Source organism: Tyto alba, unplaced genomic scaffold (assembly GCF_018691265.1).
Source record: "Tyto alba isolate M040663 unplaced genomic scaffold, T.alba_DEE_v4.0 Super-Scaffold_1, whole genome shotgun sequence".
Classification (NCBI taxonomy): Eukaryota; Metazoa; Chordata; class Aves; order Strigiformes; family Tytonidae; genus Tyto; species Tyto alba.
Window position 1 is genome coordinate 35,375,147 of NW_024881261.1, and position 72,089 is coordinate 35,447,235.

Here is a 72,089-nt window from a genome sequence, read left to right on the forward strand (position 1 = left end):
CAGAATATACAATTCGTTTTATACTTTGTCCTTCTGTCGAATATGTTGTTTAAGGTGTTCAAGGTGTATCACCCATACTGGGTAACAAGCTTTGCAACAGCTTTGTAAGATTATATGTAAGGATTATTTCATTAAGCTGAGGTCAGTCTATCGTCATTTAAAATATCTGTCTTAAAGATTAACTCTTCTTGGCAAATTCAAGATGCTACTCTTACAAGTTTTGAAGATACTAGACCTCCTGTCAGCGCCGAACAGCTGGGAGGCTGTGATCGTGGCACTGAATCTGGGTTTGTATCTATACAGTTTTTTCAGTTCTTTTGAGGACAAATGAGTGTCTCATTACTGAAAAGAGCAGCTTGACACCTGGCTCCATTTATATTACAAATCTGGGCACCTGAGTCATACATGTGATTTCTTGAGGGCATTGAACAGCAGCATCATTCAAAGTCACCCACAGCTGATGTTTCTATTCTTCATATAATAGAACTGTCAGCTGGAAGCCTTGTAAGTTTGGGAAGAGGGTTAACTGTAATAGTTAAAATGAGATGTAGATGTCAACGAACACTTCCATCATTCTAGAAAGCCCAACAGATCATTTTTCTCTGAGCAGTTAATGAATTAAGTATACATCTGAAAGTTGGCAGGATCTGTTAACATCAAAAAACCTGAAAAGGCCTTCACCTGACTTCTCACAATTTTGTTAACAAATATTTATATTAGATAACAAGTTTTATACCATTTATTTCAGGTGCTTGTAAAGGTTACTGTAATGACCCGGATGAAAATTAAAGTCTCCTGCATATGTTGCTGCTTTACTATATCTTTGTTCTCTTGGAGAAATCTTTTCAATCATGAGAATAATTTGGACTCTCATTCAGAAGTTTGGCTTCTGATCAGTAAACCAGTTTTGTCAATACTTTTATGATGGTTTCTCTCTATTAGGAGAGTTGTAGAAATACTCAATATGGATATTTTTGGACAGAAGTAAAATACTTGCAAAAGAATTTCCATTGCAGTATTATTTTTTTATATATTTGTTTGTTTGTTTGTTGCTTACCAGAGTTGAAAACCAAAATGTATTTTAGGTTTTTAAATCAGTATGTGGTCTAAATGTTAGAAAGTATGGAGGACAGCGTCTATGGAATAGGTTGTTCTGAAACTTAGTCACATAGAATTAAAAAATAATATAGTTTGAAAAGGACTGATAGATGTCATCTGGCCTAGCTCCCCACTTGGATTTCCTGTATTTATGAAACTTAAACTATTGTACAGCTTGTACAGATTTGAATTGTTTTCCTATATGTGAAAGTCTGATTACTAGTTTCTAGAGTCAGTTTATTCTTATAATGTCCAAATCATTCTTCTTATCCTCCATGTCTCTAGCTAATATGTCCTTCCTCAGTGACAGTGGGTGAGACAACCATCTTGGCTGGAGTTCTGGCTCCCAGCCTGTCTCCTGGCTTTAAGACTTGCTCTCTTCTGTTCTTTTTTTGGAAACAAACTCTGGGTTAGAACCACGTTTAGGATAGGGAAATGTGTTGACTTAGCACTATGGCTTTTCTGTCCTACAGGAATGTAAATAAGGTATAGATTGTTTGCGGTGGTTAGCTTGGTCATGAATCACTTATCTGCAAATAGACTGCTTCTTCCTGAAAACTCACTGTTAAGATGCATGTACTCCTATGGTTGGTCTCTGTAACAAAGAGCTGGGTTTATGTAGCAAATGTGTCGTCTCCCTTTTGGCTTCTACTTCCTCGGCAGATTGATGATGCAATTAGAAGCTCACTAATAACCATATAAAATCACACAGATAATCCCAGATGAGGGATTTGTTCTTGTTCTGTGAAAATAACCAGTGACCTCTCAAATATCAATACTGCAGCTGTTTTTACCTGCAGACGACTTAAAGGCTTGCCTCCGTATCTACAGGAACACCACTGGGAATTTCCATCTAACAATTTGGCATCCAAAACATTGATACGAAACCTCAAATGGTTCCCAAGCTGGTTGTTCCAGTGACAAAAGCAACCAAAGATGCTTTTTTTTTTTTTTTTTTTTCTCCTTCCTCCTCCTTCCAATTACAGTAGGGTTTTAAAGTATAAACAATTTACCTTCACTGTAAGCTCAGAGAGCCTGGAAGAACTAAAAGCAGGCAAACCTTACCACCCTCCCACATCCCCCGCCCAATGTGTGGTTGCTTTCTGAATTCATGTTTATAGCCATATGGAAATTGTGGAGTGGTTGAATGGTGAAATTTTAAAGTGATATCAAGTATGAAATGGGAAATAATTGATAACTTGAAGCATTTTTCCACTTTTTCTAGAGAAAAGATCCATTTCATGTCATTAGAGAGCTAGTTGTGTTTTTTCTGGCAATATAATTTTTGTTTAAAAAATACGGACTTGGGGAAAAAAAAAAGCCCAATAAATTTTGTCAAAAATCTACTGGTTTCGACACAAATGAAGCAGTAGTTTACCAGGTCTGGGATAGGTTGTAGCCAGAGGGAGATAGAAATGCCAGCGTGCTTAGTACCTCTGATATTAAGTAGTGATAACTTTGGCTGACTGAGGCTAAAAAGGTACACTTACTCTGGAATAATCTTTTTTACAGTTTGTTACTCATGTTTCACTTTTTAAAAATACAGTTAAGTGTATCGCGATTCAGTCCTCCTCATCATCATCTGTTTCATAGATTCATGCCTTTTCCACTGGAATTCTGGGTAATGAAGTGAAAAATGAGATAGAGAAGTCTGTTATATTAAAAAAAAAAAAAAAGTTGGCTTTACCTTTGTGAGGAAAAGGAATCCTCTAAATATACCATGGTTTTTGGAATGAGATTCAGAGATTCACTTTGAGCAGTTTTCAGGTATATTCTACAAGTAAATAGTAACTGAAGAATAATTTGGTAAATACTTCAGGAAAAAGGGAAGGTACACAAATACTAAGCATAAGACACTGGTGGCAGCGGTAACTTTTGGTTTCTTAATTAGAAAAGACATTTAGTGTGAAATGTTGATGATCAGAGCTAACTAAATATAACAAATTAATAGTAATAGAATGTGAAGTCATGAATTGCCTATATCTAGACCTAGCAGGGAGGGGTGATGCACACGGTTATTTTGCTGACAAGGTTGCTACAACCTGTGCAACGCTCTCAGCCACGGCCAGACCCAGCGGCTGGCGTGTGAAGATGGTCAGTCGGTCTGTCTGTCTGCGCTCACTGGATAGGAACCCAAGCTGTGTTGCCTCAAGCTCTGCTGCTGCCTTAGGCCCGGCTTCACAGGTACGGTTCCACCATGGTTTCCCCTAATCCCTTAGGCCTAGCCCGTGGGCACTGCCACGCTCAGCCTTTGGGCTCGTGGCTCCCACAGCCCTGAGGTGGGCAGCTTCCTGCGCCGTGCAGAGGGGCAGTGAGGCCTCAGCTCTTTAAGTGGATTGAGTGTTTTAGAAATCATTGATATTGCCCTCCCCCCCCCCGCCTCAGCAAAATGGTGTCGTCATTTAAATTATCAGGAACTTCTTATATAAAGTATTCAGATGAGCAGTTGTGTCTAAATACAGCTAAGATATTCGATGCAGTGTTTGTGGTGAAAGTATTTGAAATGTGCCTTTCACCTCCCCTGTAAAACTTACATTGTGACCTTCCGAAATACACCTTCAAAACTGCGGCAGAATGTTCAGACTTCAAGCAGAAACCTTGATGGCAGGTGGTGGTGGGATTCCTCCTTGACCTTCAGGCCAGAGCAGGCCAGTTGTGATGCATGAAAACATTTCTGTCTGTGTCAAGTCACTGCATCCCTGTGCAATGCCGTTGTGTCTTTCCATTCTGAGAGACTATCATCATACTATGTTAGGTTATGTTACCATAATAGTATGTAGGAGGCTCTTACTGACTTGTATTGTGTACCTATTCAGGACAGACCCATAAAAGTAATGAAGTATATCCAAATACAGGGTGTTTCCAATCTAAAATAATCAGCCCACCCAAGTTATTTTTTTCTGAATTTCATATGCCGGTATACTTACTACATTTAAAGACTACTGCTGGAAGCCTGCATGTAACTGGATGAGGAAATGAACTTATGTCATACCCTCGTCATGTTTTGACATTTATTTTACTTTTGAAAATTAATCAGATACCTCCTGGAAACATTCTAGTATGAAAAGTTGTTATTGGTTATAAAGGTAGAATCAGTCAATATTGCTCTAAAAATATAATCTTATGAAATGTAGAGGCTTAGTGCATGTGATTGTAACTGATATAATAAAACCAGAATTCCGTTACAGTCGCTGAAAATTGTAGTCTAAGATGGTATAAGGTGTTCACTTCTGCCCTTCAAAATCTGATGACCCTAGTCAAATTTATTCCTCTTTTTCTGTTACCCAACAACCAGAATAAGGTGCTCGTGAAGCAAATGAAATCAGTTAGTTAAAGTGCATCTACATGTAGATACTAATTTGCAAAATTACGTTAATTTTTCTTATTTCTAATACACATAATATGGTATCTGTTTTTGGACAATATTAAAATAGATCTGATTGGAGTGCAATTTTTTAATAAAGATCTTAAATGAAACACCTTGAATAATTAGGGAGAACTACTGCCTATGACTTTTGGTTTAGAGGCACGTTAATATCCCGGTCTGTTTGACTGCAGTCATCAGTGTTGATAAACACTTAAGAATTAATCCAGATCACATTTCTTCACTGCTAGTAAAGCAGCAAAATACTGATGCTCTGTTTTAGTGAAAACTTGGCATAAAATTTCTGTAACATATGGATAATGCCATAGACTATCAGCAGAGTTTTTTCAAAGAAAGCCTACTTGCAGTTTGCCCCTTGTTTATGCTGAAGTGTGTTTTGGCACTTTGTTCTAGGTTTGTGAGCATCAGGTGCGTTTCGACATAAAGAGAGCATTCTAATCTATATAGAGGGTGTGAGAGTGAACTGAGAGAGAAGATACGAAAGGGGTCAGGTTAATATATTTAATACATAATGTAATTCTCTTTGATATAAAAAGATAACATGCAGATTGGATTCCCTTCTGTTTTCATTTCCTTTCAAAGAACAGATGTGGACTCTGACCTTGCCACCACATTTTATTACTCTTCAAGTAGGAGGGATGAGAGATGATACTTACTTTTCCAAAGAGACCAGGGAGATAGAGTGGCTAGCTTGGCATTATTTGCTGATTCTTGTACCGTGATATATCAGACTTATAAGCAGAATATCTTTGGTAATGAATTAGCTACTCCAGTCCTTGTCCTTTGTCTCTTCTGTAGCTTTTGTAGGGATCAGGAGAACATCTTTTTCTTGCTACTCTGGAAATTGTCTATTCGTATTGCTGGTATATACGTATAACCTCACAGTTTTGAAGTAAGCACGCTGTGGCAGCCAGCAAGCAGCCCTGGCTACTGATAGTGGAGTAAGATTGAAGAGAACCGCTTCTTGGCTAATGGCGTTTCCAGCAGAGCCAGTCAGCCTTCGTTGCTTTGTCAGCTCTGCTGGAAAGCTTCAGCCCCTCAGTGCTCTTGGCAGATTGAAACTTTGGGGCCAGCCAGTCTTTAACAGCAGGGTCAGTCTGACCCTGTTCATACGGAAGCCCAAACAACAGTGCAAGTGATTTCGTAACAGTGGTTTGTAATGCTACTTAGATTTTAAATGTAAGAAGGAGAGACATTGTTCATGAGAATATAGGAAGAAGTCAGAGTTTTGAAGATTTGTATTTTTGCTGTCTAAAAGAAGCCTGCTTTCACGTAAGCATTTTGAAATAGAATTTTAAAAATCTCACAGAACAGTTAAATTCTATTCAGTTGGATAATTGTTCAGTACGATTTTTCTTCTATAAACTTCTAAATGCAAGTCATGAAATTTGAGATATTAACATGGATCAGAAAAAGGTTTCTATATTTGATGGCACAAATGCTGTTACCCTCTCAGCCCACCCAAACACTGTAGACAGTGTAGGATTTTATGAAAAAAGCCCACCCAAACATATGGACACCATGTAACAACAGGCAAAATTTTGACCTCAAGAAGAATGCTAATTAATAATGTGTTAACTTTATAGATACAACTAAAAATCACACTTCGGATCACACTGTTGCCAGTCTGAAGTGTTAAAAATCATTACTGACTTGAAGTGATGAGGGTTTTCTTTTTTAAACTAGCATCTGTTTTATTTGCTCTCTGTATGTAGACATTTAGAGTTCACTCAGGTTTTACTTCCTAGACTTATGGAATGGAAATTTAACTTTAGTGTCTATGCTAATTCAGTATTGATCACATGAATATGCGGATCAGAAATGTAGAAGAAAAATTTTAACTACTGTGGAATTTCTTGGTTATTTGCAATGCTGAGGTAACTCAAAGTAAAGACTTTAGCATAAGCAAGAAAGGAGCAAAACCCTCAGATGTGTGTGTTGCTCTTTTGCGAAATATGTTCTTGTTTTTTTGTAGTGATACATCGTGGTATGCTAATCTCTGTATTGCAGTGCCTTGCAAGGAAGGTGGTGTTTTCATATAATGAAATATTAGAGTCTGATCTCAGTTTTACTGTTTGTTTCTATGTAGCTTCATGCTACAATTACTAAAGGGCATTAAACTTGGGATAATGAGAAAATATGCTTGTGAAAATTCAGTGTAAATTAATTTTTTCCAATGTTCCTCCAATGAATAAATACTGCACAGAAAACACAAGTGTAAGTTTCCAGACATGACCTTGGTTTTGTTTGTTTAACCCTGGAAAGGAACTGTTATTGCATCTGTGGAGACAAAAAACAGTGGGACCCAGCCTGTTATGCTGGTGCTTTGTTATTTCAAGTGTGGTTAGAGGCATAGTTACTGTAGATGCAAGTCTATTTGTGAGGTTAATCTTTTAATGAATAAATCTTGTGGAAATGATCCTATCCCCTCTTGAAAGTTTTAGTATCTTAGTGACATTTACAGGTTTAAACAAGCATATTATTTCTTTAGATTTAGTGTGTTGTTGAATGCTAATTTGAGTAAACTTTTTTTGTAACAAGTTATTTATGTATCTTTATAACCACTTGCTATTTCTTTCATATGTGGCAAGATTATTTTGTGTCGTGTATTGACATTTCTTCACAGTCCAAAAGAAATGTTTTGAGAAGTGTCTCATAAGATTCTTAGTCAAATGAAAAGACTGAGCACAAGCAAAGAGATGTATTAAGCTCCTTGTTTTAATCCATTCTAAATCATTTAAATGTATGTATATTTGCATGTGAAAGCTGCTGTATTATCATTCCAGTAGAATTGTTGATATAAATAATGTCAGTCACTGTCTAACTTCTGTTTTATTTTTAGCTGGAGAAGCCTCTCGGGAGAAACACCAATTCCTATTTAATTGCCTTAGAATTTTACAGATGGAGGTGAACCCATTAATGAATCATGCATTGCTGTGAACTGATAAGATAGCTGAAATGCCATGTAGTCTAAAATTGCCATCTTGGAAAACAAAAGATAAAACAGTTTACTGTTTTCAAAAATAGTGGCCGTATATATAAATAAACAACCTGTTTGGGTTGAAAACCTTTATTTGTTGGAGAATAACGGCGACAATTCTGTACTATTGTATTTACATGTGTGGTTATATACTGTAACACAGCTTTTGCCAATTATAGGCTACAATGATGAGAAAGCTGATTGTGTTTTCAGACATGTTAGAGAAGAGATGGGGCAGCCTTGAACAGAGATTAAGAGCTGTGGGTTTGCCACATTGAGCAAAGCGAGGTGTCCAAATGTTCTCAAGCAGATGCTAAGGAGATGCAGTGAAACTTTAGTTTGGACAGAAGGATGCCAATGGGCAGAGACTCACGAGTTGTTCCCAGAATTGCTGCAGCTGAATGAGTGTTTTAGAGATAGGTGTAAAGAGAGGAAGAAGGGAAGGGCAGAGGGCAGCGCCAGGCTGGAATGGGAATGAGAAACAATCTTCAAAGAAAAATTTAGAGGGAAAAACTCAAAAGCTTGAGAGTATCCCAGTTCTGTAGTATCCTATTCCTAAATATCGGAAATTGAGAGAATCCCATCTAACTTTCAGATCTTGTTTTAAATCTCCATATAGAATGTGCAGATGAGAAAATTAAAATCTCCTGCCTAATAGTTGTGTAACTGCCTCTGTCACATGTACAGAAGTGCTCTTACTTATTTTGTAATGTTAGAACTTGCCTAAAATTATCAATGATAAAGAACGATTTCTAGTTACTCTTCTTCTTTTCTGTAATCCATTTTGATTTCATTATTTGCACATGTAAGCAAAAATGTAGCTCGAAGTTAGATGGAACTCTAGATTTAGTGGCTTTTCTTTTTTTCAGGGATATGTCAAGGAGAGGACAGGGATTTGCAGCTAATGACAAGGCAGAACTAGGCATTTAGTCAGCACGCTCACTTCATGGAGACTGATGCCTTGAACGCATTTCAGACTCCTATGCTGATGCCCTTAAGTACATCACAGAGGAGGAAATCAGTCAGGCTTTGAGTTTTGAGGAACACAGAGATGGAAATGTTACCCTAGATGACCAGGTTGCCACTGGGAAAGCTGGCATCTCCACAGCAGAGAAATCAATCCATCGAAGGCCTAGCAGTGACAGGGGCAGCTGTACACCTGCAGCCTGCTCTACTGAGGACTCTACATCTGACCTAGTAAGTGTAAAAGAGAGAGGAAAGTCAAGAGGAGGAAAAGTTTTTAAAATCATTGTCCCAGAAGAGCTCTCCAAATAGTGTTCCTCCACCTTCCTGAAAGATTTTTTTGTTGTTAGTTTTTTTTTGTTGTTGTTGTTGTTTTTTGTTGTTTTTTGTTTTGGTTTTCTTTTTTTTTGGTCAGCTTTGTGCTGAATGTAAATGAGGGTATCCTTGGGTAAAGTTACCCATTTTTTCCCTTTTCTAATGGATGTGGAGAATTCCTAGAATAAGAGTCCAAAATTGCTCCAAAAACCTCTGTGCTCAAACTGAAACCTAGCACATATCAAGTGACAAAAAAGCATCAGAGAAGATGTAAAATAAAAAGAGTCCCTGTTTTAATTATATTAAATGATTGTGTAAGGGAAACAGAAGATAAGAGGATCATCCTTGGTCCAGAAAGAAATTAGGGAATGTCTTTGCCTCATTTAGCGTTTGTTTGTGTCTGCTGTCAGTTTGAATTGAAGAAGGACAGAGAAGCTTGCATAGTTGAATTTTGTAGCTTACCAAAACTGTGATTACATTTGATTGTTCTTATCTGTTATACATAGGGGTGTAGCCAAGGTAAAGTTTCCCTGTCCCAGTGTGTGAGGCATTTTCAGGTCATGTTGTAACAGAGTGGTGCAAGGAACTGTCTTTTGATAGAACTCTGGTTTGGTGAGGTTTGGTTGCGATGCCAGGTTGTAATGATCTTGGACTCTGAAAATTTGATAGTCAATGTCAGGTATTAAGAGAAGGCCATGCAATTCTGCAGGAGCCTGAAGAGCTTGTCAGCTCTCACTGATGGTCTGGTGTGCTAATATATTATGCCATGTTGTCCTTGTGAACACCTCAAATTTTTGATAGCAAACCATGGATATTATCTTCAAGATGTTCAGACATCCCTGAAAACCAAATTACATTTCTCAGAGGACAGAGTTTCTAGTATTACAGTGATTTCTGAAAGCGTAGTCAAATGCAAATGTTGTGTTAGCATTAACTAGGCAATTAGACTTAGAAATATAATCCCTAAAAATACAGCTCTGGCTTTATTGATGGGTATAATTGGGAGAAACAGTTGTTTTGTCTGGATTTTTTTTTCATAGGAATCTTACACTGAAGAAGTTATTTAAGACTCTACAGATGGTAAAGTCACATCTTAAATCAACATGGACTACTTGAGGATTTTTTTTTTTTTTAATTTGAAGAAATAAATCTTAGAAAAGGCATTGAGAATAAAATACTGCATTGATGTCCAGAGTCTCTGTGTATGCTTACATTCCATTTTCTCTATTTCTATATTTTTGTCTGTGTGGGCTTTAATAATTTTTACTTTTTCATCTGGGAAGTTTTTTTTCAACGTTTGCACAGTTTTGTATTTTTCAGGGAAGCACAAGTATCTACTAGAAAAATACACTTTATTTAGAAATATGTCAGAAAATTCTTTTGGTAGAAACCTGTACAAAGCCAAGAAGCCCTCAGACTGTTCACAAATCATATTTTTTCTTCTTAATTTCTTGCTTTGCTATACCTGGTCAATTCTAACATACTTTTAGAAAAACTTCCTTTTATGTCCTATGTTGACTTGAAAATAAAAGTGCTTATATTTTTATAATCTAAAGTTGTTGGATTGTTTTCGGTCACAAACCATTTATATAGGGAATTATTATAATAGGTTTGTTTACCTGCTGTGAATTAATTATTATGGCACATTCTTTCCTTATTTATAATTTTATTTGACAGTCATATGCCTATTCCTTCAGAGTAGGGTAAGCTTAAAGAAAACTTCATGTTGATCAGTAGATCTGTCTTGTATACATTTCCCTATTATAATCAGTTGGAAAATCAATGCCATTATGGTCGTTGTTGTAGGTCTCTGGAAATTTGTCCATTTCACCTAAAATACATAATTGCAGTGTTGAGAGAGCACTAATTTAATGACTTGACAAAAAAACCCAAACAAAACCAATTCTTAAACTACCTCAAATCAGTTGTTACAATAGTTCCCGATGGAAAGTTATTGTGAATTCTGTTTTTCATTCTTTCTTTCAGGCTCTCCTGTATTCAGTGAGAGAAAAGAAATTCAGTCAGTCACACCCAAGGAAGAGGTAGGGGTTTTATTTATTTGTGTGAATTTCTGGGGTTTGGGTGTTGGTTTTGTTTTTGTGGTGTTTTTTTTTTTTTGTTTTTTTTGTTTTTTTTTTTTTTTTCCTGTAACCTTGGAAATATTTTTTCTTAGTCATTTGTATTTTCCTAGATTGGATGTTATACACTGATCTGCAGAGTGCCTTGGTAGTATGCTTTATCTGTCTGAATTTCAATCGATACAATTCATTTTGATGTGCAGTTGTTAGTACTTTCTACAGTGAGAATAAATATCAGGGCCCACAGTGAAGTTGTGCATGTTGCATTTTCCTTTTTGCTGAATGTTAACATTGCATTTTCAAGAGTGGTCTTTTTAGATGGAACTAAACATGGAATTTGAAACACATTCTTAAATATTCGTTATTTATATAAGTAAGCATATAGGTTTTACCAATTACATTTTTTTATTTCCAACCTATGTATGTCCATAATTTCTTTGGTGATGGTTGAATTAGTTTAGTAATTACTTCCCTTTCTATTGAGTAGTTGAGCAATTAGTAGAATAATCATTAAAGTAATTACTTCTTTGTTGACTAAGAGCAATCTTGATAGTGTAAAATCCATACATATTAGAGAGCTCTGGTACAGAACTAGTTCACCAGACAAAATTAAAGGGGTTATATGATGAGATGGATTGAATCTATGTTGTAAATAAACTGGGTATTTCTGTGTCCTCAGATGCATTTTGAAACTATATGTTTTGAACTTTGTTGTGTTATTTATTTGCATTGAGGCTAGGGGTAAGAAATTAAGCATCTGTTTGTTCTTTTTAATGAGAAACATCAATGAATACCGTAATAATTGAGCTGCTCTTCACATTTGGTAGCATCTCATCCTCCCTACATTTTCTGAAAAAGAAGCATATGTGAAATGTGATATTGAGAAAGGTTCAACAGTATTTTCATATTTTATATATATTAGATATATCAGTTTTATATGTATGTGAAGTATTATATGCTGAAGGTGTCCTAATTCATCAGTGCAACAGACTGCACACAAATACCTGGAATTTGTAGAGCTGTATCAGCCTTATGTGTGCATTGTGGACCATAAAGATTCTGCAGTTTGCCTTCCTTAGTCCCCTGTGACAGGTGCTGTGCCACTGCTTTATGTACTTCTCAGAATACTGTTTGACTTGGGTCAGTTGTAAAGAAAAGGCAAACTCCTTGAGCAGCAGGGCAGCCTAGTAATTTACCATAATTAGAAGCTCTTACACCATAGGTACAGGATTATTCTTTAGAGTAAGACAGCCTGAGTGCTGAAAATGTTGGGCCCGTGAGGCTCATGCAGTGCCTTATGCAGACTTAGCCCAGTGGGTTTCTGTGAGAGAATTGTTCATAAATTAGTACATGAAAACTACTAATACTGAAAACCCACACTCTTGATTCACTAGAGCTCTTCAACACAAACTTAAGTGATTCAGTGAATGGGGGCTTCAGTTCAGAAACACGCGCTACATTGTCAGTGGAATGGGGATTTTACATTGGCATGATGGTACCTTTTTGTCCATATGCTTGAACTTTGATCGTAGGAAGATCAGAGTCCTATTTCTGGCTTTCGAGTGTACTTAAAAAACAGCAAAATTTACCTTCTGACATTCCCCCACCTTCATGCCCCTTCACCATGTGCTTGATCTGACTGAGGGTATGGTCCCCATTATGATACAGTAGACTTACCTTTGTGAAGGCTTCAGCTGGTCAAGTAGTATATATGCTGTCTCTAGGTTTCTCCACAGCTTCTTTGGAGAAAACTGGAGTTTATTCTGCTAAATATTTTAAGAATCACCCAACTTGCCTCCGTAGGTATCTTAGGCAGCATTTATTTGAAAGCTTGCTCATGGGTGGTCTTTGAAAATGCTATAGCTAACATAATGCAGATAGACTTACGGCTTGCATCACAAAGAACCTCACAGGAGCATGGTTATGGTAGTATGAGAAGTTCCCGGCACTTAAACAATTCTTGGAAAGAGATCTTGCCTTGTGAATGCTCTTTTGTGACTTACTCTGACAATCTGACTCTGGACACTCTTTACATTGACTGTTTGCTGTTAGCGTATTATCAGCTATTATGTCCTCACAGTTTACATTTTCTTTCTAAACCTTTAACACATTTAAAATCCCAAATAACACTTCATTAAGGAGCACATATGTTTTGGGATTGTCACACATAATGTGAAGGACTACAACCTCTCTGATACCAATTTACATGGGAAATACAAGCATATTATCTTAGTAACTGACAGTCTGCTGCAAAGGATGCATTAATCCTCCCAAATAACGGAGTTCTCTCCAGACGTCAAGGATTTGTGTCAAGTGTTTGCATTTACAGTAAAGCTGACTAATAAGATACTGTATTGGAGTTATTTGTGGGTTGCTGATTAGTTTGGTCTTCATATGAAGACATTTGAAAAGGAACTTATTGCTACAGACTGTATCCAGAAACATATTTGGAAAAATAAGGTTGCTCAATATTGGGTTTTGACTGATGTAAACTCTACTGGGCCTTTTGTGGTTCAGGTTTCCTGAAACAACTCTTTGGCTCTGATTTCCTTGCAGTATTTTCCCTGAGTACAGCACCACTCTATTTCACTTTTACAGTTAATTGAAGTGGTTGGAGGTCAGCCAGTTTGACCAGAGAGCTACAGCCAGGCCGTTTTATAATCCTGAGGTACTTAGCACTGAAGATTCTCTGTAGAGATTATAGCGTTGAATTAGAATTACTCTCCATATATCCAAACTATATTAAATGTTTGTGCTGGAAAGGGGCAACTGGTAGGGCAGGAAGTATTTTATCTACACTGAATTAAGATTGTTCTAATTGCCCATGTTGGCAGTCGGGGAAAGGATCATGCAGCCCAGGGGAATTGAGAGAGAAGCAAAGGAAGTAAAAATCTGGCACGAGTGTTGCTTTCAAGAGTTCTGGCCTTGCCTTTGAATAAGCGAAGTGTGTGTGGGGGTGTCCTTCATGGATTTAGGCTGGAGAGAGAAAGGGACTCCAGGTACCAAAATATCATAGCTAGAGTTGGCTGTGTAATTCCACAGTACTATAGAATATTTGAATAAAAGGCTCACAATTACACCTTAGCATTAAAGATGTAATGAAGTTTAGTTCTTAATTGTAGCCCTTTCAGAAAATGATGTTGCTAATTACAACTATTATTTTTGACTGGACTTCATTTTTAGAGAATAGCGAAAAAAATGAAAAAAAGAGAGAAAACCACCAGAGGTTAAAAAAGCATTTATAGATAACGGTGGGTTTTAAATCTTCTGTGGCAAATATGAACATACCATTCTTTTGAGTTTCAAGATGCTCTAAAAGTTGATTTCATAGTTGTTCTATTGCATATTTTCTCTGGCTTGTTTATGCCAATCTCATAAGTTTTTATTGTAACTTTTGTTATACCAATGTTTAAAAATAGTAATGACTTAGAAATGGCTTTAAAGATAAATCACAGTACATCATCTAAATAGGGTTATGCGTAGAAATAATGCTATAATCAGAGCACTTACTCATTTTCTTAAGTTTGTGATGAACAGCAATATACAATTGCAACAACAAAAAAGACAGATTTTTTTTTTAAGTATAATTTTCTATATAAATTTAATTTTCCAAAACCTATAACTGTTACCATGATAAAAAGGCCCTGCCCAAAATATCAATTTTCTGCATAAATAATTGTAATAGTTTTCTTCAAAACCATGTGTTCTCCCAACAGAGAACTATAAAATGGCACAGTAATGTGAACTGGGTTACCTTCTCGCCAGTGGCAATAAATGGTATTCTAGAAAACCTAATAAAGTTGATGATAATGGGAATGTAGACAATAAAAATCCCAGTAAAATTTTCTTTTTGTTTAAAGTATGCCTTTCAGGGGGCCAGGGAAATTGGCTAGAGAAGGGGAGTTTATGAACATACAGCAGAGTCTTTTCAACAAACTGTTGTCATATAGGGAAAGAAGATAGATGCCAATGTTTTCCAGCCCATCAGGCTATTCTCACTGGCTTTAAAGGCGTTTCTGCCTATATAATTCTAAATGGGCAATTCTGGAATAAAGCCAGTACCAGCCCTCTGGAAACCAAACAAAACAATGAAATGGGGTTCCTTGAGGTTGTTGCATTCTAGGGTCACTTATGCTCTCTGGGGTCTCAAGTCATTGTCCCGATTCAGTCAGCCCCAAGTTATATCTTACTCAGGATATCCAAGTTCTCTTACTCAACATATACCACACCAAAATATGATAGTTATTTGCCTTTGGAAAAAACAATAATCTATTAAAGAAAAAAATGAATCTACATCTGATAAGCATGAGGCTAATGCCTGGAAGCTGAACAAACCCTTCCTTCTGCGTAAGTCTGGTCCCTGTTCTGCAACAAGTCAAGATCTCCGCTAATTTCCTTAATGTTCCAAGGGAGATCATTTTCAGATGTCTGAGCCCCTTTCTGTTCTCTGTATGCAAGTGGGTAAGATTGGCAGCCATTCACTATTGTACCTTAGCTTTTTGTGGAGATTAGCTAAACCATTCAACTGGGAAGATAAGGATGACGTATCTATCACAGTTTTTAGGGATATGGAAAGTGAAGGGAGATGGGAGGATGAGCAGACAGATCAGTTGCTTGATCAAAGCAGAGGCAGGATTTGCAATATGTGGATCCTGGCTTGTTGCACAGGCATTGCACATGTACTTCCGGGGGTAAGATAAACTCCAAATAATAAAAAGGCACATGCTTTAGAGTGAGACCTGTTTGTCCTATCTGTATTTCACATCTGTACTTCCCAGCTCAGATTTATTTAAATTTAAAATATTGGTTATATTTTGTTTTATTTGCATAATATAAGAAGATTAGCATGTCACACATTAATTCCTTGTGTACAATGGATTCTGCTGACTGTATCAGACTCATGACTGATAGGATGGCACAGCTACTCAGTGTGATGACTTTCTGCTTTTCAGTAGGGTCAAGCTCAGCATAATTTTTGAAGTCCTCCATTAAACTTGAGCTCAATTTTATTGTATAGTTTGTTGAAGATGAGTAGATTTTTATGGTTTTTTTGCAGGGCTTTGCAGAACCATGAAAATGAGTAGGAGTATTCCCTGTATTGCATTCCTCATTAGAAATTGCAGCCCAGGATGGAGCGCTGTTTTTTTTAAGGCACCTGTCTTAGCTGGGGAGTTTCTGAAGCTTCTTTAGCCATATCACCTATGTTAAGGGGAGCAAAATTAGTCTTGTGGTGGCCTGTTTGAGTTCTGCAGACCTACCTTATTTTTCCCCTCACCCCTTCCTGTGTCAGTATTTGCTTCTTCAGTCTCTAGTTTGAACCTAATAGATTTTTCTTTTTTTTTTCTTTAATAGTACTGGAAAATTAACAAAGTTCTTCAGAATTATTAATCTACTGGAAAGGTTTTTAATGATCTTCTTTACTAGAGATCATCCAAGCAGTAATTCAGTCTTCAAATGTAATGAAGCATAAGGCAACAGGCCTCCTGATGTAAATAATGAACTCCGTAACCCACTTTTGTCAAGCTATCCAGAAAAGAAGGATTCATCTATGCTTCGCTGGGTAGGCAGTGAGAGCCTTCTCCACTGAAACACTTTTTGTAGGTTAAACAACTGTCAAAATATCAAAATCTGATTTTTCTTGGGGGTTTTATGATTGATTTCTTTTTATACCACTTACATTTGTTACCTAATAAATAGCCTCTAGCATATGTCTATTTACACTTATTAATGCAAATCCTATATGTAGTTGTTTGACGGAAGTATAGGTAGTTTTTCCGTGTTAAAATCAGAGTTGACTCTGAAGGAAGACAACACTTAGGATAATAGCACTGCTCTGCTGGGGCATGTTGAAGCTCAGGAAGAGTAGGTGTGGAAGGAGCCAGTGCTGTGTGTAAAATATTGACTTACTATTCTTGACACTTTGGCTGTAGTTGTATGGTCCAGAGAGAACAAGACGAGTAGAAGAGTTGGCAGAGTCACACAGACAAATCAAAATGACATAATGAGGGATGTAAGTTTGTGTATCATTTTATTTGCAAGTGAGCATTTCTGTACCTTCAGCACAGTACTACATTGTATGTGTAGAAGGCTTGTCATGCATCCACAGTATTCAGGACTGACAGCAAAGTTTCATTCTAAGCAGAACAGATCTTACAGTTGTGAAACTGCATAAGTGTTTCTAGATTGTGCTACAGAAAAGCAGGAAACTTCCCTTGTCGAGATTCAGCTGGGACAGCACAAAAGCCTCTGTATTCACTGTGGTGATATATTCTGTACTTGTAGGCAGTGGAATAAACATTCATTTAACCATGAGTATTTATCTGGACTGTGCATTTTCCATGCTGCTGGTGCAGGGTTTGGGTAGCTCCCTGCAGTGCCATGTTAGGTGTGGTGGCTCCTGGTGACTCAGGTGCACTGCACCAGAGAAACAGTGGCCCTGCTCTCTTCTTGTCTCACATGTGGAAGCAATTAACTTAATTTTGCATGGATTGGAGCCTGCTCTAATAAGTCTGCAAGAATTAAATAGACTTTCAGCACAAATAGCTAGTGTCATTACTATACTCCAGGAACTGGAAACATAAAGAACTGTACCATGTTCCTTTAACATGTTTACCATATTAGCTGAAGTCCAGGTGAATTTGTTAGGTCTAGCTTGGCATTGGTTCCATGGGAAGTTAGATGTTTGTGCAGAGCTGTGCATGCCCTAGCACTAGGTCACCTTGTCCTCTGGGTTTTGAAGGTGTTCTGTTGTGTGACTGGGAGATGTGCAGATTCTGATGGTGATCCTGAACTGAAAGAGCCCAAAATAGTCTAGGGTTTCCAAATATTTTTGCAAGAGTCACGGAACTGCTTATTGCCAAGGGCACTCCCTAAGCAGACATTTGGGTGCACTGTGCTCTGCAAAATGCCCCGTCATTCTTGTACCTTCTGGGTTCTGCTGTTTAGGCTGTGCCTGTCGGTACCACCAAATAACGGAGCACCGATGGTATAGGGGAATCTGGTATCTGTGAACAAGCAGTGCCTCTTTCCACTGAAGAGTTGGGAGTAACTAGGAGTGAGTAGGGCATGAAACAGTGAGTGAAATACTACTTCACAGTCCTCTCTGGAGCAGACATATGGTCTGAGAACACACTGTATCTCATCCAGCAAGTTTGGTATGCAGTGCTGCACACCTCCATGGGGCTCTTGAAACCTTTCTACTTTTGTGTATTGGATGTCTTCCCACACTGTAGTCAACCATCGCAGATGGTTATGCCCAGTTGTTGTCTCCAAATACGTCATGACATTTATCCCAAGATACTGCCAATTGTCATGTGCATAATCAATTCTGTAATTTACTTTCACCTGTTGGAGTTAGTATCCATATGTAGATAGTTGTACCCATTTTAATGACATGCTAACGATGTGTTCAAACATGGGTCAAGATTGTTAGGGCTAGCTGTAAATTTAAGTGATTCCTGTGGTGACTTCTGAAAAGATGTCTGTTCCATTAAAGGCTGCCTACTTCAAACTAATTTGATGAAGTGGGATTTGGGAAGCATCCAAATAATCTACAGGGTAAGCTCATGTTTGTAGATTCATTATGCTGATATTTGTTGCAAAGTTTTATGCATGATTTTTTGTTTGTGTTGTGTTTTTGTTTTGGGGTTTGTTTTGGTTTTGTTGGGTGGTTTGGTTGTTTTTGTTTGTTTGGGTTTTTTTTTTGAGGAAATTCAAAACTGGTGTGTTGAAGTAGAGAAAGAATTGATGCTTAGGGTGACAGATGTGCATCTGGAGAGATGCAGAGAAATGCTGCAGTGGGCAGGGAGGAAATGGGTAAAATTGCAGCACAAGATTGGCCCTGCCTTGCAGCTGTTATTAGTGCCTCTCTGCTCCAGCATACCAGAATTAACTGTCACAAGTAAAAACTAATCTCTGCCCTCTCAGATCTTCAGTTGAGAATATTTTGCTTCTTTTTCAAGATTAAGTCCCAGCTGCATTAGCTAGCTGAAATTCAACCTTTTATATAGTTCAAAGTAAGAATTGTATGCCATATCTCTATCCAGTGTAGCTGTTGTAGATTGATTTCAGGTGATGGAACGTGCTTAAGAATATTTTTTTTCATATCGTTAATTTTATGGATTTGTCTAGATCTACACCTGTAAGCAAACTAAGGAAGAATGTCTAAATACCACAAAGCAACAGGTATTAAAATCTGCCTGTGGGATTTAGGAGCACAAATCTTATCGAGGGATGGTCCCAAATTACATCATATTTTGGAAAAATGTGCCAGAATATGCATATGATGACATGCCACATGCATATGGATTCTTCTGAAAATAGAGTTGCTTCCTCATTCTAACCCTGACACTGTCACCAGGCAGGTTCACAAATTCCATGTTCAAAGTTGGAAAATTCACAGTAATTGTGGATGTCTACTACTCCATGATTTTTTTTAGGAAAATGTGTAAATCTAAATCTGGATATTTCACAGTTTTAATATCACATAAGGAAACACGTTAGTATTAAAAAAGCAGTGAATGAAAACAAACAAACAAACAAACAAACAAAACCCCAACTAACAAAAACCAAAACCCAAAACAACAAACCCAACCAAAGAATAGTAAGTTTTTACTTAATATAAATCATAATAAAAAAAATCTCCACAAAGGTTTAAATAAAAGCAAATTTCTTTGCTCCTTACCTTGTTTTTTCTCTCCTAAACTTCCATGACAGTTTTTTAGCTGATCTGTAGGATAGAAGAAAAATCCCAACTTCTTCAGATTCAAGTTGAGATGACAAAATATTTTTTTAACCACTTTCTCTCATTCTCGTTGTAATAGTGCAGAATCTTTTGAATACTTGATGTTATATCTTGTGATTAAACTCCGGATTTTAGACAATTTAAATATTTGATATGAAATTTAAAACTCTTGCTTAGAACTTTTCCCTGTCTGTAACCCCTGTTCAGGGCTGCAAATTATGCAGAGTAGTGCATCATGAGAGGGATCAGTCCTCTTGCTCCTCTGGAGCCGACTTTTAGCAGCACTCGATGGAGGGGCAGTTATATCTATTTCAGATGAATACGTCTGTTCAAAGAATTATGGAACAGCAGAAGAATCAGTATGATCCTTTCACAAAATAGCACTAAAGATTACATATGGTATCAGACTTTGAATAGTGGTGAATTGACCATGAAGGCACACTGGAGACTTTGTGCCAGAGGCTGGGGTTTTTTTATGGTTTAGGATGCCCTGGAGAAAAAGACCGACAACTAAAATACAATTATTTCGAAATTTCTTGTTTGGGGATTTTACTTAGAAGCTAGTGGAGACTTTTGATAAAGATATTCATTTGGCACCTCTTTCTGTACAGCAGCCTTCCCTGTTTGGAAGAACTTCAGTTCGCTGACGTATTTTCAGTTAGTTAGAAACTTTTCTGCTTTTGACAGAACAGCCAGAAGGAGAGGAAGGTTTGGCTGGTGTTTGTACTGTCGGGCTGCAGTGCAGCTATGCCAGGCTTGCTGTGTCAGCCAGAACAAATGTTATTTTGTAAATCATTTTCCTTTCGGTGTGTTCAGGTCTGTCTCCTTTACCAGCCATTCTCTGAGTGGACCAAGCTGAATAGGCTATCCCATTGCTTCGTTTTTCACAGAATCATTGGGGCTGGAAGGGACGTCTGGAGATCTAGTCCAACCACTCTGCTCTGGCAGGGTCATTAGAGCATGTTACTCAGGACCATGCCCATTAATGTTTTATCTCCAAGGGTAGGGACGTCACCACTGTCTTGGGCAACCTGTTCTAGTGTTCAATCAACCTTGAAATGAAACAGCTTTTTCCTGTGTTTCAAATGAAAATTTAAATGGAAATTGCCTCTAGTCCTGTCCCCTGAGAAGAATCTAGCTCCATCTTCTTTTTTTTCCCCCCAAGGTGTTGATAAGATCCCCCTGGAACCGTCTCTTCTCTGGACTGAACAATCCCAGCTCTTTTAGCCTCTCTTCATATAATCAGTGCTCCAAATCCTTAATCATTTTCATGGCCCTTTGCTGGACTCTCTCCACCATGCCCATGTTTTTATAAAGCTGCTTTCCAGCTATTCAGACCCTGGTCTGTACTGGTGCTTGGGGTTAGTCCTCATCAGGTACAGGGAACTTTGTTCAAGTTCACTATATTCCCATTGGCCCATCTCTCCATCCTGTCAAGGTCCTTCTGAATTGGCAGCACAACCATCTGGTGCATCAGCCATTTCTCCCCTTCTGTATTCAGCAGGCTTGCTGAGGGTGTACTCTGTCCCATCACCTAGGGCATTAATGAAGATATTAAATTGTATCGGTCCCAGTATCAACTGCTGGGGTACTCTGCTAGTGGCTTGTCTTCAGCTGGACTTTCTGCCACAATCCTTTCAGCCTGACACTTCAGCCAGTCCAACACACTCTCCACTTACCTAGTCTGTACTTCAACAGTTCGTCAATGAGAACGTTATGGGACAGAGCTGGAAGCCTTACCAGCATCAAAATGAACAATATCTGCTGCTTTCCCCTCCTCCACCAAGCCACTCTTCACAGAGGACCATCAGGTTGTTCAAGCATAATTTCCCCTTTGTAAATCCCTGTTAACTATTGCCAGTTGCCTTCTTGACATTCCTCTGTTTAGAAATGGCTTCCAGGAATATTTTCTGCACCACCTTTCCTGGGAGTGAGGTGAAGCTGGCTAGCCTGTAGTTCCCAGATCTTCCTCCTTGCCCTTCTTGAAGAAAGGGATGACATTTACTTTCTTTCAGTCCTCTCCCAGGGACCGTGACCTTTCTCAAAGGTAATGGAGAGTGGCTTTGCAATAAGGAAAATAGAGGAAACAGTGGTGAGGTGGATGGACTGGGTTTTCTGACAACAAGATACCAAATAAATGTTCTAAGAGTGAATTTAGTTTTTTAAGCACAATAAACAGAACTTTATGCATGAAGGTGTTCAGGGGAATGCCTGATGTCCAACTGGCTGGGTAACAATTTTTCCTGTCTTTTAACCATATGTAGGAAAAAGTTACATTAATTTTGTTTTACAAAGAGAAGGGCAGAACATATGCAAACTCATTGAGACAGATTATTCTCAAGGTTAATTGAGATATATCAGTTTGCGCTAGCTTTCTCTCTCACAATTTTCTGCCTGATTACCAGTACAAAATGGTCAGATACACTCACCTTTATTCAGTGCAGTTTCTCTAAGGTTAGAGATCCCAAGAAAGATGGATTTAGGAGGCTGAGATAATTAATAAAACTGTAGAACAAGTTATAGGTTCATGGAAACCTAACTGGGGAGGGATATCCAGCATGGCTCCCTGCAGTTCTTGTGCCTCAATTGCCCTTGGTATGGAGGCACTTCTGATGTGGCTTATTCCGTTTGCACAAACTGGGATTTTCTTTTGGAAGGAATCTAGAATTTAGGAGTGAGAAAGTTAAGTTTGCCATCTAAACTGTAGATTGCTTCTGTCTGTGGCATCATGGTTTGGTGTTAGGAAAATAAAAGATTACTTTTTCTGATATTCGGGAACTGCCAGTTCTTAACGTATTAGCTAGAGAGGATTACTCTGCACGTGGGAGCTCCTTTTCTATGTTTACTTGGTGCTATTTGTAAGTCATCTAATTTCAGGAATAAGGGTTGAACTTGGTGAGCCAAGCATCTCTTTCTCAATAAAAGCATGCATTTCCACTTGAAATCAGTGAGTATTTCATGTTCACAGCAGCTTCAAACTCAGCTTGTAATGACCATCATTGCATATTTGGTGTGGACAGGAACATGGGAGATGATTAAAGAACGGTAATTAAAGGCCTTCTCAAATAAGTGCATGGGAGAAGATGGGATATTTAAGAGTATTTGTCGTTAATTTGAAAAAGAATTTCAGCTGGCAGACTGTTAACGGCATTGTTTGCATCTGTACAGTTGGCTGTAAAGGTTTCTCTGCCTGTCTGTATTCTGGCAGGGTTAACGGAATGGAAGGTTCAGGGTAATGAGTAGCAGATAATGACCACTATAGTTTTAGTACCAAACTGCAATTTATTTAAACCTGCAAAACAGTCAGAGTTGGTGTGGGGTTTCCACCAATCAGTAATACAAATATCTACAAATAATTAGTATTATTAAGACATTTATAGATGACTGCAGACCAAACTTGGGCATTTTAGGTGCCGAAATGTGAGTGAATTATGGATTGCTGTTTGCTCAACCAGTTCTAACAGTGAAGCAGAGTGATGGAAAAACACATGGTAGACTGGCAAAGGACAGACTCCACTAGCAAATGAATGCTGAATTGAGCAATTAGGCAGGAAATCAAAATGAGGATTCACTCTAAGGCAACACATGGCACATGATACTGAGCAGGTCTAGAAACAACTGTAGAAACTGGCATAGTGTTGTCAGCACCTGGTAGTGTCATCTATAGCCAGCATCCTGCACTGGGGACTCTAGAATGGCACGAACATTTATCTTGTCTCTTTTGAAACATGTTGCGAGCACTATCTTGGTCATAAGATTTAAAAAGGGGAAAAAAAAAAAAAAAAAGAGGGAGGAGGGGGAAGAAAAAAAAAATTCCTGCTAACTAGAAGAGAGAGGTTTGGTTCCTTTCAGTTCAGCATATGAAAAGGCATTTCCTTTTATTTCACTAAGCCTCTGTTATAGGCAGTAGTTGCTGTATAGTGAATGAAATATCTGAAAACGAAGTATTATAATTTTAAATACTTTTAATAAGCAGTATGTGTTGTTGCAGGCCAGGATAGTAAAACTTACCACTGCAATCATGAGCCCAAACAAGTTTGTGGAATCAGCAATAATCATAAGCTTATTCTTTGCGACTAAATAAATGTTGTATTTGTTTGTGTTGGAAAGAAATGGAACAAACGGATGTACACAATCGAGTCATTTTCCTGCCTAACCTTGAATTTGGCTTTCCGTAAAGACCCTAGGTACCAATACTTCTATTCTGGGCACTTTCTGCACTCTCTCATCCAGATGATCCTTGCTTCAACGTCATGGTATAAATTCAGTGGCACAGAGAGTGTTGCTACTGGTCTTCCACACAGCATTTAATTTCCACAGAGTGGTACTGTATAATGCCAAAGCTTATATAGCTCCTGCTTGCACTGTGTCATTAATACTCATCTGTCAAAAGCAGCAACATTCATCCAGAAAACATATTGAAACTGGGGGTGGGGGAATCATTCTCCTGCCAGTATAAAGAATAATTTAAATCTTCCTTAAACAGTTTCCTGCATTGTTGTGCAAATATTTTCTATATCGGAAAATCCACAGAGTAACTTCAGTCACATTTTTACTATCTGAAAATGACTCAGATTACTTTTCCACACCAAACCACTGAATTCCAGTGTCTGTAGCCCATGCCAGAGCTCTGAGCACTGTGTGCCGCAGGGAGGAGGCTGAAGTGGTGTGGTATTCCAGTGTGTCCCCTGTCTAACAAGCTGGCTCTGCTCCCAGCTTGCTCCTGTTCCGGCTGTAGCCCAGGCGGTTCCTGGGCAGGGAGGAGGGCAGACGCTGGCAGGTAGGTGTGTGTGGAGCCCTTCATGTCATCTTTCCCAGCTATTTCTAGTGTTACGTGTATCCTGAGAGGGGTGTTAAAGGCTGCCATTTTAGTGAAAAATGTAACTTCTTGCATAATATCATCAGTGTCTCAGAAAAAAAACACTTCTGGAAATCCATAGGACTCCTTTATATCCTTTCATATAATTTCCTTTCATGTGGTTCTTCTTTCCACTGCTTCGTTGCTGGGAAAAGTGAACCCCTTCACTTCAGGAGAACCCAACTGCAGGCTCACATGCATTAACTCTAGTGAGTTCAGTATGGACTGTGAAAGTGTTTCATCACTTTCGGTTCAGATGTAATTTGCATCATCAAAACGAAAATTAAAAACTATTTTCTTGAAAATAATCTGACAAGGGTTTGCATAGTATCTACTATCATGTTGTTTGAGTATTGGATGTTAAATCATGGTGAGCCAGGGAAAAATACTCATTTCATAATCAAGCTCAACTGTGCTGTCTGGTGAACTGCTGTGTGCCTAATAACTGTTGTTCTTGCCCAGTTCTGCTGCAATAGGAAGTGATACCTAATCCATGTTGCTGGGGTGTGGTGGGGATTTATGACTCAGTGAACCATTTACAGTCAGGAGAAAGTTAGATTCTTTTCACCTGCATGTTGAACAAAGTACTAGAGAAGATGACAAACCACTGAGACTGTCTAACAGATAAGTAAAACCAAATACAGTTCAGACCATTACTATTCAGTGATTGCTGACAGCTGATACCTGTTGTTGAATGTAGTCTTTTCATGGAATGTAGGCCAATAAATGTGTGAAGTTAGAGGCTGCATCTCAAAATATGTTGAAAGCATGTGCTTTGATAATACAGAATGTCAAGGGTAGGTTAATTAGTATTAACTTCCTCTGGTCACACATATTAGGGAACTTTTCATAAGGAGAATGAAGCCCTAATTATTCAGATCAGCAAGAGTAATTAGGAAATATTACCTGCATTAATAGAACATGGGGAAGATCTTAACTACTGCGTGATTGATTCAGGTTGTCTAAAATAGAAGAGCTGCCCATATATTTTTCAGATTGGTCAGGGTCCCTAATTTTTAAGGGAATTGGTAAGAATCGAAGGTCTTGGCAACCCAAAATGTTACTGAACTTAAAGCACACTCTACACGTTAGCTTCAACATTGACTTTAGAAGGGAACAAACAAAAATATGCTGATGCAGTTACTTCATGCAACCTGTAAGAGAAAGGTTCCATGTCTCGCTGTTACCTAAATGTAATTGGGAAGACAGTTCTGTGGCCCTCCATCTACCTTGTGCTACCACTTCACCTTTGGGTTCATTGCTCACCACCAAGGGTTCTCTGCCTTGTCGTGTCAGTGCTATTGCAAGAGAATAAAGCTTATGTGTAGTTCTCTGTGTCTCCTAGTCACGTACATGCTGCATAGCTCAGTGTCGTTTCGGAGATGTTTACGATACAGGATCAGCTTTGAATTTTATTTTTGTTATTGATGACAAAGTAAGTTCCCTTAGAATACAGTTTGTGTAAGACAATAATAATGACACGCTCCAAAGTAAAGGGCAGAGCAGCTGAAAAGAGACGGAACTGCATTAGTGATGGGAACTGAGGGTTTTCAGAATAAGGAAACAAAGGATAAAATAATACGTAGTACATCTATTTGATCATTTGTTAAGGCAGGACCTGTAGACACTTTCTTAACTAGCACAGCTGAAGCCAGGGCAGTAAAAACTGAAAGTTACAGGAAGAGATTTTCAGATAAAAACAATTACAGAATATCTCTGCATGACTGGTCATTTATGTTATTGTCTTGGGTGTGTTTGGGTTCATTAAGAGGATCCAGACTAAAGCCAAACAGTTTGTTTCCCCACGGGTGGTAGCTTTACATTGAAAGCTGAAAATATGACATCTTGGTGTATTCAGTTACTTTGATTTCTTTATTTTTAACACCTTTGAGACTCATTTCCGCAGGTGGTAAAGAAAAGTTAGTAGAGTGAAATTTTCTTGACTTGTCCTTTTTTTTTTTTTTTTTATTGGTGCCAGACTTTTATTCTATTCTAGGCCCAATTATTCTGCTAATATTAAGAGTATTCACTTGACTGTTCTTGACCTTCTCACTGACATGGACTTTGCTGTTCTCTCTAACCAAAGGAACCCAAAGAACATTCAGGGGAAAATGACCTTTAAATGCCTGCTCATATCAGGTAAAGAATAGTATGGGTTCACCGGTTCCCAGCAGATGGTAGGCTTTTCTTAGGTGTCAGTACAAATTTATTTCAGTAAAAGAGGAGAAATGCCTACAAGCTATTTGTGTGGAATCCTAAATTTGGTAGCTAGATAGAAATTGACTGGAATGATGTTTCTTCATGGGGTAATAGTTGGTTACCTACAGTCACACAAGAGCGGTTTCAAAGGTACAGCTGGCTAAGCCTGGTTTAGATTTTCCAGTAAAACTGTCCTATTCTTCAGCCTTATCTTATTTTGAAATAGAAGATTTATGAATAGGTAATGCAAGGTTTATGAAAAGCTTAATTTTGATTAGAATAAAAAGGAAAGCCTTTCCCAATTCATCTCAATACAATTGTTTCAAGGGCTGATGAAAGCCCATGAAGGTTAACCAAGGGTCTTTCCTTTGAGATTAGTGGAATTAGGTCAGTTTCTTAGTTCAGTACATCTGGCCTACAGGCATCAAAACCAGCTGTAGACACCAACAATTTGTTTGCACACTCCTCAATTATAGTTAGAGGATGAAAATTTAATTGAAAATAGAATGGAACAGAATCTTTGTATTTTCAGTAGATACAGTCCCTGCTAACCAACCAACCTGAAAGTTGCACTTCCTGGACAGCTTTGAGGTAGATAAAGAAGTTAATTAAAATTAGACTAGAGATCAAAATCTTATAAACCATTCAATCTGCAAACACTGATAAGATGTATTTTGTTCCTGCTCTCCAAACAATAAGTGTAAGTCTGTCAGGGATTTTGTGTTTGCCAACCAGTACAAGCAGTAAAATTTTTCCTTCCCCGACAAAGCAGCTCAATGTCAGGAAAGCCGATGCAGGCAAGTTCCCTCACTTTCAGTGAATGGACAAACCAAAGACAGTTCAATGACACATGGATAATGTCTGGCTGAGGGTGATAGTAGTTTTCTAAATTTGTCTGTCTTGGTACATACGTCTCTGCACGAGAACATTGTGCAAAAGTAGCACTGCTCTATCACGTCACTACAGCGGTGCTTCTGGCAAGCGTGCTTTTGCCTGCTTGACCTCCTCAAGCTCGGTGCATCAGTATCCGATTTATCATTGACTATACAGTATACTTCTGCTCCTTCAGAAAACCAACACTAGCAGAATTTTTAAAAGTGCTTCTCACTTTGAAGAAAATAACGTGGGAGGGGAATCAAGGTCAGTTTTCATGTTGAGGTTGCCTTAGGGGTCACGGAAAAAGAGTTTGTCTTTCTGTTTAAAACCGGTTCAAAGAATCATTCCACCTTTCTGGAGGAAACAAAAGAAGATGCATGACTCCAACTCGAAACTATATCTTAGTTTCTTACAACAAAGCGTGAGTTTATTTATGACTGTTGAGGCTGTTTCTGAATAGATGATAATAAAGGGCAATTCAGTGATAAAAATCAGAGTCTGACCAAAGAGATTTTCATACTTGGCAAGGAATGGCTATAGGAAGAAATGTTGGCATGGAAGGATAAGGTGTACTGAGAAAGAATTAATGAAGTTAACTTTAAAATGTCTGCCTGCCTTTTGACTGGCTTTTAATTTGTCTAGGTATAAATTGAACCCCATGCTTTTGTTAAGATCATAATGTTTCTCCTGCGTTTGTATGAGAGAAAAAGTTGAGGGCTCTTTGCAGCCTGTTTGAAGTACCTCTGTGTTGGCAACTGGGGTGATACAGATGAATACAGAAAGAAGTGCCATCGAGGTTGGGAAAGATACTGGTGACCTTGAGGCATGTCTTGCTTTGGATCACCTGGGTGATTTTGACAGGCAATCAGTTTAGAACAGTCACACTGACATTCATGACAGTAACTGGTACTCTGATGACCTGTAAAGCACAGGAACGTTCAAGAAACAGATGGTAGAAAGGTTAGTGGAAAAGAGTTGAAAGTTTGGTGTTCCATAATTTTAATAATTTCCCATACATTTGGAGGAAAAGGACACCGGTTATATTTTAATGCCACTTCCATCTTAAACACTTCAAGTTGTCATTCCTCCATCTCTTCAATTTTGTCCCTGTTTGCATCCAAGATTTGCTATTGCTACAGTTCAGCTTGCTGTTGACAGAACCTGAAGGGACTATGCACGAAGGTGGTGTTTCTTGGAAAATGTACCTAAAACTAGGGAGAAAAGATGTGTCCTGTAATTTTGATGAGGCAACCTTACGGCCAAGGTGACAATAGCTGAGTGATCCATGCTGCTTCCACAGAGACAGCTGCAGCTTAAGGTGGTAAAAACTAGCAGAAGAGGTGGAGGAAACAGTGCTACTTCTACTGTTGCTTTCTCTTGTAGTAGTTTTCTGCAGTCTGCCTTCATGGCTCCACCATCGATCCTCAGAACCACTCCACAAGCACTGAGGGTCAGCAAAGAGCTTAGTCTCAGCGTGAGCAACAAAAGGACATCAGTGTTCATTTGCTGTTGTAACTAGGGAACAGAAACACGAGGTTTATCTGCAGCTCTAGCGGGATGTGCTGGCTTCCAGTGCTTCATATTGAGCTGTGCTGCTCTTTTCAAGAAGGAAATGTTTATCTGCTCTTGCTGAGTTTTGATGTTTTTACTCCTGAAATTAAGGATTCCAAGAAACAAAGAGGGAAATCCATACAGCTTGTCATTGAAACCTGACCAGACAATGCTGTTTTCTAGTAGCTTGTTGGGTCAGTATTTAGCAGTGAGAACACAGCCACCCCTGGGCTGTTACTTCTGTTTTTTAACAGTAGAAGCCCAGAGAAGAAGAGACAGTGGGCTGTTTCCCTCCATCGTATGATCATGTTAACAACAGAAACAGCTGTGAAGTTCCTGTTTGGGTAAAGTCTTTGTTTCTCTCTTTTTTTTTTTTTTTTTTTTTTTTTTTTGCCTTCAGATAGTGAAGGTAACTAGAAATGGATCCAAGCTTGAAAATCTTCGGTCAAATTCCTGATCTTCTAAATGCTCTTTATTCTTTGGCCTTTACTCTTCCTAGGTGTGAGGAACAATGTAATCACAAAGACATAATAGGGATGCAGTGATTTCTTTTCTGAGTGCCTCTGTAAAAAAATCTTCATCATGTAGCAGCCTGGTTGCCTTCGCAGGATCTCATGCTTGCTGAGGATATGTGTTATAAAAATATTATCTTATTAAACTAGAACACCCCCAGAATATCAGCTGCTTATCAGAACCATGGGATCCTTTGTCCAGGCTTTGCCCACAATCAAACCTATACAAGACCAGTTATCAGTCTTTGAGAGCAACGCTATCCTGCCTGACAGTACTTCTGAGCAGGTACTTGTATGTAATTACCACTTACTGCTTGAGCTAAGAATCAAAACTGGGCCTCTCTCAAAAAGTGAGACAATATGTCAGTGCCAAAAGGCCTCTCAGAAATTACTGTAGGATGTGTAATTAAGGCAGTTCTTGGGTACTCCGTATTAGTCAAAAGAACAGTAAAATGAGACAACATATTTTAGGGATGTATGAGCATTAGAAAAAAGGCTATGCCTTGATATGATTCGATGTGGGATGAATAGGGCTAAGTGACACAACCCACAATCTGTCTGCCTATTAATAAAGACAAAGATTTCTAGTGAATGATTTTTCACTTAGTATTTTGCTTGTTATTAAATACAGCATGTTCAGTGTAGTGCAGAAAGGTAATTTGGTTGGCAGTTACGTTACATTTTAACAGCTACTTTTCTTTCATTTTGCAGAATGTTTTCATGTTTAGGTATTAAGTATACAGATGGTATTTATATAAGAACTTTGGTAAATTTGATTTGCTATTGCAGGACTTATTTCTCAGAAACTATATTTCTAAGAAATTTTAAAATGAACACTATTTATTTGTTTTGAATGTGACTAGAAAACAGTTTTCTTACCTTAGTTTTGCAGGTGAAAGAGTTAAGACTTTGCCTGCAGTAGATTTATCAATGTTGCTGCAGGCAGAAATTAGCTTAGTAGGTTTTACTAACAATGCCATCCTTTTTCTTCTGAACTCTACTTTCATCTATCAGAACTGTAAATTGTGTCCCAATAGAGTAGGTAAACTGAACGTTAAAGAGAAATGTAACAAGCTGAATCACATCACTTTCGTGAAGGTAGGAAGAAGTGGGTAAGAGCAGATCATAAGAGAGCTGAAAATTGTGGGGGTCAAAACCCTGAAGAGAAAAAGTAACTTTTTCCCTGCACCATTTTTATAGTGGGGTATGTGGTTTGTTTTGTGGATGTTTTTGTGGTGGTTTGGGGTTTTGGTTTGTTTTGTTTTGGAGTTTTGTTTTGTTTTGGTTTGGTTTTTTGGGGGGGGGTTGCTTTTTTTGTTTGTTTGTTTTTTTAGAAAAGTAAGAAGCAAGATTAATATACTTGGTCAACCTTGTGCCTTGTTGCATTCAAATTATCTACTTATAAAATTTATTAGTAGAATCACCTAGTGTAGATTTTACTCATGGTGCATAATGCTTGTGGAAAAATCCTGGACACTTTCTTTGTCTTCATAGATGCTGCTCTGAGGTCAGGTGGAAGAGCATTGTAATTTCTGTGTGATGTACTAAGATGCTTGTTCTTTAACTGTATATTAAGGTCTAATGCAGGAAAAAATCAGTAAGGCTTGGACTTAGAATCGTAGATTATTTAGGTTGCAAAAGGCGTTTATGATCATCAAGTCTAGCCATAAACCTATCACTGCCGAGTCCACCACTAAACCATGTTGATAAGCACCACATCTACACACCTTCTAAAGACCTCCAGGGATGGTGACTCCACCACTTCCCTGGGAAGCCTGTTCCAGTGCTTGATAACTCTTTCAGTAAAGAAATTTTTCCTAATATCCAGTCTAAACATCCCCTGGTGAATCTTACGGCTATTTCCTCTTGTCCTATTGCTTGTTATTTGGGAGAAGAGGCTGACATCCACTTAACTACAACTTCATTTCAGGAGGCATTTGGTAAACTGCACCATGAATGGCATCACATGTCTGCTTTTACAGTCACAGACATCAGGAGAAGATTGGTGACTGCCGTGCAACATGCTCTGGTTCTGGCAAGCAGTAGATTTCACTTTTTAACTCTTCACAAGTAGATCTGCGAAGAGTTTGCATACTCATTCTATAGATAGATAGTTTGTATCTCAAAGCAAATGTGGAATGATTAAAGTCTTTAGGATCAGATTTAGGTCTTCAGCTTTGCCATTTGCTCTGTCATTGACCAGGAAAAAGACACTCATTACCTCTCTCACTTGTCACGGGCTATTTCTAGTTTTGTATTCAGAGCAATTTTCTAAGTTTATTCTTTCCAAATCTGTTATTTCCTATCTGACATTAAAAAAAATTTACCTCCTCTGCTTTAAAAAATTTCTTTCCTGATTTTAGGACTGACCTTCTGTCATTTCTTATCCTGTATAGTTGTGATCCCTACTGCATAACTTCTCATCATGACATCTTCTGTCCTTCCACTTACCAGTTTTTTGAAATATTGTTGTATTTCTTCCAACATAGCTAATGCAGGTGTGATCAGGTAGAGTTCCAGATAACGTCACTAAAGCTTCCCTCTGTTGTTCTTACTACCATTCGTGACAGTGCTCTTCTACCCTAACTCTTATGCAAAGCTTGAAGGAAGTTATTTGGCTGGTGTAATGAGTTCGTTGGTTTTTGCTATTCCATAATTTACTCCCTTGTCTGTCTTTCTGTGTATTATCTATCAGTAATAGGGCAAAGGTAAGTACTACTTTTCTCTATTTTTATAGCAGTCACAGAATCTAGGTGTAGGTGCTCTCTTTGTGTAGGTGCTGAATGACTTGGGAGCTGGTGGCAGTGATAAACCTGTGATGTTCTTTGCAGGTGTTCTATGCTCTTTCACTTTCACAATGGGAGACTTAGATTTTGTCTCCAAGACAGATATTTCTGTATTTCTGTGTAGTCAGCGGCTCACCATTTATGCACTGGTTCTACTCTTATTTTACCACATCAACAACAGAGGTGTAGGGCTAGGACTCTAATATGCTGTGGGGGGAAAAAAACAAAAAAAAATAAAACAAAACAAAACAAAACCAAAGCAACCCAAATAATATTAGGAATGCTAGCTCTTAATTTGACACCATTACCGATGGGGGTTACTTGTCTTCGAGGTGTATGATTGCTTGCTGTTCTTGGACGTGCAGAGCTCTGCCCTGTGCCAGACACGTGAGTGCCTCCCGGGCAGGTGGGGGGCAGAGGCTGGGTCAAGGCCCCTTGCACGCCGTCCGTGCTTTGACGGAGGCGCGCGGGGGCATGGACACCCGCCCGGTGGGACGGGGGCTGCCGTCCAGTGGTTCTGGATGAGTCACTGCTTAGTGCCAGTGTTTCATCACTAGGCGATTTAAATAATTGTAGGATTTGTGATAGTTTTCTACCCCAGGCTTGGAATGTTGTCCATCTCAAGCCCATCAGTTTCACTGTACTGGGGAGGAAAACCAAAAGCCATGTTGGCTTTCACTGGCCCTTATTCAAACCTTAACCTGGGCATGAACAGCCTGGTTGTTTGATGGAAGCCCTCTGTATGTTCCCTTACTGAAGGGACGGGATCTATTTTGATGTGTCGGATGAGACTGCAAATATAGCACTGCTTTTTGACTAAATCTTTTCTTTCGGTGCCTCAATATGCTGGATATGGTTGAAAATTGAATTTTTGGTTATTAGGCTTTTATCTCAGTTGGTCTACTTCATCATATGCTGCTTATTCTGAGTGAAGTAGCATGATTGCTGACTCATTTGATCTCTTTTGTCAGTGGGAGTCTTTCAGCCAATATTAGTGGGGTTTGAAAAGGGTGCATTATGTGCAACCTAAATTCTAGTGTTGGCTGCCTATGAAACAGCTGATTTATTTAAGTATCTTTATTTTAAGGGCCTTAATTCTTTTGTCTCCATTTGCTGTTTAAATCCCATGTCATGAATCTTGTTTTGACTGGTATCTGAACCCAAATATCAAATTCTACCGAAAGCCTATTTGTAAAGGAAAAAAAAGGACTTTTCTCTCTGTAAAAATGCTATTAAAAATGCCTTATATTTGTTCTTAATCTGTGTAAGTATTTTGAAAAAGCTACTTAATATATACAACTTGTATCAATTTTATTATTTTAAATTACATTGGTTTTCTCCTCTTTTTTGAAAACAAAACACTTTCCAGGTTTTGTGTCATTCTGTAATACCTGATAATATTGGTAGAAGGACTTGCTATTTCTTGCTCATAGATTTTGAAACATGTTTTAGTTTACATTTTAAATGCCACTATGATCTACTGTATTGAAATGCTCAAACTATGTTTCCGTAATGTCTTTTCATTATTTCTACCAAAACAATTTTATTGAAAGCTCAAAAAGATGATGTAATAGACATTTCATAGTAACATGAGTATAATTAAAGAGGAAATACATTTATTTCTGTTAAAATTTGTGATTATTAATGGAGTCTTTTTTAATTTAGAGAAAGATCATTATTTTTCATTTTCCTGAAGGTGTTTTATCTAATAACCTAAAATTCTTAACACAGAGTACAACCTCATGCGTTCTGTGGTTTCAGCAAAGAAAGTTTGCTTTTGTGCATTAAATTTCAGTATAGCTCAAATTACTGAGTAATCGAACTAACACAGAATAAAAGGTATTTAAGTTTAAATTATGAATGTTCACAGAGGAAAAAAATTCTTAACCACTTCTGTTTCAGAAGTTTCTGTATACTTTTAAAGCAGAGTCATTAGATGTCCACTCACACTGTTGCAAAACAATAAATTGAAATCTCTCCTGGGCCTACATTTAATAGTCAGGTACGCATGCCAATCGTGCTCTCTGGGTGCTGCCTCTCATGAAGACATTAGAGGAGGTTTAGAGATCACAGGGGACCTTTAGTTAGAGCTGCACATAATGATTCTCAATTAGGTCAGGTAATGGTGGGTATCAGCATTCTGCAGCAAATGGAGCTTGAAATGTTTTGGGGATGGAAGGTGGGTAGAATTTCTCCATAAAATGCTTTTGCTGAAGTTCAGGAAGGACTGGAGAAACATGACTTTATGCTCATTTATGTAATCAGCACCATAAAGGATATTTGGGGGAAAAAACCCAAACAAACAAAAAAAACCCCTGCTTTGTTTTGCATTACAGAAATGCAAACACACCCATACAACATGATGACCTCTTTTAGTACTTTGATTCAGTTGTATTGAAGTTGTATGTTGTGTGCAGCTGTGTTAATGTAGCATAAAATATTTGACTGCATATTTTACTAAGCGCTTTTCTGCATTCTCATAATTTTATGTTTCCTTAAGAATTAATCATTTCTGTGCTATTTATGCACAGTTTAGAGATTATCATAAGTATTCCAAAACTAATTCCATTTTCTATTCATATGACAAATGGATTAAGAATCTTAGTTATGAAAAGTTATTAGAGTTCAATTATCATTTGGTCGTTGATGTTCTCAAATAATAGGATGCTTTTTGCTAAAGGAAGGCTCATTCCATCTGGAGGAGCTGCATAATTTTTCAGACCTTTTAAGTGGAGGTTTAGAAGTTTTCCCATAGAAAAGACTAATTTCTCATAATAGATTACATTGATGTAGTGCATTTAATCTGAAAGCCTCATTGCTTTTATAAACATCATTATTATTCTTTATCTGCATTACACTAACATCTAGAATCCCCTGCTGAGATCAGTTCCCTTCAGTGCTAAGTGCTGTGCGAAATACTGAGTGAAACAAATTTTTCCCAAACACGCTAATGTCTGAGCACACATTCTGTGTAGACACTGTGCCAAGGAATTGCACTGAACATGAAACTCCCTTCTCCCAGCTGATGGGACTTGTTAGGCTGAATTGTGGCAGAGTCCTGCGAGAAAGGTGTTCCTCCAGGGAGCCAGAACAGAAAGAGAAGTGTAAGTCTCAAATGTAGTTGCCATAGGGCAATATGCTTGGGAAAAATGTGGATTTAGAACTTTCTCCACATAGTTCTGAGTGAACTATTATAGGCATTCTCATACAAAATGAGATGGTTAGAAATGGAATATTTCTGTTAATTATTTTCCCAGAAAAAAAAATATCTGAAATTAATTGATGGTACCTGAGTATTACATCTATACACACAGTACAACTAAGTATGTTAAGTTCACTAAAGAAAGGAGACGATCTTCTTTTTTGTTCTAGAAAAAATCCATAATTATCTTTCAGTATAACATAGGAGTATTTTAGTAAGTTGTTAAGCAAAGCAAGTCAATTTGCTAGTGCTTTTCTAGAGCCAGTATTTTAGGTAATAACACTTTCATCAATTTAGTAAGAAATAGGAAGCGTGCCTTGACAGGATTCATGCATTTTCATGCTTGCAGTGACTGCTCCCCACTGTCATAGAGCAGAAGCAAGACCTGGACTATGTGTGTGTTGGCTGCTGGAGTGAGCACTGAAAATTCAAGATCCTGTTCTCTTGAGTTTGCCCAGGAACCTGATGGTGATTTTTAGTATGGACGTGAAAGTATCTGTTCTCTACCTTAAAAGCCACTACAGCTTTCCATTGAGGCGTGCTGAAAGCTTTTTGTGGCCATTAATCTATGAGGATGGAGATCAGTCACCAATTCTTCTCTTAAAATGACTTCTGTTTCTCCTTAAAACTTGCCAGTATGCAGTTTTTACTCTGTGCTGAACAGAGAATACAACAGTGAAAAGGAGAAAGCAGGACAACATGTAACTGTAACACCACAAACTGACTTTCAGCATTACTTTTCCTGCATGTGCAGCTAATTTGGCTATTAGCAGGGATAAGTGAAAAGATAGTGTCTTTTTATTTTTCTGTCAGATGATTGGTTGCTAAGTATTTTCTTTTATGATAAACCTTAAGTTCTGTTATAAGAAGTTCTGTTCTTGTTTTCTTATTTAGCTTTGATGCCTATATGATTATGGCAGATCTTGAGAAAAGAGATTTACAAGGAAACTTCCTTCTATGTTTCACTTTTTTTCCTTGGGGACTTTGCTTCTCCTGGCTTTAACTTTGCAGTGTGAACCCTGTTACATGGTTCCTGAGGTTTTCCATGTATTGAATTATCTGTTTCTTAATTTCCAGCCTGTAGGGGGAAAAAACCTTGCTTGATTTATGTAGTTTTGCTTCTCTGTGTTGCTGAGGGCATGTGTGTCTGAGATAGTTACAGAGGTTGTTAAAATAAAGCATCTTGATTGTGTTTATCAAAGAGTAGGAGCAGCTTATGTCTGTTAAAAGATTTCCCTGCCTGCAGATTGAGGATCTTTTTGAACAAACTTAAAATTAAAAAGGCTGGTTTAAAATGATTGCCAGACTATAGGTTATGGGTATGAAATTTCTCTGATTATTGTTCCTGCTGAGACTCAAACCAATAACTTTTTGTGGTAGGTTTTTATTTTTAACGTAGTATTAACCAAGAAATGTGAACACTTATGGGGAAGCAACCCTTGACACCATGAGAACTAAACTGAAATAGGTACTTGGAGAAATTAAAGGCTCCATATTTTTGAGGCCTCTACTTACTTAAGCGTTATTTGATATCAGTTTTGTGACTTGCATACACTAGTGTGAAGTTCTAAACCTGTATCTAGAAAATTTAACAGCAGTGACTTCTCAAACAGCTAATATTTGAGGTATCATTAATGATACATAGGTGTGAGATTGGCCTGTGCAGTCTAGAACAGTCTACCGTCAAGAAATGTGGCTTAAGAAATTTTCTTGATCTTGACACATCCTGTGGCCGCTCCGGCAAGCAGTTAAGGTTTGTCAAAGATGTGATCTGTGACTCAGTTCTCAGGGTACTGCATGGGGCTCTGACACCTCTTTCTGCCTGCTCTTTGTGTGCTTTAAGTACACTGTCAGAGCCGGGGGGTGTCTTGCATTTTGTTATATTCTCATCAAACATAAAGCATGATGAAACCTTTTATCAGATGGTTCATATGGACGCTACTGTAACAATAATACTGTAATAAATAATAAGAAAATCCTGTCTCATCTCCTGAATCCACTTTTCATACATGCTTCTGGAAAATGAATGCCTTAAAAATCATTCATCTAGAGAAATGAGAACACAGTGCTAATCACATCAAAACAATCTGAAATCCAGCGTTGCTTTCATTATCCTAAAGTCAGCAATATGCTATCCTCATTGTTCCTTTGTATAATGGAATTTATTGAGGCTATTCATCCTTCACACACACTGTAGAAGTGCACTTTGTGAAGCTGAGAAAGCTGTAGAGTTAATAGTGTAATAATTCAGCAAGAAAAACTGATTTGCAAGTGACCCATGTATCAGGATGTCAATGGTGCTTAAAGGTAGTTCATAAATTCTTGACAAAGAAAGGTGTGGGCTTTGGGGACCACCCTTTTTTATAAATAAGATGGCCTTGAAAGAGTCAGTCACAGGAGTTTAATGCAGAATTTTATTCTTGCATGTAATTTACATGCCACCAGAGGAGGGAAGGAAAACAACATTTTGCGGTCAAGAGCTAACACAAAACCACTACATCTCTAAGGACCAAGCAGTTTTACTTGAACCTAGATTGTGTCAGAGATGCGGCAGTATTCATTCTACACCCTACCAGTTCCCAGGGGACCTTGAGCAATCAGTTTTTCAGGGTCATTGTTGTTTAGGTCATACTCAGGCATATAACTGCCACCTGGATGTGACATGAGGCTGTAATATCTCTTTCTGTTTGGGAGGACCTTGTTAGGTCTGTAGTGCTAAGAAAACGCTGTCTGTCTGCTGCTATCATGTTAAAAAAAAAAAAAAAATCCAGAAACTAGAATTTGCCTGAATGAAAATTGTCTTTAAATGCTTATGTTGCTGTACAATCTCTAGACACTTAAGGCAGGTTATGGTCTAACACTCAGCTTGCCGGATGAGAAATAAAGGAGGATTTATTCTTTATTGGCCAGTCTTCGAATGGTGAAAGGATTGTTTTGCTGCCTTATCTTTCCTTCTTGGGAAGGGTCTGGCACCAACTGCTGCCCTTACATTTCCCTGATTGTGGAGGCTTTGTCTGTGAGTGTTGTGTGGTGGCTGCAGAGGTCAGAAATTATTGTGCTCTGCTGTCATGGGGTGGCTCTGCAGTGCCCTGGTCAGGGACCAGGTTCCACAGAAATGGACCTAGCTAAAAACTCCGATACTGGTTACTCGGCAGGGCTGAACAGCATTCATTTTGCACTAGCTGTATATGTGTGGCCAGGTATGTCATATTAAATGCAGTTCTTACTGTTTCTGTACAAATTAAAAGTAGAAGTAGGTTCAAGTATTTAAGGATTATTTGACAGAAACATGCTTTTATGGGTTTATATCTCTCCTATGTGTAGAATGGATATAGCAGCTCAATAATTGCTGAAGTTGTCGATTACTGTAATAGCCCATTAGTCTAGAATGTCCCATCAAGTCAATCAGTACCTCATGTGATTTCAGACAAAAATGTTGTGTGGTAAGTTTATACACACTTTAGCAGATTTGGGATGCGTGGATGGAAGCTTTTTTTATTAATTTAAAACCTGATTTCTGTATAATGAAAACATAAATCAGAGGTATGCACTCAAGCAATCTGTTCATATTATTCAACTGAATTTCTGCATGGGTCACTTAATGATTACAAATACATTTCATAATGCTTCCTACTAGGCTTTTTTTATAGAAACAGGAGCTAATGATCAAGGTATAAATGTATGAATTAGACCTCAAAGGCATCCCTAAGAAATTTATTGAAGCGCCTAAGGGAAAATATTATACCTTGTGACACACAAAGTCAAATCACATCAGATGTCAGCAGCAGTCATACAGGAATCCAAGGAATTGATTTTCTTTAAAATGATTTTTATAATTGGAAAACGAGTGTAATGAAAGTGTACATAAAATACATGCCTGTTTAAAACAAACAGAAAGCAATAGGAGAAGGGCTCTGTTTTACAATCTCTTTTTATCATCTCCTTAACTTGCCAGTACTGTGGAGGATAAGGTTCAAAAATGATTCTACAAGGTGGTCTCTAGTTGACAGTACTGTGTGAGCCACTAAAACGTCCTTATGGGTGCAATCATAGAATCATTTAGGTTGGAAGAGACCGTTAAGATCACATCCAACCACTTCTCCCAGGCCTTCTTTCTCATCATGATGCCTCCACATCCTTCTCTTCCTGTTATACCCTCTGTCCTACTCCTTTCCCTCCTGTATCCTGCTGTGTCCTCCTGTTACTTTTTCCTCCTCCTGCTGCCTCATCCTTCTTATCTCCCACTGCCTCCTCTGTCCTTCTCTCTTCTCTTCCTCCTCGTGTTGCCTCCCGTTACTTCTTTCACCTATTCTTGTCTCCTTTTTCCTTCTCCCCCTCCTCCTTTTTACCTACTTTTGCTGCCTCCTGTTACCTTCTGTTGCTCCCTGTTCTTGCCTCCCCTGGTTTCCTTTTGCCTCCTCTTGCCTACTCCTCTTCCTTTTATGGCCTCTTATTGCCCCCGTTTGCATCCTGCTCCTGTTGCCTCCAGTTGCCTTTTCCCTCATCCTGTTGCCTCCTCCTCTTCCTCCTGCTTGTCCTGTGCTGCTCCTGTTGATACTTCTCCTTCTGTTGCCTTTTGGTACCTTCTGCTCCTCCCGTTGCCTACTCTTGCTGCCTCTTCTCCTGCTGCTCCCATTGCTTCCTGTTGCTGCCGCTACCTCCTGTTCTTGCCTCCTTTTACATTCTCATTTTCATTTTCCTTTTGCTTCCCGTGGCCTCCTGTGATCTGCTACTGCCTCTTTCTCCTCCTCTGTCCTCTTTTTATTTACTTTTCATGTTACCTCCTACTCTGGTTGAGTCCTGTTCCCTCCTGTTTCCTCAGCCTCGTCTTCCTGTTGCCTCCCGTTACTGCCTCCTCTTTTACCTCCTGCTCCTGTTGGACAGTCCTGTTGCCTCCTGTTGTTGATAACAATTAAATGTTTTGCCTTATTTAAAAGATAACAATAAGGTGCTGTGACAAACTACTGTGCTCAGTAGTGTAACTGCAATTGGCTGTATGTGACTGTTTGATGTATTAGAGAAGAAACTGAAATTTTTATTACCCCCACTAGAAATGCTAAAATTCTGTTTCACCTTTATTGCTCACTGGCCATACTGCTGTTCCTAGGAAGAAAAGCCTGTGTTCTCACTACTCACTTCCCTAGCTTACTGAAAGAATGATCATGGAGCCAGTGAATATTAAAGTTTATTGTATTAAGTAAAAGTCAGAATCATAGGTCTTACTCAAGCAAATTTACTTTAAAGCATGGAATTTCTCTTGTCTTTATAAAAAGCTGAGTAAAAATGGAATATAGACCGACTGTAGAAGTTGCAGACCAGGGCAGCCATCGGTGAATTTACATTTGTACTCTGAGGTGCAGATGCTGTTAAGTGTTATTCTTGAGCTGTGCTCATTCTGTTCAGACCTTCAGTAAATCTAGGAGCAATTTATTAGGTAGCTAGTTGGGGTGTGTGTGTGTAAATATTACCATTCTTGACAATTAGAGAAGTCAAATTAGAGCACATCAAGTTGTTGCTCAGCAAAATATGCCTGTAAGGGAAAAAAAAAATGTGATTTCCAGCATTTTGTAAAGGGTGTGTTCCACAGGGTGTAGTAGTAACGTGTGAGTAATTGTGTATTTCTTAATGCAGATACAGTCTTCCATATGAAAGAGCACACCAAACCGCTGAGTTCTTCCATTTTCATATTTGGTGATCTCCAGGTCTTTACTCGCTTGTTGTTTTCCAGAAGAGTTGTGTAATGCTGAAGGCAATCATTATAATGAGATCAAATACACTGCTTTAACTTCACATTTAGATCAGTGGCCTCCAAAATTTTTTTGATTACACACCCCTATTAGTTAAAAAAGAAGTTTGAGTACACACTCTCAATAAATGTATATTTATTTATTATTACTACTGTACTAATATGTATATTATAAAACATATGCAAAAATAGAAGTTGAAAAAGGATGAAATAACACTGACATAAACGCTATTTTAAAAATTATTTCTTATTTTATTCATGATACCAAAAAAAAATATATCTTTGCACATTACAGTGGATCTTCCTGCCCATCCCTTGGGATGTGCATACCTCAATTTGGAGACCACTGGTTTAAACTCTGTACAAGAAATCATAATCACAACTTCCACGGTGTCCTTAAAATGCCCCCACATCTTCCCTGACTTCTGAATAAACCCCATCTCTTTCATGTTCCTCCAATAGCAAAGGAAGGACATATGGCAGGAAATGTTTGAGAATCTCTTCTTAGATATGCTGGAGATTCTTCCACGTTTGATTATAAGACTGAAATGTGTAATTGTACACTTCAAAAGATATACTTGCTGTTTACTTTGTGGTTGAGTTTCCTGAAGAAATGTTTTACAGTGTTAAGGTATTCATTTTTAATATTATGAAAATCTATTTGAAGTTGTTTAAAAGGCTTAGTAATTTTGAAATTAAGTGAAACAACTTGTTCCAGGTCAAATTACCTATTTTATATGGAAATATATTCTTAGTCCTTATGGTTTGCTGAGAAAATGACAAATAAATACTTTTTCAGTCTAAATGAAATCCTATTTGGATTGTGGAACACTTTAGCAAGTGATTCAGGAAAAATAATCATTAACACAGCCCCACGAAGGTAGAATGCTTTTTGTTAGTGACCTTCAAGTAAACCTTTGTTTTGCAAGACAAAACAGCAAGGGCGTGCGAATTGTCTGGCTGGGGACAGGCTGGGAGCCCTGGGCTGAGCCCAGCCCTGGCCAGCGTCATGGCTTTGGACTGTGGGCAACAGCTCCAAGAGCCGGGAGGTTGCAAGAGAGAGCAGTGTAGCTATAGTTTTCAGGGTTTTTTTTAGGAGTTTCTAAGGCTCTGAGATTCATGCTCATATAGGAAATATTTTTCCCATTTGCATTGATATTTTCAGTGGATTTCAGTGCTTGCTGTGAGGCTTAAAAAGAGCAAAACAAACAAACAAACAAAAAAGCCCTAAAGCCTGTAGCTTTGATGAAACAGCTTCTGTCATACTGTGCCTCCAGGCCCAGGACCCCATCTGATATTTATGGGTGGCAAAAGGGGCTTGTCTCTGCTTTTGCATGGGGGAGAATGTCTTTACCATATTGTTTTTCAAGGACTTCTAAAAAATGTTACACACACGTGTGTACTTGTGTATATGCGCATCTCTGTTTATATTTGTGTGTGAGTGTTTCTGTGTGTGAGCCCCATTCTGACTTGGAATCCCTTTGGAGTGTGCCCCTCATGCCGCAGTCAATCTCCGTGTGGCTAGCTTGCCATCTTTTTAAATGCTGGTCTGAGGATCTCCAGCTTGCTTTCTTGGTTATTTTGTGGTTTCTGGTCCATCTGATGAAGGGTCTGGCTTAAGAGAGGTCAGTGCTGTTTTGTGGGAATCCCTGGGGAAGCAGAGTTGGGAGGCAGGATGGTACTGGGGAGGAGGCAGAGCCAGGGAGAGACTTTTCTCTTCCCTGACATACTGACCCGGTGCTAGATCTCGAGTTTGAGATTGGATGCATCAGACCTGCATGTTACCTTCCTTGTGAAGATGGGGGTTTTCGATCTTTGATACGAAAAGAAGATTTAGGAGAGGGTTTCCTTTGGTAGCCCACTGCAGCATGCCCGCCGTGCTGCGCTGGTAGGGCTTAGCAGAGAAGCTCCGAGCACCTGGGCAATAGGGACCTGCCAAGTATGTGCGAGGAAAGGAAGGCTGAGAGAGTGGGACTCTGTTGCAGGAAGATAAAAGTTACAGTATGTTGTGAACTTGTAGCCTGCTGAGCTAAGGAGTTGTAACCACAGGGAGGCCTGAGGCATACTGAACAGACATACTTGGGGTATTGTAACCACCAGCAAAAATCAACAGAATGGAAGATGCTAAAGGAGGATAGACATGTATCTTCTAGTTATTACACGGGTGCAGGACAAACCTGGAATTACATCTACTTACACCACTGAAGGCCCTAGTGTCTGTACAAGGAGTTTTCTTGGGAAATGCAGTATCACGGTAATGGTTTTCATCAGTTTGGGGTGGGATTTCTTTGTTTTGTTGTTGTTCGGGGGTTTTGTTTTTTGTTTGGGTGTGTTTGTTGTTTTGTTTTGGGTGGTGGCATGCTGTAACACCCATAAACACAAACTTCGTTACAGAAACTTCCTTTCTTCACCAGGAAACATTACTAATGGAAATACATCTCTAAGAGGCAAAAAACCCCCATGTCTGCAAAAGGAAATTATGTATAATAAACCAGTTTGCTATTCAGTTGCATGAAACAAAACGCGGTTTGTGAACTTTGAGATGATTCATAGTGCTGCCTCAGAGTAAAATCTGCAAATAAAATGAAATTGCATTTGGCATGCTTGTACTCTGTAATTTCTTAAAAATTATAATTGATTTAGAAAGATTCAATGAAAAGGTGGTGACTTGGGTGGGATTCTCTCTCTCAGGCTGGCTGAATCATGGGCATTTTGTCTCATTGCAAAACTTAAAAGCTGGGGCAGGGGTAAGGGATGTCAAGAATGAGAAGAAAGGAGAATGATAGAGATGAAGCCAGTGTAATGTGAGTGTTGTATTACTGCAGTAGGAGAAGAGAGGAATGTTAATTTGATGTCAAATTTGTAATAATTTCCCTTTTTCAAACTCTCTTTCTGTTTTCTCTCAACAAAACAAGTTATCATTTCTGAAAGAAATACTTGGGTTTTGAATAATCAGAATGTTTTCACTGTTTCATATTTCTCTCCTCCTTTGCTAAGGGACTGAAATATCCGCCTGAATTAGCAAACTATGTAGGATTTGGAGAACTTTTTTTTTTTTTTTTAGACTAGTTTCATTCAGATCTAGTGTTTGTGCCCACACCAGCCTCACTGTACTATTTAAAATGTGTGGAGCTCCATGTGTAGGCTCAAAAAGTACTCCATAATCTTCCTGAGGAGGCTGTCCTACATGTCAGTGCCGTTTCAGGCAATCACTGAGTTGCCAAGCATGGGGGCGAGGGGCAGAGCTCTCCCGAGGCGGGACAGGGCAGGTGGAGAGTCGCCGTATGCTCATTGTATTGCATCTGCCTTGTTGCAGTTTTCATAACTGGCTGTATCAAAGATGACACAGACCTGTCGTTATTCACATAGCTCCTGAACTGCTTGAGGATATGAAGTTCTATGGCGTGCATTTTCACAGTGCAGCACAGAACATCATCCACAGTGTTAGCTGCAAACCATTCAGCTGCTGTAATCCCAGTTAGATTGAAAGGCTTCCTTGATGGTATGAAACATATTGAAATATATAAAAGAGAGCAGGAACAAGTGAAACCATATAATACTGTGAAAATTTTGCGTAATGTTGGTCACAGTAGTGAAATGAAAAAATTTTGTTTGCAGCTGTTATTTAATCACTAGCTCAAACCATTTAAAGACAAACATCATTGCTTGCATCAGAGACAAATTTATTATCTGACTGCTTCGAGAGTTGCTAAGGATTTTTCTGTTGACTCCATTGGGAGCTGCTGTAAAACTGTGTAATGACGAGTGTACATGAGAAAGAAGTGTACAAATTGTTCATAATGCTATACTACAGGGCAATGTATATCACAAGCCAGCTACCCACTTATAAAAGTTGTGCACTGTATATAGGATGGTATTAAAAAAAAAAAAATAGTTTGCAAAAGGGTACAGATGATATATGGTTTAAGTCCTTACATCATCAAGGCAATTACCTAAAATGAAATGTTTATACAAGCCTTCGTAGGGCTGTTGCCACAGCCCCCTCACAAGTATGATAGAAGCTGTAACCTTTTAAGTCAGTTTATAATAAAAACTAAACATCAATATCTTGAACTACTAGAAGTTTTTCTTGTACTAGTTTCAAGGATTTATTCAATTTGTCTGTCTATTGAGAACACTGTAGCTTGAAATGCAGGACAAATGCTAAGCTGACTAGAAAATACAGCCATTCTCCAAGAAAAGTTACTTTTTCAATAACAGATTGACCTGAAAATTGATTATAAATCCAAAAGAAATTACTTAGTTATGAACTTGAGTTAAAGCAGATTGCAATGTAGTTTGGCTTTAAATAGGTGGCAATACGTATCCATTACTCTGTTCAATATGCTAATGGAAAACGAAGTCAGAATAATAAAGCATCTAATGAACAAAAAACCTTGAGAAACAGTATCTGATCTATGTTTAGCTTTCTTAATTACAGGATAGCAGCAGTGAAACTCAGGCTGTCATCAGATAATACTTCATTTAGCAGAAAACTGAGAACTGGAACACCTCTAGTGCTAGGTATTTATGCCAGAGTTCTGCAGAAATAAAGAAGCTGTACAAACCAAAATATTGCATATGAGACTTGAGGTCACAGGAATCGTATTGTGCTCCTGGATGGTAGTCTGTTGCTGTACATGCTGTGTTTGTGTGGCGGGGTTTTTGGTAGCAGGGAGGGGGCTATAGCAGCAGCCCCTGTGAGAGGCTTCTCAAAGCTCCCCCTGCTCCAAGTTGGACCCACCTCTGGCCGGGGCTGCGCCAGTTAGTGACGGTGGCTGGGCCTCTGCAATAATGTGATTAAGAAGGGGAACCTTGGAGAAGGAGTGGGAGTTGTGAGGAGGACACCTCTGTGAATACTGAGGTCAGTGGAAGAGAGGAGGAGGAAGGGGGGAAGGTGTGCCAGAGCAGAGACCCTTCTACAGCCTGTGGTGAGAGGGCAGAGACCGCCCCACAGCCCATGGATGTCCCCATGCCAGGGCAGGTGTCTGCACCTGAAGAAGGCCAGGACTCTGTGGGAAGAAGCTCCACTGTTGTAGTTTGGTGCAGGGAAGACTGCAGCATGCAGCGGGGAACCCAGGCCCGAGCAGCTCAGGAAGGGCTGTGGCCCATGGAAGGGACCCACGCTGAGGCACATGCTGAGGCAGTTCATGGAGAGCTGCAGCCCATGTAAGGGCTCACGTTGGAGAAAGTTCATGGAGGACTGCCTCCTGTGAGAGGAACCCCACGATGGAGCAGGGGAAGAGTGTGAGGAGTCCTCCCCCTGAGGAGGAAGGAGTGGCCAAAACAATATGTGAAGGACTGACCATGCCCCCCCCCCCCCCCATTCCCTGCCCCCTGCACTGCTGGGGGGAGGAGGTAGAGGAATCAGAAGCAAAGCTGAGCCCAGGAAGAAGGGGAGGGGTGGGGGTAGGTGTTCTTAAGACATGGTGGCGCTTTTCACTGTCCTACTCTGTTAAGTAGCGTTGATGGTGGTGTTTGAGTTAGTGATGTTCTTTTTCTTCCCCAAACGAGCCTGCCTTTTGCCGCTGACCACAGTGGGTGAACCATCCCTCCCTGTCCTTCCTTATTTTGATTATGGAGCCTTTTGCTTTATTTTTTCCTTCCTATTCCTGAGGAGGAAGGGGTGAGTGAAGGTCTGTGTGGTTCTCAGTTGCCCTCTAGGCTCAAATCATAACACCCAACCAACCACTAACAACAGCACAATAAGGAAAACCCCCCAAACCCTGAAAATGATATACAAAAAGCTGTGATTCTTAAAAAACAACAGGAATATGAAGCCTGATGTAATGGCATGGGAGAAAAACTTATGATACGCATCATCTCTGTGGAGAAGATTGGGGAGATACCAGTGCTGGAAGTGTCTTTAATAGTCTTCAAAGAGAAATTCTGGTCAGTGAGAATGATGGAGTATGTGATAAGAAATTAGCAAGACCAGATGTTATCACCCAAAATTTATGGAGTTCTGCAGTGAAATTGCTGCCTTGTACTTGACAATGAGAATGGTTGTGTGTTCAATCACATTTTTGAAAGGATTCCAGAGGAAAGCCAGAGTAGTGATGGCATGAGGCCTAATGTCTGTTGTGGGGGAAAAAAGATAGAAACCATAATATGAAATAGAATGAACGGAGATACAGCTGAATTATGGTATTTTGGGAAGAAGTCAGCAGAGTTCTAACGAAGTCAAGCCCCACAAATCCATTGCAGTTTTTTGAAGGAGTAGCTAAGCAGGTAGATAAGACAAAGCCTGCTGATAGATAATGAGTCAAGACTTTCTAAAAGGCATATGACAAGATCCCTTGCCAGTATTTTTAAAGAAACTTAGCCGCTGTGTATTCGTTGAAGGAATAAATAACCAGTCAGGGTTCAAAATAAATGGTCAGAAGATAAACAATGTGATGACAAAGTCCGCTTATGAGATCATATTATTTAAGATAATAATGAGGAGGACTTGCATGTGAACATGAGATGAAATATCTCATGATACTGAGTGACCAGGTGATAAAATGTCAAGTGAAATTAAATGTAAGTAAAATGCAAAATAACATGCATGAAAAAGAGTAATACCTTAGACGTGCTTGTTTCTGATTTGAACATAGGCACTAGCAGGTAAGTTTATAATTGATAGTTCAGTGAAAATGCCAGAGTTCTGCTCAGTAATGTTCACAATAAATAGAAATATTCAAGATTATTATGGTAGGAATAGAAAACAGAACAAAAAAAGGTCATTGTGCTGCTACATTTACCCATGATACACATCCATTGACTAACACGAGCATATCTGGTGAAACTACATCAGAAGGGTGTAGTAAAACAAGAAGTGGTACAGGTGGAGGTAGCAGGAGTGATCAAAGATGGAGTGTATTCCAGACGGAAAATGACTAAATTGACTCTTCAGCCTACAAGAGTGTTTTATGTTCTGTAGCTGAAAGGTGCTTTGAGACACGGTAGAGAAAACCTGACCCTCGGGTGATTCCTGGACCTATTCAAGATGGCATACCCACAAAACCAGACTGAGGGGAGAAATGGGATAGTAGGAAACTTGCACACCTGGTTCAGTATTACCTCCGAGTCAGTGCTTTGCAAAGTGGTGTTTCAGGCTGAGGGGATGTAGAGAAGTGTCAGAAGTGGGAATAAGGGAGTAGTAGCATAAGAGCGATTGGATGAATGTAAAATGTCTCCAGACTTTCATGGCCAACTTCTTCTGTTGTTTGAAATGATCAGCATGAGGAGTGTGTCACATCTGTATGCCCAGAGCACTTGCAAAATGTGCTCATCGTTAGAAATGAACAAAAGATGAAATCAGTCTGCTTTGGGTTCTTGGGATTAGTCCTCTGTCTCCTCCTGCTATCCCCGGTGAGTGCTGCAGGGTGCTAGATAGCAGTGTGGGTTTAAGGAAGTGGCAGCCTGAGGCCAGCTGTACCTGTTATTTTCAAAAGAAATGGAGTTTTAGGAATTATAATTAGTTAGAGGGCTCTGAAGATACATTACATTTGATTTGCACAAGCAAAGCCTCATCTGCTTCCCCAAGAGTATCCCTTGATTGCATGCAGTCTTGTTTTGAAATCTCCATACTGGGGAGAGGCAGGTTTCCTTTTTGGAGCATGAGTATTGGTGTGTCTCTGGGCTGCTTTTTTACTTAGCAGAAGGAAAGGTTCAACCCTGTAACAGCAGAGCTAAGATGGTTTTGTGCTGTACTTTCCTGTGCCTATTAAAGCTGCAAATGGAGTTTAGGGAGAAAACGTATTAATTGTCCTTTCTCATCATGAAGCTTTTTTTTTGTGTATACTAGATAGTGACTTCCCCTAACATTTAAAACAGGCAATGACCTTTTTGTGCTTTGGGGTGCATGGATACTTCTTGTATTATTCGATTTCTCCTTGAAGAGGAATAGTGAAGAACACGACTGCAGCCGAGACATACTGAACCTGCAAGTTTATGATTCCATAATGGGAAGGAAACAAATGTGTCATCTGTTTATGTTGTTCTTTTTATGGCCTTGAACCAAAGCACAGTCTCAGCACGTAGAAATGGAAGCTTGCCATGTATATAGACACAGAATTTTCACAGCTGAATTCTTATTACTGTAGGAGAAAGAATTTCTTAGACTGTCTTTGTAAGTTTGTAACAAATTTGGACTTGTCCCTAGCTCATTGTTTCTATCTCAGTGCTCTGGTCAAACCAGTTCTCTTGGTGTTCTTATTGTGACATTATATTTTTTGCTTCATTAAAATGACACCATTCTCTCATGTACAAAATTATGATTCCTAAGTGGGATAAACCTTTCATGCCAGGTCCCCACCTACTTGTTCTGTTTTGAAGATGCACCTTGGTCCCTTCTGCTGTGTCATGGTTTGAGCCTGGTCGGCAACCAACCCCCGCAACTGGTCACCCTCCCTAACCCCTCCCCACCTGGGAATGGGGGAGGGAATTAGTGGGGTGAAGGGGGACTCTCAGGCTGAGATAGGAACAGTTTAATAAAGGCAATAAAACGAGAACAATGACGATGATGAAAAAAAAAAAAAGAAATATATAAACAGGCAATGCACAACGTAATTGCTCACCACCCGCTGACCAATGCCCAGCCCGTTCCCGGCCAGCGACCCCGAGATACCAAGATCCCACAATCGCAATCCCGGAAGCGAGAGAGAGAGAGAGAGAGAGAGAGCTCCTTCCCAACCACCCCTCCTCTCTATAGTGAGCGTGACGTTCCATGATATGGAATATTTCACTGGCCAGTTTGGGTCTGGTGCTCTGGCCGTGCTCCCTCCCTGCTCCCTGTGCCCTTGCGCACGGGCAGGACGGGGAGTCGGAGAGTCCTTGAAGTCTCGGTAGCAGCTGAAAACATCAGTGTGCTATCAGCATTCTTCCCATACCAAACCCAAAGCTAAATCCAAAATACAGCACTCATCTAGTCCTCAAAAAGGAGTATTAACTCTATTTCAGCCCAAACCAAGACACTCTGCTACTCCTCGCTCTCAGGAGGAGCTCTTCTTTATGCTTCTCTTCTTGATGATAGCCATAAAACAACTTGACCATGATGAGGCTGCTGAAGCTCTGGGTGTGTTGTCTGCAGCGCTGAGCGTTAGTACAGTGTTGCATTGTGGCTCCCTGATGGTCTGTTTCTATCTGTTGTCTCATAGCATTTCTAGAGAAAAGATAGGAATTTAAAAGTTGTTTTAGTCTTCGTGTCGCACCTGGTGCTACAGTGCAGGGTGCTAATGAGAATGGTACTGTTAAAGGTCATGGTGTGGCCCAAGTTCCGTGGACTTCTCTGGGAGTCTTGCCTGGAGATTTAGCTGTGTAACTGACAGTGCTTTCCTAGCTGGTTTTAACTGTGCTTAGTTAAAAGTAACTTGCTAAAAGAAGTAATGAGGTAAAAGATTAAATAAGATTTAAATGGGTAATAAACTGTCCCCAAAAAGAACCTTGAAAAGGGTTGAGGAAAAACGACCCTCCAGCCAGCGTGAAAGACTGAATCAGGCAGTCTGACACACAGTAAGCACAGACATCCGATCTGTTGTGAACACAAACGTGGAAATGCATCAAAACCACGTAATAGCAAATAGTGAAACCACATGCAATTTAAACATACTTCCACTAGAAGTTTTCTGGATCAGGAACTGTTGTCTCCTGCCATGTACTATCATTGTATGAAACAGACATCTGCCACTGGGCAAACTGTAGCAGTGGGTTTTTTGGCTACTGAGATGCTATGAAAATGCCATCTGGGAAGCATGAAATTAAATGTCTTTGCCAGGTTATTATTAGAGTAACTATATTAAAACAGTATCAGTATTGAGTTTTGCCTTTTGGTGCTATTTACATTGAGCTGGCCTCATTATGCCCATAGATCTTGTTAGAAAAGTACAGAAAATACCAGAAGTATTGGGTATGATTTGTTTTATTTACCAAGATGTTTATCTTCAAAACCTGGTAGAATGTAATGATCCAGGGTATATTCTGACAGATTCAGACTCTGGAACTTACCAATATTTGGAAAAGAGGTTGGACAGTAAGAAGCAGACTAACTGACATTCACTGCATAGATACGATCTTGTTTGCTCTTCTGCAGCATCAGATGATTTCCTGAGATTCCTGTGGCAGAAGCGTTTCCAGGGAAGCTGGAAGCTTTATTGTACCACTGCATGAGAATTCAGAGTTGTTTCAGCCTTTGCTGATTATTGACAGTTGACAACTGTCAATAATCAGCAAAGGCTGACCATTATATTAGATAGTATGTTTAAACCACCGGATTAAATATTGAATGGAATAAAATTATTATTTCTAGCTAAACTTTACTGAGTTTGGAGTAGAGAAAGTAAGTGTGTGTGTGTGTGTATGACGTCTGTTAGTACTGACCGGCACATGGTTGAGTCTCATTGGAGACAGCAATTGCTGTGTTCCTGCGGGCTGTAACCCAGTGAAATAATTCAGCCTGGAAAGAGGGGAATAGCTTTTCTTCTTCAATGTCCAGAAGACAATCACATGTAAAATGGCAGTGACTTTTAAAATGTTAGTTGTTATAAGGTTTGAAAATCTTTGTTATGGACTTTTCCTGACCTCTTATGGAGTGACTTTCTTGTGAACTGTATTGTCTATCCCAAGAAACTCATGACTTGCCTACCAATGAAAAATCTGAACAAAAATAGAGCCTTATTACACCATAACCCTTATGGATGTGCAGGGAGCAGTGGAAGCTTCTCTGCTTGAGCTGGACTTCTGAATTTTCTGAGACAACTAGATCTGCTGTAGATTCCTCAGTACCGAGCAGCAGAGTCCCTGCTTGGTAGGCTGAACAAGGCAGAGAACAAGGCCTTTCTTCAGCTCAGATGTTCTCAAGATTGCTTATAAATGATTTACAACTGCAAGTTTCTTTTTTAACAGTGCATCAATCAAAGTCACTTTCTAGTCGGAAGTGTCTCTTGTTTTGATGGAGTTTACTGGTTGCATTTATCCACTAAATAGTTGGTTTGGTCACTTTCTTCCCTCCCCCCTGAGTTTTTCAGTTCCCCACTACCAGCTCACATTTAGAACAGTAAGGCAGAAAGGTTTGTTTTCAAAATTGTTTAGTGCCAGGAATAACTGAAATTCTCAAAGGAAAAACAAGCCGATTTTTATATCTGTTTTTATAAAGACAACTATATTTAATTATTTTTCTATTGTTGGTCAAGTGACTAATTCACCAAAATACAAATCTCAAATTTCATTAAGTTTTAAAACAAAAATCTTAAAAATCTTTGTAGATTCAGAAAGTCAACATTACAATAATTCTCTGTAATGATTTATGAAAGTAGTTCAGAGTAGCATTCTGGCTCTCACTAATGCAAGTTCTGCATATGTAGGAGGATTTACCAATCAACATTTGCAATTTAAATTGGTTTTGAAATAAAGAAAATGTTTTTATTAGTAGTGTATCCCATGTAAAGGAAATTAAGTAAACGAATGATGAAATGTGTTAATATTTTGTTATGGTTTAACCCCAGTTGGCAATTAAGCACCACACAGTTGCTCAGTCACTCTCTCCCCTCAGTGGAATGGGGCAGAATTTGGGGGGAAAAAAAGTAAAACTTGTGCATTGAAATAAAGGCAGCTTAATAGGACAGACAAGGAAGGGAAAATAATAAGAGAATATATAAGTGATGCACAGTACAGTTGTTCACTACCTGCTGAGTGACGCCCAGCCAATCCCGGAGCTGTGGTGTCCGCCAGCCAACTCCCCCAGTTCATATCCTGGGCGTGACATCATATGGTATGGAATACCCCTTTGGCTTGTTTGGGTCAGCTCTCCTGGTTGTGTCCCCCTCTAGCTTCTTGCACACCCCCAGCCTCTGCTGGCAGTGCGGTATGATAAGCTGAAAAGTCCTTGATTTTGTATAAACACTGCTGAGCAACAGCTAAATCATCACTGTGTTATCAACATTACTCTCACCTTAATTCCAAACCACCAGCTGCTAGGAAGAAAATTAACTTTATTCCAGCTGAAACCAGGACATATTTAAAGAACATCCAGTGATGTGTCAGGGCTTATAAAACTATAACATGGTTAGATTAAATACCTTGAAAGGATATGTATCATGGAAGTTTCTTCACAAGCAATGAAAATTGAGCAGCAATTTATAGTTCTACAAAGTTCAAGAGTGGTGGTGTTGAACTGAGGTTGGTTAATAATGAAGATCATTGGCAACATTTAGTAATCATAGTTAGGGAAATAGCACTGTATAACAATGCAAATTCAGTGAAAATAAGCTTACTTGCTAGTGTCAGAATTCAACTTTAGAGATTCTAAAGAAAATAATCAGAATAAGAATTGGTAAGAAAATACTATGCTTGAAATTAGTTAATTGCTATTCAGCAGAAAAAACCAACCAAACAAACAAACAAAAAACAAAACAAACCAAAAGCCACAAAAAAACACAAACCAAAAAAACAAATCACTCAACCCTCCTCTTCATAATACTTATACAAACATGTGAGACATGCTTGTCTACAAGAATGCATCTCAACAACTAGTTTAAGACTAACTGATATTTACAGATGAAGGTTATGCATTCATATGTGCCTAGCTGAGGGTTGTTGCAGTAGCAGTATGAATAAAAGCTGAGGGAACAATAAAATCACACTATGATTTTCTAAATACCACTGTGTAATCTGGTAGGAACTGTAAGAAAAGTAGTTGTTAAAAGGTAAGAAAAGAGTTTAAGAGTAGTGTATGTGATTTTCAGATGGAAAGAAATAGAAAGGAACAGTCAGAACATTGGAAAAGACTCCGTTGGGATACAGTGAAGCATTTATGTTAGTTATTAAGTTAGTGTCTCTTTCCATGGACTATCTATATTTCTATTTCTGGTTAAACTGAACGTTGCCTCAGCTGAGGCATGTGAACCATACTTTACTGATTTTATAATAACACATAACTAATATTTGAAGCTTTCCTTAGAATGTCTTGTTAAACTGAATTCTTGTACAGATAGTGCTATTTACTTCTTGAATGTACTTTTGGGATTGTCTGTTTCCATGGCTGGTAGAAGAAGAAAGGAAGAGAAAAATTGAAATTTTATGATTGTTTTCCATAGATCTATCACAAAAAGAATCTGAGGGTGTGGGATGAGAGGAGGGAAGTTGCAAAGAAAAGATTTGGTTTCTTATCCATAAACTCATCAGGTTTCCAGGCTTAGAATGAACTTAGAATCCTCTCCAAAAGGATTTTCAGTGGGGATGGTTGGCCTTTTGGGTCTTTACGATGTTTTTGAAGCTAACTGTCTTTACCACTGTAGATGTGGGTCATGTAAAAGGTTGTCAAAGCTAAGTCACATATGAAAATCCAGTGTAAGCCTGGTCAGAGAGAATACACAAGAAAATAAAATACCCACATCAGAGTATTAAGACTAATTGTAGTTTTTATTGGTTTACTATGACCAATGATAAGTTACCACTCCAAAGTAGAAATTTAAGGATGGTGCTTGAAAGTGTGTGACATTCATTCATAGATGGAATATTTCTGTAAGTAAAAATATGCAGCACATTCAAAATCAGGGAGGGAAAGTATACTGAAGTTTATAGGAAACATACTGGATAGTATAGAACAGATTAAGGCAGGGAATTATTACCTGTTTTAATGCTTGTGCATGACTAGGGAACATTTTTATGAGTCTTAAAGTGTTTTTCCCCTTTTCTGAGATGTACACAGATATTCAAAAGTGTATGTTGATACACTGTGTATTTGTATCTTCATAAGCCATGCTCAGCAAGACAGTTACAATCTCAGTGCTAATTTATGTGAAGAGTAAAGGCAATATGAAGTATTCCACTGCTCAACCTGAGGCATCTTGCTGGGTGCCTAAATTGGCTGGATATCTTCAAAGCTTACCTGAGACTAGAGTAGTGAAACATGGAAGTGTGTACCTGTCACACACAGTCACCTGGGGACTTTGGTCTCTTCAGAGAAGAGCACAGTCCTGCTAAATGGCAATTCAGAAAAGCATAGGTAGATTTCTAGATACTGCAGATGCAATTCAACTTTGTTGCCTGGAGCTAGGCTGTGACTGCCATGGGCAGCACTGAATCAACAGCTAACCTGCTTGATATTAATTCTAGAATTCAATTATTTATTTTTTTTTTTTTTTAGGAGGAATTTTAAAAATCTTAAGCCTGTTTTGCATATGTAGCTCCTACATTAACAAAGCCTAATATTATTATTAGGAATTGTCATCTCAGTGATACTTAGAATAGGTTAAACTTTACCCATTTGTCTATTTTCAATTATTAGATGCTGTTGGCACAGAGATCTGAATTTGTGAGATGAGATCTTAATGTTCTCAATATTCTAGCAGGCCTACAACTTGAAGACCAAATTCTGAATTGTATTTTAAATGAGTAAGAAGATTTTTCTGTGGAATCTTTCAGCACCAAGTACTGATTTTTTCCATTTCACTAGGTGCTTATGGAGATTTGAATAATACCTTCTTTTACAGCACATAGTTAGGGGCAGTCCCTTCTTTCTTTTGATGAGATCATCTTGCTGTTGGTGAGGCACAAGTGTTGCCTTAGTGTTCCTAAACTCTCTTAGATTTGGAACTCTATCATGAAAGTTTGACATTAAGAATTTTTTTTGTCTGTAAAAGGTTCTGAATTAGAGTATTTCTCTCAGACTGATGAAATAACTCACTTGCAAGAAGTAGGTAGGTATGTCCCAGTCAGTGAGGAAAGATTGATGTATTCGTTAACTGCTAATATTTTGATGAAACCTGAAATCTACAAGCACTACAGATCTGAGCAAGTAGGGAATTCCGTAGTCTTAAACAGTTCAATGGCTCCTTAGGCCCAGATGTTCCTTTTGGTATGTCATTTTTACAGTGAACTGCACCAGGGAGATATTCCAGTCCCAGATGTAATCAGTATTTTACAGACCTTTTTATTGGACAATCCAGTCTTTGACTGCTGGTGATTACTTTAATAATTGTGTGATTCAGTTGTCTCTGCCCATTTTATGCCTGTCAGGTTAAGTTGCATTCAACTTTAGAGAGGTTTCAATTTTCCTTCATGTATTTCTTGTTCTTTATTGAAATTTGTTCAATAATACAGATATAAAAGATGTCAAAACAGGAACTTTAAGTAGCAAAAAGGGAGAGGAAGAGATTAATTTCTTCTTACATTATAAAATAATTGGAATTTTATAGGGCAAAAGGAAGATTATTTTCTTGTTCTCCTTCCAAACAGCACATAGGCCTTTTTTTTTTTTTTTTTTTGGAAGGTACTAAAGATGATTCATGTCATTGATAAAAAACTGTCACTCAAGGTACAGGAAAAATTACACTAATTTGGGATTATAATATTTAGAGCACATTGTATTTTGGATCATACCTAAATTATAAAAAAGTACTTATAATAAAATTAGAAATTTTGAAGTATCTACTTTATTTTTTTTTATTCAAATACTTATGTGTAAAAGACTTCAAAATACAGTAAGACTTAAAAGTGAGCTTTTTATAAAAAGCCATATTTCAAAACAAATCTTACTGTCTTTCATATCCCTCTTGGAACTAAATGGTTCCAGTTCTTCCAATCTATCTTCATTTGCCCTTTTCTAGACAGGCTGTAGCTCCCTCAGCCTTCAGGTTATTTTTATTTTTTGATGCAGTATTCTAGTAAAGGAATTCCCAGTGAAAGCGACCAAGTACTTTGCCTGTATTATAGTATAGGCTGTCTCCCTCTCAGTACTCTCCAGGTGAGTTTTACTTTTGAAAAAATTACAGCCTTGCTCATTTATCACTGGCTTCCAAACCTGTTGAAAACTTACACAACCAGTTGATCCATTATTAATTTTTCTTTTGACTAATTTGATACCTGTTGTTTTGTGAAGTAAAATCAGAGGGTGCTAATGCTGCATGTTTCTAACATTAAACAGTATCTGGGCATGGTGCGGAAAGGTTATCAGTCAAAAACTGACATTAAATTTTTCAGGTCAAACTTCTAGGTTTTCATGTAAACTTGCAACACCTAATTCAGTAGTAAATTAAGTAGTTGGTTTGTTTTAACTCAAAGTTAAGTACGTTCTTAAAGGCTTTACTGATTTGGGACCTATAAGGCAAACAGATCCCTGATGTTACATCACTGGCTGTGTTGTTAACACTAGTTCAAAAATTACCAGTAGAATCTACACTTCAGATATATTAATACTTCAAAATTCTAAATCAAAAATCTTCCCTATATTTTAAGGACTTGCTGAAATAGTGCTGGGGCATTGTTATACATTGGGTGTGGTAAATTTCTGTCCTTTTATTCAGCCTATGAGTAGGCAGACCTGAGTGCAATACATAGAGAACATGCAACTGGTAATCAGAAGTTGTTAACTGATCTTCACTAGGGCAGAAGAAAGATTCAAATTAGGACTGAAAACTATCTGCGTGAACATAAAGCTCTTGCTGCAAGACCGTCTGTTGCTATCGTTGGTACTGAGAGCCAGAATCCCTCAAGCCATAGTTACCCTTCAGGGAGAAACTGTATTCCTAACCCTGTATGGAGCCCTTCAGAGGACAATAAAGGAGTAAATTATAGTAGTGGACTCAGAAGATTCCAACTATGGTCAAATATTTGAAATATTCAAATAGCATGCACTGTTCAGACCACTGGCTTTATTTCTGGCTGGATTTTAGAAATGGGATAGGGATTTAGAATTATTGGTTGTCTACAATTTGCATAAAATTTTCATGTTGTCCTATTTTTTTCCATTTTAATATCGCTTAATTTTAATTTTGATACTCTCTTTTCAAACATAAGTGAGCATTTTTAGGTAAACAGTTTGAGTAATTAATTTGTTGTGGGTACTTACATCGCAGCCCATAAATATGCAGTTGCTTTGCAGCATTTTTCTGATTTTATTCAATCTATTATTTAAATTTAGGAAAAAAAAATAAAAAATCAACATTGACTATTTTTCCTGGCTGGCCTGCTTTTACTAAAATTGCTTATTTTCTGTTTTGTAACATTTTTCCCCTGTCATAAGTGCTAGAAGATAGGCTTGATTATTAGAAAAATTTTGCAAGTTCATATCACGTTTTCATAATTTACCAGAAAACTATAGAAGGACTTAAGTTATTTTAAAATCATTTTGATTGCCATATACTTAAATTTTCAATGACGCATGTTAGATGTGACTGTCAATTTACTGTCTCCTTTTCCACAAGCAATAGCAAAGATATATTAAGCACTCTTTTTGCTTGTCACATGAAAAGGCAAGAGTCTTTTCTTTTCAGCACTAAAAAAAAAAAAAACCAAAAACCATGGTGAATTTTTTCCCACCACATGTAAGGTATTTGTTTTTTTCCCCTCAGTCCTATGTAACTCGGATAAATCCAAAGAGACTTGGACCAAACTTTAAAATAGCATTTTGCTACACAGGAATTATCAACATGGAGAGAGATAGATTCAGAACATTATAGTCACGTGGAAGCTGTGTGACATTGAGTCTCTTACTATCTTGTACTGTTAAAAAAGAATGGAAAAGAGTTTGGCAGGAATAGGTTCCTTATGTCTGCAACAAAAGTTTTGAGGAAGGGGAGTGAAACAAGATAGAAAGAGACTATGAGAGTAGTGGAGGGTTAGATAAAAGAGAATATTAATGTGGACTAAGAGGAGAAAAAAGCATTTGTTTTTTATATGCTGAAAAGCATTTGCTTTTTTATATGCTGTATGACTCAATAGACTCTTTACAATGGATGTAAATTTAAGTCATGAGGTGGTAACTGGTAGACAAAGGACATTTGTACAAGGGGGAAAAAGGTATTTTACTCATTCTATTTTAAAAAGATGACAGTTTCCAGTTCCATATAGCTCTCACATAATTAGTGTTTTGTTTGTTTTGTTTTGTTTTGTTTTGTTTTTTCCCCTAGAATAAAGCTCTATAAAGAGGAGTATTGCTGGTGTTGTTTTGACAGGTATGTACAGGGAAATTCATTGTTACATCTAGAGTTGTAGTCAACACTAGGTTTCTTGTTGATACCACATGGTTTTGATTTGAGGTTTTGCTGGTGTGTTTTTCTAAAGCAAATTGTGCCTGATGGAGACCTCTGCAGAGAACAGTGTTTCTGGGTGGCGGACTGTCACAGTTTAACCCCAGCCAGCAGCTCAGCCCCACGCAGCCACTTGTTCACTGCCCTCTGGTGGGATGGAGGAGAGAATTGGAAGAGTAAAAGTGAGAAAAGTTGTGGATTGAGATAGAGACAGTTTAACAGGTAAAGCAAAAGCCACACACACAAGCAGAGCAAAACAAGGAATTAATTTACTGCATCCCATGGGCGGGCAGAGGCCCAGCCATCCCCAGGACAGCCGGGCTCCATCACACGTAACGGTCACTTGGGAGGACAAACGCCACCGCTCCGAATGTCCCCCCCTTTCTCCTGCTTCCCCCAGCTCTATATGCTGAGCGTGACGCCGTGCGGTCTGGGACGTCCCTGGGGGCAGTTGGGGGCAGCTGTCCCGGCTGTGCCCCCTCCCAGCTCCTTGTGCCCCCAGCCCCTCGCTGCCAGGGTGGGGTGGGGAGCAGAAAAGCCCTGTGTAAGCACTGCACAGCATCTCTGTATTGTCAACGCTGTTTTCAGCACAAATCCAGAACAGAGCCCCACACTAGCTACTATGCAGAAAATTAACTTTATCCCAGCCGAAACCAGCACACAGACAAACCTGTGGACATGGGAAAAGACAAGTGCCTGGTGCAGTTGTCTACCAAATCTGAAATATTTTTGAGTACAGGAAGGTAAAAGTGTCTCGGGCACCTTTAGCTTTGAGATGTAGAACCGTTACCAGAAATGTAGCCAGGCCAACTCTACTTGCTCAAAATCTAGCCTGAAGTTTTCTCTCCTCTGTGTGTGAAGGCAGCTGAATATGTTTTTGTGCTCATAACCTGTAAATTACCTAATGAAGTACTCTTGCCATTTCAGTTTGCAAGAGGTTGCAGGCAGGATAGCATAGCACAGTTCAGGGTGGAATGGACCTCAGGAGGGCTCTAGTCCAACCTCCTGCTTAAAGCAGTTGGCTCTGGGATCAGACCAGGTTGCTCAAGGCTTTATTCAATCACATCTTGGAAACCTTCAAAGACAGAGATAGCACAACCTCTCTGAGCAACTTGGTGCATTGCTGGGCTTTCCTCATGGAGAAAAAAAGGTCTTGGTAACCCCCTCCTCTATCATACACGGATTTTTCTTGGTGGCATCTCTGCCCTCAAGAGACTGTTGCTTTCACTTCGGTGTTATATGCAAATTTGAAAAGTGTGCATTCTGTCACCTCTTTCATGGCATTGATAAAGATGTTAAACAGGACAGGTCTCAGGATTGGTCCCTGCAGTGCTTCACTTGTCACAGGCATCCAGATAGAGTACAACCTATTTACCATCACCCTCTGAGCCCGATCATCCAGCAATTTTTTTTCAGTCCATCCTTCCAGACTGTAATGACCTAACAAGAATAATGTGGGAGATGGTATTGAAAGCCTTGTCAAAATAAATGATATCTATTGCTTGTTCCTCATCCATAAATGTGATCATTTTATCCTAGAAGGTAATCGGGTTGGTTAGGCATGATTTATCCTGAATAAATCTAGCTGACTGTTCCAAATCACCTTATTATCTTTTATTTGCACAAAAATGTGTTCAGAGAGGACTCACTCCATGATTTTCCAAGTGACTTAGAGACATTGTCTGGCCTGTAGGTCCCCACATCAACCTTTTGAAGGTGCTTTCTCCAGTTGTTGAGTATCTCTCCTGGTGTCTATCAATTTCTAATGATGACAGAGAACAGCCTTTCAAGGACACACTCAGTTTTCTCAACACCCTCAGGTGCAACTTGTGGGATCCCAGTGACTTGGAAGGCTCAATCTCTCCCAAGTAATTTTTACCTCAATCCTTTTATGTTACTGTTAGTTCATCTTCTCTTTGAACCGTTTGACCAAGTACAGAGGCCTTTTTGGAGAAGACTAAGGCAAAGGTGTTCTTGCATAGCTCAGCTTCATCTGTGCCTGCTGCCACCAAGTCACCTGTCTCATTCACCAGCAGGCCCACCGTTGCCTCGTTCAGCCTTTTGCTGCCAATGGAGCAGTAAGACACTCATGGTTTATCTCAGCCTATGCAGGAAAATTCCAGGATTTTTTTATTCCAGTGTGTAGGCTAGCAGAGGCTGTGCAGACCTTTGATCTGATCTAGTCTGCTCATGTTAGACAGTCACGGCCGCCTGTAAATGCCCAGATGTTTGGATATGTTGCTGGCTCTCACACAAACGACTTGGTATGCAAGAAGCACTGTCTGGTAATTAGAGCAGTGAGACTGAGGGCTGAAACTTGCAAATTTAGCTTTTTTTTTTTTTTTTTTCCCTCCAGGTGATCAATACGTGGCTTTGTGTCATGTCAAAATGGGGTTTGGTCCTTTGCCTTCCTCTCTAGCCTGAATAGGGTTCTTTAGAGCATCCTGAGAAATTCTTGTAGCACTTGGTTATTCCCTTGGCTGTTCAGGTTGTGAATACAAACTCAGAAAAGCCCAGATACTGTGCAGCCTTGTTTCTGGCCTGCCTCCCACGGGCATGCCCCTCAGTTTCTGAGGAACGATGGACTTACCAGGAGTTTGAACATCTTCAGCATATGTACTGGATGGAGGTGATCTCTGTCTAGTATCTCGAGTAGATACTAGATGAAAATAGGTGTATATAGAGTTAACCCGTTTAATTGGTTGAATCCAGATTTATTAACTGTATCAGGCCAGCTTTTAACTGTAAAGATCAACAGTTTCCTGACTCAAGAAAAGTAGTTATGTTTTATTTTACATACATTAAAATTTTAGGTATCAATACAAAGAATAGAAAATTTGGAGTCTTACAAGTATGAAAGATGATGTGACTCTAAGGGTTATAGTGTTTGAAAATAATGAATTATAATTGTGTTAGTTAATAATGAGCTGTAACTGACTTAGTTTCTGTAAACTATGAGATGAGTTCAGCATCTGTCTGTGTCTGGTAAAGCCCATTTGAATGTTACAAGTGTGACTGAACGCTCTGTGGGTCTGGACGGTGCTTGTCTTGCATAACTGAAAGTCATTCCTCTTGCAAAACATGGGAGAACAGGCTATTTGGCCCTGCAGCAGACACAGCGCTGCAGCCCCAGGCATTTTTCTGTAGCAATACATGTGTTTACTAAAGCAATAATTGTATGACTGAGACAGACGAAGAACAACTGTGGAGGTTGGGGATAGTGAGGATGCTGTTGCGGGAGATGGAGCGTGATCCTGTGGTGGCCATTTCCTTGAGATGCAGCCGCACAGCCAGCCCGTGCCCCGAGGCAGGGCAAGGGTGCAGCTGAAGGCTTGTGGGCAGCGAAGGACACCGAAGCTCTGTAACCCATGTCTTGGGTGCACACCTCAAAATAGCAACCGTATCGCTTGCCTCCAGCCAAGGTTAGTCCTCTAACTTGAGTCTCTTTTTACTAAAGAAGTTTCTCTGACTCAGGAGTCATCAATTACTTTTTGTTTCTCTCAATAAAGCAGATAACAAAAACTTGTACTTTATTGTAAAATTTTCTTTTTGTTTGGGCAAAAAACTAAGCCATCTATTATTTGTATGGATATGTTATTTGCATTGTTAGTTTGGTGTTTGGTTTTGAATTTTACTTTGTATCCTGAAACTGAATTATTTAGCTTAATAACATCAACAGTTTCTTAGTGTAGTTTTGGGGGTTTTAATAAATATATTTATGCCAAACGTTGTGAAAGCAGAAGAAAAATATCATTTTTTATGCCAGTTACAGTTTTAATAAGGTTAATTCCATGTTTTAAAATGAAAGCTGTATGTAATGAAAATAGTTGTTCCGGTTTCTTTTTCACCTTCTTGTCACTTGTTTTATAATTCAGTGCAATTATTTCCTAACATGCTGTAGGAAGTAACAATTGCCTGATGAAAAAAACCAATATTTACAGCTCTCATTTCATGGCTTTTTTTTTTTTAAAAAAAAAAAAAAAAAAGGAGGAGAGCAGGGAACAGGACCTATTGTGTTTGAGGAGGACTAAAGCTTGGCACAATGAGTTTTGGAAAATTTCTTAGTCACTATATTTTGAAATGTACATTTAACATTTGTAGGAGAAGTGATGACAGTGATATATTCTCAGTATCAGAAGACTGATTTCCCTTGGTTGTAAATGTGTCCCCAAACTGATGTTGTAAAGCACCCTCTTCTATTATGCAAGGACATTGTTTTTGAGCCAAGCAAGGGACAGGAAGAAATTTTTGATGCATAAAACTTTGAAGTGAATTATGAGCTACGTGATTGCAAAAGTTGAGTTAAATTATTAAACAGTTATTCAAAGATCAGCCAGTAACACAAGCAGTCACTTACTGTGTATGTGAACCCATCTTGCTAAAGTCAATCGCATGCATAATGAACATTTTTGAGAGAATAATCATAAAGCAAAATGAGTATCTCTAGGTATCTAAACATAATAAGAACATTGCAAAGTAACATTGTTTGTGTAGGGAGAGATTTTGCTGTTTGGAACGCTTTCTTCTGTATTTGTGATTTTCATTTCAAACTGGATTTCCTAAGAGAAAAAATTTGTCCCTGCTGTTTTTAGAGTATACTTAATATAAAGTTTTGCTTTGGATAATTGGAAATTTAAGTGTGTGTGTGTGTAAGAAAATCATATATACTGACAGAAAATAAGTAACCTATCTTATATACTCATCTAATTTTTCTTAACCATATGTAATTTCAAATGAAACAGTACAGTGTTACGTGAATCCAGTTGATGAGAAATAGAAATTACATTCTGTGTAACACTGAATTCAGGATAGATGAGTAAGTAGAGGAAATAATATATGTCCTGCTAAATTCCAAGCATGCCAACAGCATAAAATATAGATTCTGCTCTGCAGTATCTTTCCATTATAGCTTATTTTTTCAGCCTCTGGTAACATCAAGGGTAGAAATACCAATAATTACGGTGAGTTTGTGCATCTGAGCGAATCAGCCATGGATTATTGAGGTTGCCCTTGGAGGAGGAGAAATCCATGAGGAGATGATTATCAGAAGTTCTTAATACTGAGTTGTACACCACCATGTTGGTGGGAAGCAGTGCTGAATCCCAGCAAGCTCAATACATATTTTTCTGAACCTGAGACTTAAATCAGACAAAGCTGGGTTGTTTTTTGGTTTGTTTTTGTGTATTTGTTGTTGTTGTTGTTGTTGTTTTTTCTTAAGATGATCGAATTTCTTATAATACAGCAATTTCCATACTGAAAGATTTTTATAGGAAGATTCATGACCGCTCTGCCTCCTAGAATGACGTGAAGCATCCTGATTATGTTTTGTGATCTATCCGTGATGAAGGAGGTATTTTGTCAATATCTTACATTCAAAGAGCACATGCAGTTGCCAAAGCAATATGATAAAATCAATGTGAAAGACATTAGGTACCTCTCAGAGATACCATTCATCTGCTTGGTTTTCTTCTCTTTTTCATTTAATTTTTCAGAATCGAAAGTTTTGTCATGCAATTTCATACCAAGTAGAGGCATCTTAATAGGGCTGCTGTTACACTTGGCTGCCAGTATATCCTCTGGGCATCAACAAGTACTTTATTAGCCCTAGCTGCATATGCTGTCGAACATGAGACTTGAAAAAAAAAAGGGGGGGAAAAAAAGTAATGCTTAGCACAAAACACAATTACTGTGAAAAAAGCTGAAGAAAGATTAAGGTGCATTCCAGGCCTGTAGCAACAGATGACTTTTATATTCAAGCTAGAACCACAAATTATAAAAAAGATAAGCTTTTTACACCAAACTTAAAATGTTAAATCTTTTCTCCAGACTGAAAGCATGATGTATTCCTTCCTTTCCCTTTGAAATCAAACATACCCCTGATTCCTGGTCAGTGAAGTATGTGAGTGTGTATGGATTTCTGTGTTAAAGTTAATCAAAACCACTTGGGGGTGCTTAGCGCAGCACATGCGCTTTACAGCCTCTCTGAGACATACCCAAGATTTTAAAAAAGATCGTGCTGTTACGTTTGGTTTAAAGATGCATGTTGATTTGAAAACCCGATGGTTTTCCCAGATATGCTTGTGAATAAAATACTTACAAAAAACATAACATAAAAGTTAGTAAATAGCAAAAAATAACCACCTGCATTTGTGCTTTTTTAGTTACAGTACTGTTTGGTAGCATTTCAGTTGTACTTCTGCAGCCCAATTTATTACCATGGTAACAAATATCTGCAATAACAAATGTACATGGTAGGAATTGTGCAGAAAACCTGCTTAGCTTAAATATAGTGGGATTTTTACTATTACTATCACTGAGATAGACTAGTTGAAGGTGAAGCCTTAGCACTATCTTTGTACATCTGTTTTCTGTATATAGACAAAAGATATAATTTCTTTTGCATATGTCTTCAGATTTATTTTTCCATGTTGCGTGAGAAAGGCACTACACCCAGAGATTTTCCCCGTACTTTCAGAAAAATTGAATTCCTCAGTCATCTTTCCCCTGAATTCTCCATCCTCATGTGTCATTTTTCTTTCTTTTAAAGAATAGCAATGTCAGATTTCTTCTCTCCTGCACCTTTGTGCAAAGATGTTTTGTTTTGTTTTTTTTTTCAGGTGCTTGATGTAATTGATAGCACATACAGAATTTATGGTATTGGATTCTGAAAACTGTTCTCCAGTAGTTAAAGGGAGGTTTCAATGTCATTTACCTGGTGAGCTTCAGAGTGAGGATTATAATGAATATGAACTTTCAGCTTTGTAACACCCTTCATTTCTTTGAAAAGATGGAAGTTCAGTTAGGGATTTCAGAGACCTGCCACTACAGGGTGTGACAATTCAGAGTCACTGGCAGTGACAAGCTGTTCCCCTGCTGCCTTTCCCTCCTCAGAAGGGTTCTGCCTTACATGCGGGAAACAACTCATCTGGAAACCTGGTGTGTACCTGTCATCATAACACTTCAGTTGGCTGGAAAATATATCCAAATTCCCAGGACTAGATAGCCTGCCCAAAGTGGCATGTACCTGAAGAGTATGTGCGCATTTTTTTGTTGGTTTATTTACCCGTCTGCTTTATGGCTTCTCAAAGTCACCTGAGAGCACTCTCAAAGATGAGAACAGATGGGATCCAGCAAAGCAAAGGGTTAGGTTATATATTAGGAAAAAGAAGAGTAACCCAAGTTCTGTTTAGCACGGAATTTCTCTTTGGTTACCTCATCTGTTATTCAGTGCGCTTGGGAAACTGGTGATTGTAGTCTTGCCTTTTCCTTCCAGTCTCTCTTCCCACCAGGCTCCTCTGAGTCATACTTTATTCCTTAACAAATACTCTTCTTCTTCCTTAGGTGTCCTCACTTCAAATCACAATGTTTTCAAGAGTATTTATACCATTTTGTGAGTCATGTGTTATAAAAAGATGTTTGTACTTACCCATTGAAACATTTGTTCACAGTTTCCCTACTTCATAGTTCTGATAGATGATAAATTATTAATATAGACAGAGGACTTTATAGCATTTTTGCAAACCACCCTCTTTTGAATCTAGCATCTGTTATTTGACGTGCTCATGTTGTCCTACAGGATGCTCTCTAGAATGGAGTAGTGTATCTTGAGATTTGAAACATGTCTCCTTTGTGTGGTCTTTGTTCCACATGCCAAATGGCTAGACTCTCAGCAGGTGTGTTAAGAAAACTGTAGTTCAGTTGAATTCAATGGCATTGCAGGCCTCATGAGTTGTGTTTTTGGCCCAAAACACAGGCAGAGTAAAGGTATGTCTGTCTGGTTCAAAACCAGCTAAATCCATTAGTGCAAAAGGTCTCTAGGGATCTATCAGATTTATATTGCCAGAGTAGAGTTTTTCTCCAGTCGGAAGGAAGATAACAGAGTTCTGGAAGTCTTTTTTAATGCTCTCAGTGTAAATACAAACTTTCTTTTATCATGTTCTAAATTTTTATAGCAACTGTTGCCTCTTTTTAAATACCCACATATAGCTTCAGTCGTGAGACTAAGATCCTTTTTGCAAGACACTCTGCAAACTTCTCGGAAAGACAGGCTTGGCCCCACAGAGCTTCCAGAATTAGGGGCTACCCTATAGCTCACTTCATGTTGTTATTTGTGGCACAGTTTTATTTGTGGATTTTACACGTTTCTAATCACGGGAATATTCTTTGCTTTTTTTGCTTTCTCCAAACATTTCTCGCCACTTTTGTTCCTCCAGGTTCTATGTGAAAAATTGGCATTGGTAGGGTTTTGTGATCCAGGACTGTAATTAGAGCCATAAACCTCAGCTGCCATGTGCCATGCTAGCTTTCTGAGCCCTTCTCACAGATTGTGCTGAGAAGGAAGGTACTTGGCAAATTTGTCACTGGCACCTAACCTTCTGTCCTCATTTGTAAATGGCAACTATCTGTAATGCATATTTTTTTTTAATATCTCTATTTTTATGTATGCAAAACAAGTAAACAAGAAGAAAATGAAGGAAGTAAACAGCATTCATGAAAAACACGAGTGGTAACCTTGGAGACAGAAAAGCAAGGGTGCAGAGCCGTTAATTTATTTTTGAGCTGAAGTGCTGTAACAGTCTATTCATACTTTCTGGATAATGCAGACTTCTGCATTTCAGGAACAATAGAAACATTAAGCATACACCTTACCTGTGTAGTTTTAAATTTCTCTCTAGGAGAGGAGAGGCTACATGTGGTTCTGGAGGATTGACTAGGTTTCTGTGCTCACTGCATCCATCAGGTTGTGACTCAGGCTGTTGGTTTTTCTTTCCCTCTATGTGTGGATTTAACTTGAGGATGCAGACTGGTAGCCCATAGTCAAAGGCATGTTTTCAGTTTTGAATACAAATGAGGCTGTGTTGCTGTAGAGAAGAGAGATACATGCTATCCTGCTGCTTTCTAAAAACAAGGAACTACTGCTGATCATTTTTGTATGGTGTTACAGATCTATATTTTTGATAGTATCCAGAAGATAACAGTTATGGGGTTTTAATGTTTATTTCATAATTAAATGCCAGTTGTTTTTATTTGCTTCTTACAGTGCCTGGGATATTTAGAACTGGAAGTAATATTTCTGATATTTCCAGTATAAGAAAGAAGGTTTGGACTCTGTACTCCTCTGATAACTATAGCCATTTGAGAGTTGCTAATGGCCGTAGTGTCATAGCTAATCTGTGATGAGATGAATTAAAATTCTTGAAATCTGCAACAGAGCAAACACTATGCAGCTCTACAATTTAAATGGTGTGTCTGAGACTCTAATGTCTTGGTTATGATATGGAAGCATGTCCTTGCTACTTCAGCCCCAGGTTTTTACTTACTACATTCAATATATTTACATTTGCTCCCACAGTTTCAGCTTTTTATAAGGAACAGATCTTTGTAAGTACAATGCAGGGACATTGCCAGGGGCAAAGAGAGAGATTTGATAGTTAGATTGACAGATGATAAATTGTTTCTCAATGTTGCCTGCATATCTACTGTCAGGGCTACTGAGGATATGTAGCACGTATAAAGAACAGTGACCAAACTGGCAGTCATTATTTAGAGTCGCCAGTGCAAAAATCTCACTGAAGCTAATGGGAGTTTCACCTGATTATCAAGTCTGAGTTTCAGTCCATAACTGATAACATCACTCAAATGTCTCATACATCACATCTGTATGCCTGTAACCTCATCTGCTTACACCTGAGCCGACTTCATGAGTTACTGTGAATTTAAGTGACTTGAGATAAGAATCTGAGCCTAAATTTCTAGAACTCCTTCACCTGTTGAGAGGTATGCATATTTCCTCGTTTCCAAATGCTGCATAGTGATTGCTGTTACGTTAGAAACACATTGAGCATTTAAGCTGGACCTCAAGGTATTTCTGCACTGAAGATGAGCTCTCTTCTCTTGGTAATTTTAGTAGTAAGACTAACTCTTCCAATGCTGCCAGAATTAGTTTCACACCCTTCTAAATTGACTTTGAACCTACAGAAAATGCAGTGTCTTTCAGAGGGAAGAGAATCTTTCTTCTTTTTTTTTTTTCTTCTCATTATGGTTTTCTATTTAATCATTTCTTCTTTTGGGAAGTCTAGCTTCCTTGCTGACTTGAATCAGATGTCCTCTTTGTTTTCCTGTGACTTTCAATATATTATTAACAAAAATTATGAATTAATTAAAAAAAAAGGTTTCATCTCCCACTCAAAAATTAAACAAACATGAAGAAAACCCCAACAATTCAACTGTTTTCCTGATTTTCTGTGATTAAGTTATGGAAAACTTGCTAGGTTTGGGTTGTCAGTTCTTCATACCACTTCACAGTTCCTTGTAGCATTTTTCCTTTGTTGTTCAGCCTCACCTTTATATAAACTCAAACTAATTGAGTTATTTTTGATTAATTTAATTCTAGTGCCGTCTGGGATTGTGGCAATTCTGCTGTTTCTCCGGTGTTGTAGACAGCAGCATATATTGCTTTTCAGATTTTCAGGCTATGATCTGATTTGCAAACACTTCGGTGATTTTTCTCTTTACGTACATGTTTGAGGATTGCTAGGAAGACTGGAGTTAGTTTTTGAAGGGACTTCTTACCATCTAGAGCAACAGAACCTGGCAGTTTAATTTTAATTGATGGCCAAATGGGCTGGAAAATAAACTACTCAAAAGCCTAATGGAGGCAATGTTTCTCTTTCTAAATGCTAACAGAGGAATGAAATTGAACTCACTATAAAGTACTAGGCTTGTTTACAGTAGAAGATTCTGCTTTAAAAACAAACAAGCTGTCTTTTTCCCTGCTTTCTGGTGAGTGTTCTTGGATAGAGAGTCTGGAAATATACTTGAGTTAATGCAGAAAATTACTCAAATGCTGATGAGGGCTTTGACATTCCATCTTCTCTTCTGCATCTGTTTACACGGATCTTTGTTTGAGGACAGTGCACTTACCTCCAAGGGCTTTTCCATGTCATTCCTCTACACTGCATCTCCGTCTGCCAGCCTGGCATTTGAGAACAAGTCATAAAGTGGAATGTTTCATTTCTGCACATTTCTTTTTTAAATTGCTACTCATGAGTTTTAAAACTGGAAAATGTAAAAATTAAAGCATTAACGTTCCAAAAATATGCTTTAATACATGCAAGTTTATAATTTTTTCCTCATCTGTGAAAGATCATTCTACCGCTCTCCTGTAAGTGTGAGCTGACATCTCTAGAGCAGCAGTGGACCTTGGAGGTGAGAGATGGCATCAAGTCGTAGAGGCTTTGGGTCTATTTCTACTTGCCTGCAGAATGAGGTGACCAAGACTTGGACCACAGAGGTGATTTTCTAGGAATCCTTGTACTGCAGCTACCTCAATAACAATATCTATCTTTTTTAAATGCATTGAGACCTGCAGTTAACTAATACCATCAGAACAGTTTCTCAGGTGTTTTAAGGAAATTCAGATTGGTTGTGATTTTGTTTGGAGGCTTTTGGTTTTTATTTTATCTGAATTTTCTGCATCCTGATTTACACCATGGTCTTGTGTCAGGCATGTGGTAAAAATATTACAGGCATCAGGATAAATCTTCTAAAGGAGGTTGCACTGGAATGTAGGTCATAAGGTTGTCTTGTGGCATTGATTCATAGAGACAGTCCATTTATCCCAGTAATGAACACTACATTGCAATTCTTCTAGAAATTAAAGAGTAAATAATCATCTCAGATGATGCACAGGGGAGGATAGGTGGTGTAATATTTATGGGAACTTTGCACCAGCATATAACCTTCAGGAAAAGACACAGAGATTTAGATACACAACTGAGGCCAGGATCTGAATATGATGGAATCTGAGATAGGAAGAGAGAGATGGTGGAATTCAGTTCAGCTATGTTTAATTATAATTATTCAAAGACTGATACAAAATGGACATCATGGTTTGTTGGCAAGATACGGATACTGCAGTGATTTAGACTTTTTGTTACTCATCATACAGAAAACCAAATAGTCTCTTTCCTACTGTGGAATGAGAGTGTCTCATAGGCTAGTCTCCTGGAGGTGTTTGTGAGGCACACAATGGAAGAACAGAGGAAACTATGGATTCAATTTATATTGTACTGTATATTTAGTATTTTAGTATGTTTTCTCTGTGATTATAATTTATTTTTTTGGAGGGAGATTGGCAAAAAAAATCCCAACACCCAAAGAGAAAGCCAAGATTCATTTCCAGTTGTGATTGAGCTAAGTTAACCAGCCAGCATTTTTCAGCTTTTGTTGATGAAAACGTACAGTCGAGACTTTTAAATCATAATTTAGAAATCATAAAATATTGTATATAACCACTCATCCCACCATATACCTTCCAAGTAATGACAGTTAGAGAACTGTGTTGATAAACATGCAGAATAAACTATGAAATCTTTTGACAGTATTACAAATGCAGAGTTGTAGTACCATGATTTTCTTCCCCTGTAAATGGCTATGTCTATGTTTTACTAGTGGGTTACTAAGAAATAACAACAATAAAGATAAGAGTTTCAGTAAGTGTGAACGTAAGTGTTACAAGAATCGGCTATTGCAGTGTGAGGATGTATTATATGTAAATACTAATCACATAACATATAAAAATCCAGAGGTAGAACCGAACATATTCTATATGTATTGTAAAATGCACAAGTTTATAGTACTGTAAATTGTTTTCAGAGATAATGGAATCACTTAAGACATACAGATATAAGCACTAATCATCAAATAACTATTGAGAGTTAAAACTTTTTTCCCCAAACAAAGCTTCACGACATAAAAATATGAGACAATAAAATAACAGATACA